Raw genomic sequence first — 68,491 nt, forward strand, 5'->3', positions numbered from 1 at the left:
GGTAGGGCTAGGGGAAGGGAGGTAGGGCTAGGGGAAGGGGGGTAGGGCTAGGGGAAGGGAGGTAGGGTTAGGGGAAGGGTGGTAGGGCTAGGGGAAGGGTGGTAGGGCTAGAGGAAGGGAGGTAGGGTTAGGGTGGTAGGGTTAGGGGGAGGGAGGTAGGGTTAGGGGAAGGGGGTAGGGTTAGGGGGAGGGAGGTAGGGTTAGTGGAAGGGAGGTAGGGTTAGGGGAAGGGAGGTAGGGTTAGGGGGAGGGAGGTAGGGTTAGGGGAGGGAGGTAGGGTTAGGGGAAGGGAGGTAGGGTTAGGGGAAGGGAGGTAGGGTTAGGGGAAGGGAGGTAGGGTTAGGGGAAGGGTGGTAGGGCTAGGGAAGGGTGGTAGGGCTAGGGAAGGGTGGTAGGGCTAGGGGAAGGGTGGTAGGGCTAGGGGAAGGGAGGTAGGGTTAGTGGAAGGGAGGTAGGGTTAGTGGAAGGGAGGTAGGGTTAGGGAAGGGAGGTAGGGTTAGGGAAGGGTGGTAGGGTTAGGGGAAGGGAGGTAGGGTTAGGGAAGGGAGGTAGGGTTAGGGGAAGGGAGGTAGGGTTAGGGAAGGGTGGTAGGGCTAGGGGAAGGGAGGTAGGGTTAGGGTGGTAGGGTTAGGGGGAGGGAGGTAGGGTTAGGGGAAGGGGGTAGGGTTAGGGGGAGGGAGGTAGGGTTAGTGGAAGGGTGGTAGGGCTAGGGGAAGGGAGGTAGGGTTAGGGGAAGGGAGGTAGGGTTCGGGGAGGGAGGTAGGGTTAGGGGAAGGGAGGTAGGGTTAGGGGAAGGGAGGTAGGGCTAGGGGAAGGGAGGTAGGGCTAGGGGAAGGGAGGTAGGGCTAGGGCTAGGGGGGTAGGGTTAGGGAGGTAGGGTTAGGGAAGGGTGGTAGGGCTAGGGGAAGGGAGGTAGGGCTAGGGTGGTAGGGTTAGGGGGAGGGAGGTAGGGTTAGGGGGAGGGGGTAGGGTTAGGGGGAGGGAGGTAGGGTTAGTGGAAGGGTGGTAGGGCTAGGGGAAGGGAGGTAGGGTTAGGGGAAGGGAGGTAGGGTTAGGGGAAGGGAGGTAGGGTTAGGGGGAGGGTGGTAGGGTTAGGGTGGTAGGGTTAGGGGAAGGGAGGTAGGGTTAGGGTGGTAGGGTTAGGGGAAGGGTGGTAGGGCTAGGGGGAGGTAGGGTTAGGGGAAGGGTGGTAGGGTTAGGGGAAGGGTGGTAGGGTTAGGGGAAGGGAGGTAGGGTTAGTGGAAGGGAGGTAGGGTTAGTGGAAGGGAGGTAGGGTTAGGGGAAGGGAGGTAGGGTTAGGGGAAGGGAGGTAGGGTTAGGGGAAGGGTGGTAGGGCTAGGGAAGGGTGGTAGGGCTAGGGGAAGGGTGGTAGGGCTAGGGGAAGGGTGGTAGGGCTAGGATAGGAGGTAGGGCTAGGGGAAGGGGGGTAGGGCTAGGGGAAGGGAGGTAGGGTTAGGGGAAGGGTGGTAGGGCTAGGGAAGGGGGTAGGGCTAGGGGAAGGGAGGTAGGGCTAGGGGAAGGGGGTAGGGCTAGGGGAAGGGAGGTAGGGTTAGGGGAAGGGTGGTAGGGCTAGGGGAAGGGTGGTAGGGCTAGAGGAAGGGAGGTAGGGTTAGGGGAAGGGTGGTAGGGCTAGGGGAAGGGAGGTAGGGTTAGTGGAAGGGAGGTAGGGTTAGGGGAAGGGTGGTAGGGTTAGGGAAGGGTGGTAGGGTTAGGGGAAGGGAGGTAGGGTTAGGGGAAGGGAGGTAGGGTTAAGGGAAGGGAGGTAGGGTTAGGGGGGTAGGGTTAGGGGAAGGGAGGTAGGGTTAGGGGAAGGGGGTAGGGTTAGGGGGAGGGAGGTAGGGTTAGTGGAAGGGTGGTAGGGCTAGGGGAAGGGAGGTAGGGTTAGGGGAAGGGAGGTAGGGTTAGGGGAAGGGAGGTAGGGTTAGGGGAAGGGAGGTAGGGTTAGGGGAAGGGAGGTAGGGCTAGGGGAAGGGAGGTAGGGTTAGGGCTAGGGGGGTAGGGTTAGGGGAAGGGAGGTAGGGTTAGGGGGTAGGGTTAGGGGAAGGGAGGTAGGGTTAGGGGGTAGGGTTAGGGGAAGGGAGGTAGGGTTAGGGGAAGGGTGGTAGGGCTAGGGGAAGGGAGGTAGGGCTAGGGTGGTAGGGTTAGGGGGAGGGAGGTAGGGTTAGTGGAAGGGTGGTAGGGCTAGGGGAAGGGTGGTAGGGCTAGGGGAAGGGTGGTAGGGCTAGGGGAAGGGTGGTAGGGCTAGGGGAAGGGTGGTAGGGCTAGGGGAAGGGTGGTAGGGCTAGGGAAGGGAGGTAGGTTTAGGGGAAGGGAGGTAGGGTTAGGGGAAGGGAGGTAGGGTTAGGGGAAGGGTGGTAGGGCTAGGGGGGTAGGGTTAGGGGAAGGGAGGTAGGGTTAGGGGGTAGGGTTAGGGGAAGGGAGGTAGGGTTAGGGAAGGGTGGTAGGGCTAGGGGAAGGGAGGTAGGGCTAGGGGAAGGGTGGTAGGGCTAGGGGAAGGGAGGTAGGGCTAGGGGAAGGGAGGTAGGGTTAGGGTGGTAGGGTTAGGGGGAGGGAGGTAGGGTTAGGGGGTAGGGTTAGGGGGAGGGGGGTAGGGTTAGGGGGAGGGAGGTAGGGTTAGTGGAAGGGTGGTAGGGCTAGGGGAAGGGAGGTAGGGTTAGGGGAAGGGAGGTAGGGTTAGGGGAAGGGAGGTAGGGTTAGGGGGAGGGAGGTAGGGTTAGGGGGAGGGAGGTAGGGTTAGGGGAAGGGAGGTAGGGTTAGGGGAAGGGAGGTAGGGTTAGGGGAAGGGAGGTAGGGTTAGGGAAGGGTGGTAGGGCTAGGGGAAGGGAGGTAGGGCTAGGGGAAGGGAGGTAGGGTTAGGGGAAGGGTGGTAGGGCTAGGGGAAGGGTGGTAGGGCTAGGGGAAGGGTGGTAGGGTTAGTGGAAGGGAGGTAGGGTTAGGGGAAGGGAGGTAGGGTTAGGGGAAGGGTGGTAGGGTTAGGGGAAGGGAGGTAGGGTTAGGGGAAGGGAGGTAGGGTTAGGGGAAGGGTGGTAGGGCTAGGGGGGTAGGGTTAGGGGAAGGGAGGTAGGGTTAGGGGGGTAGGGTTAGGGGAAGGGTGGTAGGGCTAGGGGAAGGGAGGTAGGGTTAGGGGTGGTAGGGTTAGGGGGAGGGAGGTAGGGTTAGGGGAAGGGGGTAGGGTTAGGGGGAGGGAGGTAGGGTTAGTGGAAGGGTGGTAGGGCTAGGGGAAGGGAGGTAGGGTTAGGGGAAGGGAGGTAGGGTTAGGGGAAGGGAGGTAGGGTTAGGGGAGGGAGGTAGGGTTAGGGGGAGGGAGGTAGGGTTAGGGGAAGGGAGGTAGGGTTAGGGGAAGGGAGGTAGGGTTAGGGGAAGGGTGGTAGGGCTAGGGGAAGGGAGGTAGGGCTAGGGGAAGGGTGGTAGGGCTAGGGGAAGGGTGGTAGGGCTAGGGGAAGGGTGGTAGGGCTAGGGGAAGGGTGGTAGGGCTAGGGGGTAGGGTTAGGGGAAGGGAGGTAGGGTTAGGGGGTAGGGTTAGGGAAGGGAGGTAGGGTTAGGGGAAGGGTGGTAGGGCTAGGGGAAGGGTGGTAGGGTTAGGGTGGTAGGGTTAGGGGGAGGGAGGTAGGGTTAGGGGGAGGGAGGTAGGGTTAGGGGGAGGGAGGTAGGGTTAGGGGAAGGGAGGTAGGGTTAGGGGAAGGGAGGTAGGGTTAGGGGAAGGGAGGTAGGGTTAGGGGGAGGGAGGTAGGGTTAGGGGAAGGGAGGTAGGGTTAGGGGAAGGGAGGTAGGGTTAGGGGAAGGGAGGTAGGGTTAGGGGAAGGGTGGTAGGGCTAGGGGAAGGGAGGTAGGGCTAGGGGAAGGGAGGTAGGGCTAGTGGAAGGGAGGTAGGGTTAGGGGAAGGGTGGTAGGGTTAGGGGAAGGGTGGTAGGGCTAGGGGAAGGGAGGTAGGGTTAGGGGAAGGGTGGTAGGGTTAGGGGAAGGGAGGTAGGGGAAGGGTGGTAGGGTTAGGGGAAAATAATATATATTCACTACCGTTCAAAAGTCTGGGGTCACTTAGAAATGTCCTTGTTGTTGAAAGAAAAACACCTTTTGTCCATTAAAATAACATCAAATTGATCAGAAATACAGACATTATTAATGTTGTAAATGACTGTTGTAGCTGGAAACGGCAGACTTTTAATGGAATGTCTACATAGGCGTATGGAGGCCCATTATCAGCAACCATCAGCTGAAAACTGTTGTTCTGATTAAAGAAGCAATACAACTGGCCTTCTTCAGACTAGTTGAGTATCTGGAGCATCAGCATTTGTGGGTTCAATTACAGGCTCAAAATAGCCAGAAACAAAGAACTTTCTTCTGAAACTCGTCAGTCTATTCTTGTTCTGAGAAATGAAGGCTATTCCATGAGAGAAATTGCCAAACTGAAGATCTCGTACAACGCTGTGTACTACTCCCTTCACAACAGTGCAAACTGGTTCTAACCAGAATAGAAAGAGGTGTTGGAGGCCCCGGTGAGCAACTGAGCAAGAGGACAAGTACATTAGAGTGTCTTGTTTGAGAAACAGACGCCTCACAAGTCTTCAACTGGCAGCTTCATTAAATAGTACCCACAAAACACCAGTCTCAATGTCAACAGTGAAGAGGCGACTCCGGGATGCTGGCCTTCTAGGCAGAGTTGCAAAGAAAAAAAAAGATTAAGATGAACAAAAGAACACAGACACTGGACAGAGGAACTATGCCTAGAAGGCCAGCATCCAGGAGTCATCTCTTAACTGTTGATGTTGAGACTGGTGTTAAGAAGTAATAAAAAAAATCTGAAAGATGGGTCAAATTTATTGCCACCATTTTCAATACTCCAGCACCCTCCCCTTGCAAGGATAACAACACAGGCCCTTTTTATAAAATGCTTATGCTCTTATGGTCTGCTCTCTACAATTCAAACAGTTAATCAATGGGGTTCATGTCAAGAGACTGATGGCAATTTGCAAAATGTTGATTTTGTGTTAAATTAACCATTTCTTTGTGGATTTTGATTAGTGCTTGAGGTTATTGTCTTACTGGAAGATCCACTTGCGGTCCTGGGGCCTCATTTATAAAAATGTTCTTAAATTTATACTTGAACTTAGTCCTAAAATCATTTCTGACAGTGTGCTTACATTCGATTCATAAAAGATACTGAGCAATAAATAAAGTCTTGTTTACGCAGGTTCTAAGAAGCCAATTTGTAATTTACGCACTTGTGATCAATACATCTCTAATTAACTTCAAATTGACGGCACCTGAACGTGCCGTCAGCAATCTCCCCTTATATAATGCTAGCACAAATGAGGGTGTTGTCAGGAATAGACATGAATCATCATGCGCAAGTCATTCCGGTCTCTGAAAACTCTCCCTTCTAAAAGCACGGTTTTCTGTGTCTTCCAATAACAGCCATGGTTACTTTTTTATAATTTGACACTATTTATAGAACATCGCATCCCGTTTTTAATTCAAAACACCTTGCAATTCATTTCTCACACCTTTAATTGATAATGGCTAACAAATGCAAAGGTTCACCACAGGCTTGGACGCATATGCATCCCAAACTGAAATGCCTCTACATAACCAACAGAAAAATACTTTTGCGTAAAGATAAGATCATTTCCACGTCAACTTAAGGTTTTATAAGTTACTCCATGTGGTTTTCTGCGTAAGTCATACTTCAGAAAATCGATCGTAAATCCGTTTTATAAACGAGGCCCCTAGTACTTGGTAAAGTTCATGATGCCGTTGACCTATTTTGCTTAGCTAAGCCTGGAGTTTGTTAAACAGTATCTCATATGGACTAATACGTTTGATTGTATCTTACTTAGGCCCATCACTCCATGAAGAGCATAGCCCATCACCAATACCTCACCAGCGAACTCGACAGTCATTCATTCCAGGAGTAGCCGATCCTTCTGTGCTTTGGTGTGCCATCTCCATGTGTCAAGCTGCACTGAATATAAAGAAAGCACACTGGCTTCTTGTTGTTTTGCAAATAAGAACAGTGGGAAAAGAACACACACAACTTTTTGACAGCACATTTTAAAATAAAATACATGATTTCTATACTAAATAAACAACTGTTCATTGCTCTGATCTCATAAAAACAAATATAGGAAGTACAAAATAGCATCAGTGACAAAACACACCAATGGGTGTATTCATTATTTTATCAAAGATGGTTTAGGCTGAAAGAGCATTTCTTGTTTAATTCCTTACCTAAATGAGGTATCCCCACAACTCCTAACATACACATATAGACAATTCAAAAACACATGGAAAGATAGTGCTGTACCTGTCTTAGAGTCTGGTCTACATCAGAAAAAGAAGGTGCAAATCAAGCCAACCACTTCAAGCCACAAGGGGAAGTAAAACGGCAGCACGTAAGCACTTAATAACACAAAATCATTACCAAAAAGGTACAATAAATACATGAGTCATGACTGCAGTTGTTTGTATCTAAAGATACATTTTCAGGTTGTAGTGAGTACATAATCATAGAAAAGAATGTCCTGGACCTACTCCTTTGATACGCTAGCTCATGTTCGTCTGTGTACTTTTACAGATAGACAAGGTAAAATCTTAGGAACAATTGAGAACAGTTGATTTCATAGCCTATAACCCTCAGTGGGTTAGTTTTTGAATGTTGCAGTGTTCCCTATAGGCTACTACATTAATGCTGGCAGTGCTTTCAACTGGGAAATGAGGCTTCTGAATCCTAACAACAACAACCATTATTGGTCTATGTTATGGAGAGAAAATACCATTGAAAAGTTCTAGCCCCATCCACTGTTGAGTACAGTACCAACGTCCTCATCTCCACAAGTGGACGAAACTTCCACGACGTTTTCCTCCAGAAGCCACGTCTCCTGGGTTTTCACCCGTCGCGGTGCTCTACATGGGCAGGGCTCAGTTGGAGCAGGGCCGTGCTGCGGAGCCTGCAGCGGAGGGCAGGGTGACCCGCTGCTCGTCCATGCGTTTGGCCTGGGACCTCGTGATGAGGCTGAAGAAGTCCTCGTCCGGGACGGTGGGGCCACGGGCCGGGGGAGGGGCGCAGCGCTGGTCATCCAGACGAGAACCCTGAGGGGAAGGAGGGTATAGCAGGTAAAAAAGTGGACGAAAAGGAAGACTTTTTCCCCCTTTCAATATAAAGTACTGAGATCGAGCACAACGTTTTGCTACATTGTGCTCTACTGAACACCACCCCAGTGAAAAGTTGAGTCTACCTGACATTTGACAAGCATGTCAAAGAAGTCATCGTCAGGCTCCGTGTTGCCTGCGTTAGACATCAGGTGGCTGAGGACAGCCTGGCTGCTGTGCCTGTTGAGCCGAAGGCCGGGCAAACTACCCCCAGCACCTCCACCTTCCTCTAACCGGCGACCCTGGGCACCTGGCCCAGAGCCCAGGCCTGCTACTGCCTCGGACACTGCTGGAGGAGAGGGAGAGAGGTCAGAGCGAGAGATCAAGGCGATCACAGAGAAATGTTGATGTGTGTGTACTCACATTTCCTCATGGCTCTGGGTGGAGAGTCAGAGGAGCTGGTACTGACTGACAGACGGCTCTTCTCTTGTATGGAACAGCGCTGGTCGTCCATCCGGTTACTCTGGAAACGACTTAGCAGGTCAAAGAAGCCCTCGTCCCCGAGCATGTCTGGACTGGCCCTCTGAGTGAGAGATACATATTTGAATCAGTGGAGGCTCCTCAGAGGAAGGGGAGAACCATCCTACTCGGTGAATTTCATAAAAAAATGCAAATAGAGAAACAAAAAATAAATGTATACAAGACTATACAAAATATATATTCACGCCACCAAATAACTGATTAAACACTGAATATAGTGAAGGTCTACAGTAGCCTCAACAGCGCCCTCTAGGGTAATACCATGGTGGAGGAGAGCTATTTTGAGTCTTCTAGCTACATAGACTTCAATACAAAACCTAGGAGGCTCATGGTTCTCACCCCCTTCCATAGACCTACACAGTCATTATGACGACCTATGGAGGACGTCCTCCAACCTATCAGAGCTCTTGCAGCATGAACTGACATGTCCATTCAATCAAAGGATCAGAGAATGAATCTAGTACCTAAAGGATAAAATTAAGGAGCTAAAATTAAGGAGAATCAGCAGAAAGAAAGAGAGCAAGCTACAGTTGAAGTCAGAAGTTTACACACACCTTAGCCAAATACATTTAAACTCAGTTTCACAATTCCTGACATTTAGTCCTAGTAAAAATTCCCTGTCTTAGGTCAGTTAGGATCACCACTTTATTTTAAGAATGTGAAACATTAATAATGGTGACAACGATGTAGGCTGTGTAGCAGTTAGCGGTTATGGTATGACGGTTCGGCTTGGAGAGGTTATTGCGCCTGGTCACAGACCAGTGGAGGCTGCTGAGGGGAGGACGGCTCGTGATAAAGGCTGGAGCGGAGTAACTGGAATGGTCTCAAACACATGGAAACCATGTGGCTGATGTATTTCATACCATTCCACTCCAGCCTTTATCAAGAGCCTGCCCTCCCAATTAAGGTGACGCCAACCTCCTGTGTCACAGACATTTTGTGTTTTACACTGAAGTCCACAAGCGAAGGGAAAAGGTGAGAGGAAAGCGTGTAGATGCGAGAAGGAATTATACAAAGAGCAAAGTGCTGTATGAGGCTGCTATGAAAATTAACTGTGTGCACGGGTGATCAGTATTCAGTATTGAATGCCAATGTCTGTCACCTTGATTACTCCAATTTGTCTCTCAACATGTGCACCTACATTATAAACTTTCATTTGTAGGCTGGGTTGTAGCAACCTCATGATGGGTACAGGGAACATTTCAGTACCTAAACCCATTGCTGTTACATTGAACTGGGTGAATGAAATATGAATGACTGTCGTCCAATATGCTGTAATAGAAATAAGACACGTAAAAATCAAGTGTCCTCCCTGATCTGAAAACGGCATCAACCACCACCGATTTCAATACTTTATTCCAATCCACAAGAGGTCACGTCAATCTCACGCTCTCTCTCTCGTGGGCACGCATGAATACACAGACACAAACCCATAGAAAAGCACACGCTAGGTGGATACCTGAAGCGCAGGTTTCCCTCTTACCTTCTGTGGTCCCTGTGCAGGGTTCTGGGAGGTGTTACTGGTGTCCTGCAGGACTTTACTGGAGCCCCCAGCCCTGGTCTTCTTCCCCCGCAGACGGCTGATGAAGAACAGCTTGGAGGAGCTCTTAGCCAGGGTGGGTTTAGACTGCTTGGTCAGGATGTCACTGGTCCAATTCTGAGCCTGGAGACAAGAGGGAGAGGACACACACGTCAAAAACCAGACTTTATACAAATCACATCTAACTCCGGCGTCAAAATACACATCAAACAGTTAAGAGTTGTTATAAAGACAAAACAGTACATTTTAAAAGGTGCCATGTGTAATTAATTTCACTCACTTCAGGTTAATAGTGCACTTTGAATTGCCACTAGGCCTAGGGAAGAGAAAGTCTCAGATTGCACATTTAAACCCAGTGACTTACATTGATTTTGTCGGGGGTGAGTTTCATGAGCTCCAGGTTGTCCATGCTGTTTCTCCGTGCCATCCGGGGCAGGTTGAGATCCTTGATAGGGTTCTCAAACAGGCTGGAGTTGTTGGTGCTGTAGCTCAGCCCCAGCACCATCTGCAGGTCTGACACGTTCATACGGGCCGTCAGCTCCCCGCTCCGGTCACCAGTCTGGAACACACACACACACACTTGGGATTGACCATGCTGCATTTTCAGATCAACTCCTCTTTCTTTGATCAGCCTCTTGAAGGCTGTGTCCTGAATTGCATATCTATAGGGGATAAGAGAGGTGGTACCTCTTTGGAGATCTCCAGGTGTTTCTCAGCAAAGTGCATGGCCTGGTCATGGTTTCCCAGGGCGGTGTGAGCGTTCCCTAAACTCCAGCACGCCCGGCCCTCACCAATCCGGTCGTTGAGGTCCTGTGCTATGATCAGGTGTTTGAGGTGGTAGTCTATGGCCCTCTCGTAGTCCTGGAGGAGTGTGTAGGTGTTGCCCAGACTGTAACAGGCCTGAGCCTCTACAGCCCGGTCTTTCAGCTGTCTGGCCAGCTGCAGAGTCCTCCTGACGACCACAATACAACCACATTAGATCCCTGGCTGTCATTCATAGTGACACACAAAGGCTACTCTGGTCCTGAAATTAAGTTCAGTATATGAATTCACACACACACTTATCGGTTTGCCCTCTTGACATTATAGTCCTCTGAGGTATAGCGGTTGCCATTTCTCTCCTGAAAACCCTACGGCCTCTTAACTGTGTGAAAACCTCCAGGGTCCAGACAGAAAGAAGAGTTGTTTTAACAGCTGGACTCCGACACAGAGGGAGTGAAAGTCATTGAGAGAAGATGAATGGCTGGGCTGGAGGTTTGGCTCACTTGTAATGCTCGGCTGCCACTTCAAATTCACCCAGGAATATATACGCGTTCCCCAGGTTGCAGTAGGCCCTTCTCTCTGCTGAGCGGTCGCCAAACTCCTTGGCAATCTGGAGGCGCTGGGAAAGGAAAACAAATGGATGAACACACACGGACACCGGGCCAGAAATGCACCCACCCGCCCCAACACCTTGGTACGGGACAGCCAGCCAGTGACTCTACCCACCCCAACACCTTGGTACGGGACAGCCAGCCAGCGACTCTACCCACCCCAACACCTTGGTACGGGACAGCCAGCGACTCTTCCCACCCCAACACCTTGGTACGGGACAGCCAGCCAGCGACTCTACCCACCCCAACACCTTGGTACGGGACAGCCAGCGACTCTTCCCACCCCAACACCTTGGTACGGGACAGCCAGCCAGCGACTCTACCCACCCCAACACCTTGGTACGGGACAGCCAGCGACTCTTCCCACCCCAACACCTTGGTACGGGACAGCCAGCCAGCGACTCTACCCACCCCAACACCTTGGTACGGGACAGCCAGCGACTCTTCCCACCCCAACACCTTGGTACGGGACAGCCAGCCAGCGACTCTACCCACCCCAACACCTTGGTACGGGACAGCCAGCGACTCTTCCCACCCCAACACCTTGGTACGGGACAGCCAGCCAGCGACTCTACCCACCCAACACCTTGGTATCGGAACAGCCAGTGACTCTTCCCACCCCAACACCTTGGTATCGGAACAGCCAGCCAGTGACTCTACCCACCCCAACACCTTGGTACGGGACAGCCAACCAGCGACTCTACCCACCCCAACACCTTGGTACGGGACAGCCAGCGACTCTTCCCCACCCCAACACCTTGGTACGGGACAGCCAGCCAGCGACTCTACCCACCCAACACCTTGGTATCGGAACAGCCAGTGACTCTTCCCACCCCAACACCTTGGTACGGGACAGCCAGCGACTCTACCCACCCCAACACCTTGGTACGGGACAGCCAGCGACTCTTCCCACCCCAACACCTTGGTATCGGAACAGCCAGTGACTCTTCCCACCCCAACACCTTGGTACGGGACAGCCAGCGACTCTACCCACCCCAACACCTTGGTACGGGACAGCCAGCGACTCTACCCACCCCAACACCTTGGTACGGGACAGCCAGCCAGCGACTCTACCCACCCAACACCTTGGTATCGGAACAGCCAGTGACTCTACCCACCCCAACACCTTGGTACGGGACAGCCAGCGACTCTACCCACCCCAACACCTTGGTACGGGACAGCCAACCAGCGACTCTAGTCTTCCATTATGTGGTGTTTACCTATAGTCTTTCTGTTGACTATACTGAGCCATACAGGACATTAGAATTAACTACAGAGAACCATTGAAAAAGGAAATCTGACAGAAGACTTAACTGGATTTAAATAAAACTTGCCTTTTGCAATGTTTACACAGTTGCTTTGTGTACAAGCTATTATTATCCAGTGAGTTTAACTGGTATTTCTACTATAGAATGCAAAACCACTATTCCATATTGTCATAGGATACAAATTGAGCGTTTTATATGCTACAACAGTGCAGTTTTTTATTGAATCGAGCAGTAAATGCCACGCTATAAACTTTGATAAGATTTTCATTACCTGTTCATGTGACGCCACTGCATTCTGGAAGTTTCCTAACAGGTAGTGTGTGTTGCCAAGGTTACCATATGTTCGGCCCTGGGCGGCCGGGTCTCCAAGCTCCTTCACTATGTATAAGTTTGCTCTGAATATAGACAAACCATTGAATGAATGATGGACAACAAAGTCAAGGTTTTGGAGTGGCCATCACAAAGCCCTGACCTCAATCCTATAGAAAATGTGGGCAGATCTGATAAAGCGTGTGCAAGCAAGGAGGCCTAAAAACCTGACTCAGTTACACCAGCTCTAACAGGAGGAATGGGCCACAATTCACCCAACTTATTGTGGGAAGCTTAGGGAAGGCTACCCGAAACGTTTGACCCAAGTTAAACAATTTAAAGGCAATGCTACCAAATACTATTTGAGTGTATGTAAACTTCTGACCCACTGAGAATGTGATGAAAGAAATAATATATATAAATAAAACCAGTCAAAAGTTTGAACACACTTACTGATTTAATGTTTTTTCTTAATTTTTACTATTTTCTACATTGTAGAATAATAGTGAAGACATCAAAACTATGAAATAACATATGGAATCATGTAGTGACTGAAAAAGTTCATATTTGTAAAGTAGCCACCCTTTGCCTTTGACAGTTTGCACACTCTTGGAATTCTCTCAACGAGCTTCATGAGGTAGTCACCTGGAATGCATTTCAATTAACAGGTGTGGCTTGTTATTTTTTTTTAAATTTCTTTCCTTCTTAATGCATTTGAGCCAATCAGTTGTGTTGTGAAAAGGTAGGGGTGGTATACAGAAGATAGGGCTATTTGGTAAAAGACCAGGTCCATATTATGGCAAGAACAGCTCAAATAAGCAACGAGAAACGACAGTCCATCATTACTTTAAGACATGAAGGTCAGTCAATCCTGAACATTTCAAGAACTTTGAAAGTTTTTTTTCAAGTGCAGTCGCAAAAACCATCACCAGCGCTATGATGAAACCGGCTCATGAGGTCCGCCACAGGAGAGGAAAACCCAGAGTTACCTCTGCTGCAGAGGAGAAGTTCATTAGAGTTACCAACCTCAGAAATCAGCAATTAACTGCACCTCAGAAAGCAGCCCAAATAAATGCATCAAAGTTCAAGTAACAGACACATCTCAACATCAACTGTTTAGAGGAGACTGTGTCAATCAGGCCTTCATGGTCAAATTGCTGCTAAGAAACCAAAGGACACCAATAAGAGACTTGCTTGAGTCAAGAAACAAAAGCAATTTACATTAGACTGGTGGAAATCTGTCCTTTGGTAAAACACAGCATTCTGCAGCGATACGTCTTCCCATCTGGTTTGCGCTTAGTGAGACTATCCTTAATTTTTCAACAGAACAATGACCCAAAACACACCTCCAGACTGTGTAAGGGGTTTTTGACCAAGGAGGGTGATGGAGTGCTGGAGCCTACAAAAATCACCTGACCTCAACCCAATTGAAATGGTTTGGGATGAGTTGGACCACAGAGTGAAGGAAAAGCAGCTAACAAATGTTCAGCATATGTGGGAACTCCTTCAAGACTGTTGGAAAAGCATTCCTCATGAAGCTGTCAAGGCAAAGGGAGGCTACTTTGAAGAATATAAAATCTATTTATTTGTTTAACAGTTTTTTTGGTTACTACATGGTTCCATATGTATTATTTCATCATTTCGACATCTTCACTATTTTTCTACAATGTAGAAAATAATAAATAAAGAAAAACCATTGAATGAGTAGGTCCAAACTTTTGACTGATACTGTATGTACATTTACTCTATGGTATCTGACTTACAAGATGCAAAATGTACCGAACACACATGAATGCAATGCTTGCAAACAAACACACCAACTTACTGGTAATATTCCGCTGCTTTCCTAAGTGCTGTAGTGACCTCCTCTGGGAACTCTCCTGGCTCCGCCCCGCTCCAGCAGATGCTCTTTCCTTTTGCATGATACACGTTCCCAAAGTTATACAGCGCCCTCGCCTGTCCTACCTAACAGATACCAAAAAACAAAACAGGGCCAATGTCAACTCCACAACAGGGAAAAAAAGCATTTAATACACCAGAATAAACAGCAAATTAGTTTCAGGAGGCCCAATAACCATCATCCATGAATCAATCTCACCTTGTCGTTCAGGTCCATGGCAATGTCTAAGTGCCTCTGACAGCAGACCACAGCCTCATCAAACCTACCCAACACCTTCAATGTGTTGCCTAGGTTACCGCTGGATTTGGCCTCTCCCATCTGGTCCCCGATGGTCCTGAGAATGGGATTTTATTCAAACAGAGAAACACACATGATCTTGACCAATAAAAGGTTCAATTAAACAAATGAAAAGGGTTATATCAGTCTTACCCATTAGATATTTCACCAATTTGTAAGTCGCTCTGGATAAGAGCGTCTGCTAAATGACTTAAATGTAAATGTAATGTGCCCTCCATCCTCCGTGTACATGTTTTTGATTGCAACCAACCACAGCGCACACAAATCACACGGGAGAGACAGCATACTGCCAAACTAGCAGTGTTTTTCTGTCATCACTCACCATGTGACTGACATGCACCTGTCCTATCAATAGATCAATATGAATCTAATAGCGATCATTCTAGCCGAGGAGGGCTAGACTGACTATTGGGACTACCAAATTGAAACGTTTAAACAAAAAGTAGCAGTTAGATTTTTCAAGTGGTCAAAATATATTTTGGTGGGACAAATCTAAAGAGAGGAAGTAGCAAGCAAACATTGATACATAACAGCTGCTAGTTGACTAAATTTACAGTCAGCAGTAAAGTAGTCTATATCTAAGATGTTTATCTAAGCGTGTCGCAAAAATCGTGGGCGTATTTATCAATATGACAGCCAGCGCATAGGGAAAACACTAGACATAGGAGTTGTGTGGTGAGGTCATGCTGATAAGAGGGGACAATGGCCTACTCTGAGAAACATCATGAATATGAGCCCTGGGTCATAGCTGTGTTCCTTCCTACCTGGTCACGGTGAGTTCCTTCCTACCTGGTCAAGGTGAGTTCCTTCCTACCTGGTCAAGGTGAGTTCCTTCCTACCTGGTCAAGGTGAGTTCCTTCCTACCTGGTCAAGGTGAGTTCCTTCCTACCTGGTCAAGGTGAGTTCCTTCCTACCTGGTCAAGGTGAGTTCCTTCCTACCTGGTCAAGGTGAGTTCCTTCCTACCTGGTCAAGGTGAGTTCCTTCCTACCTGGTCACAGTCTGTTCCTTCCTACCTGGTCACAGTCTGTTCCTTCCTACCTGGTCACAGTGTGTTCCTTCCTACCTGGTCAAGGTGTGTTCCTTCCTACCTGGTCAAGGTGTGTTCCTTCCTACCTGGTCAAGATGAGTTCCTTCCTACCTGGTCACAGTGTGTTCCTTCCTACCTGGTCACAGTCTGTTCCTTCCTACCTGGTCAAGGTGTGTTCCTTCCTACCTGGTCAAGGTGTGTTCCTTCCTACCTGGTCAAGGTGTGTTCCTTCCTACCTGGTCACAGTCTGTTCCTTCCTACCTGGTCACAGTGAGTTCCTTCCTACCTGGTCAAGGTGAGTTCCTTCCTACCTGGTCAAGGTGAGTTCCTTCCTACCTGGTCAAGGTGAGTTCCTTCCTACCTGGTCAAGGTGTGTTCCTTCCTACCTGGTCACAGTCTGTTCCTTCCTACCTGGTCACAGTCTGTTCCTTCCTACCTGGTCACAGTGTGTTCCTTCCTACCTGGTCAAGGTGAGTTCCTTCCTACCTGGTCAAGGTGAGTTCCTTCCTACCTGGTCAAGGTGAGTTCCTTCCTACCTGGTCAAGGTGTGTTCCTTCCTACCTGGTCACAGTGTGTTCCTTCCTACCTGGTCAAGGTGTGTTCCTTCCTACCTGGTCAAGGTGTGTTCCTTCCTACCTGGTCAAGGTGTGTTCCTTCCTACCTGGTCAAGGTGAGTTCCTTCCTACCTGGTCAAGGTGTGTTCCTTCCTACCTGGTCAAGGTGTGTTCCTTCCTACCTGGTCAAGGTGTGTTCCTTCCTACCTGGTCAAGGTGTGTTCCTTCCTACCTGGTCACAGTGTGTTCCTTCCTACCTGGTCACGGTGTGTTCCTTCCTACCTGGTCAAGGTGAGTTCCTTCCTACCTGGTCAAGGTGAGGTCGTGGTGGTGGAACTCCAACGCCTTGGCGTAGTCGTGCAGATGGAAGTATGCATTGCCCAGCTGGCTGTAAATGGCACTCAGCACCTGCAGGTCCTCTGTGCCAACCTGGATGGCTGTTTCGAAGAAGGACACTCCAGCGTGGTAGTCACCCACTTTACAGAGCCGCTCACCCTCCAGGGCCAGCTCCAGGCAGGATGCATCCATCCTACAAGAGGCAGCAGAAGGGCTTTAGGTAGAGGATAGGAACAGAGGTCTCTTGTTGATCCAAGATGCTCACTAGGCACAGACAGGAGAAGTTGTTTTGGACCAGAACATTCTCTTGCCCCTTCCACTAACACTCAAAAGAACTACAAGAGTATCTAGTCTTAACATTCCAAAGTGGCCACAGTTTGAATAAACTAGAAACCAAAAGTTAAAGATGGGTTTTCCCCATCTCAAAACCCAGGACTAGCATCCCTCTCACTCCATCAGACTGTGAATGTTTGTTTGGCTACTTCCTTCCACCTAAGAAAAACAGCCTTGGTTTATCAGTGGGTTTGTTATGGTAGGACGGATCTACGTGGTCTCTACAGTACAACAATACACAGATCTCTCCAACTGCTCTTCTGAAGACTAGGCTATTCAGTGGGCTTCAATGTTTCCAGAACATTCAGACAAATGTATTGTCTGCTGTGTAGAATGGGGATTGTGCAAGCTGGTGACGATTACATTTCTATCTGAAACGTTCTGGATGTTTGACCCTGAACATAGCCTACTCCTGGTCACTTTAACCCCAGATAGGGTCAGAGAGGAGTATCCACAAGGGATTATTCACAGGGACAGGTGGATTAAACAGATTAGTCACTTTCATGCAGCCTGGCTTTGATTGTTACGCCCTCGTTGACATCTTTGTGTTCTACAGCAAAAGCGCCCACCACTTTGTGGAAGAGGAGATGACCTGTGTTCATGCACGTTTTCGACTTCAGGTACTCTATTAAATCAAGTGCCCACCCAGTGTTTTTTGTTGAAAGCCCTCAAAAGAATATTGGCATTAGACATAGCCTACTAAAAGACATATTATGCATTATAAAACATTATATACAAACTGAACAGAAATATAAATGCAACATGTAAAGTGTTGGTCCCATTTTTCATGAGTTAAAATAAAAGATTGGAGTATTTCTGTCTGTAATAAATCCCTTCTGTGGGGAAAAACCCATTCTGATTGGCTGGGCCTGGGAGGGGGCACTCCCGCCAAGTATGTGAAATCCATATGTTATTAAAAACGACTGATTTTCATCTATGAACTGTAACTCAGTCAAAACTTGTCATTTTTGCATGTTTACATTCAGCAAAATATATCAACAGGTATGTTTACTGTATAGATTTGTTTTTGTTTTTTTACTTTAGTCATCTCCAATTACAGACTATAAAACAACGTTACATCTTGCAGACGAAATGACAATAAATTGTACTCCACATACTGGATTGAGGTTGCTTTGTTCATTTTAACACACTAAGACCCTACCTGAGTTTCTTTCTCCTTCACAACAGCATCACATGACACACATCTAAAGAGGCTTCCACTGGGTTGGTTTGAAAGAGGATTCCTGTGCAGCAACACACTGAACGGTCCAGAGCCTAAACTCATTACGGAGCCGGACACAGGCCTAGGTAGCCTATTCTTTTCAATGTCTCACTGAGCTACTTTCACCAAAGATGTTTTATCCACGCCCCACAAACTAGAATAACCCCTAAAGTCATCAACGAACCAAATCAATTCAAATCAAATCTTATGGTTAGCAGATGTTAACGCGAGTGTAGCGAAATGCTTGTGCTTCTCGTTCCGACAGTGCAGTAATATCTAACAAGTAATCTAATAAGTCCCCAACAACTACCTAATACACACAAATCGAAAAGGGGTGAATGAGAATATGTATATGGATGAACTCCGCAAATAAAAAATAAAAATGTCCTCTCACTGTCAACTCTGTTTATTTTCAGCAAACGTAACATGTGTAAATATTTGTATGAACATAAGATTCAGACAAACTGAACAAGTTCTACAGACATGTGGAATAATGCATCCCTGAACAAAGGGGGGGGGGTCAAAAATCAAGTAACAGTCAATGCAGCTGGTGGCCACACCAGTTACTAAGTACTGCAGTGTACCTCGTGGAATGCACCAGATTTGCGCCGTTTTTGCTGTGAGATGTTACCCCACTCTTCCACCAATTATAGGGGGGTGGGGTAGCCCTCACCCTCCAATCCAACAGGGCCCAGATGTGAGATTCGGGCTCGTCGCTGGCCATGGCAGAACTCTGACATTCCTGTCTTGCAGGAAATCGCACACAGAACGAGCAGTACGGCTGGTGGCATTGTCATGCTGGAGGGTCATGTCAGGATGAGCCTACAGAAAGGGTACCATACACCGCCCCAGAACATGACAGAACCTCCACCTCCAAAATCGATCCCACTCCAGAGTACAGGCCTCGGTGTAACGCTCATTCCTTCAACATTAAACGCGAATCCGACCATCACCCCCGGTGAGACAAAACCGCGACTCGTCAGTGAAGAGCACTTTTTGCCAGTCCTGTCTGGTCCAGCAATGGTGGGTTTGTGCCCAAAGGCGAAGTCGTTGCCGATGATGACCTGCCTGGTGAGGACCTGCCTTACAACAGGTCTACAAGCCCTCAGTCCAGCCTCTCTCAGCCTGTTACGGACAATCTGAGTACTGGTGGAGGGATTGTGTGTTCCGGTGTAACTCGGGCAGTTGTTGTTGCCATCCTGTACCTGTCCCGTAGGTGTGATGTTCGGATGTACCGATCCTGTGCAGGTGTTGTTACACGTGGTCTCCCACATGTCCATCCTGTCTCCCTGTAGCGCTGTCTTAGGCATCTCACAGCACAGACATTGCAATGTATTGCCCTGGCCACATCTGCAGTCCTCATGCCTCCTTGCAGCATGCCTAAGGCAGGTTCTTGCAGATGAGCAGGGATCCTGGGTATCTTTGTGTTTTTCAGAGTCCGTAGAAAGGCCTCTTTAGTTTCCTAAGTTTTCATAACTGACCTTAATTGCCTACCGTCTGTAAGCTGTTAGTGTCTTAACGACCGTTCCACAGGTGCATGTTCATTTATTGTTTACGGTTCATTGAACAAGCATTTACAATGAAGATCAGAAGTTATTTGAATTTTTACGAATTATCTTTGAAAGACAGGGTCCTTTCTTTTTTGCTGAGTTTACATGTGATATGAGTAAGATATGTAAACATGATTAAAGTGGCATTATTTAAAGTGGCGTTGTTTAAAGTGACTAGAGATCCATTTATTAAAGTGGCCATTGATTGGGTCTCAATTTAGGCAGCAGCCTCTTGAGTTAGTGATTGTTGTTTAGCAGTCTGATGGCCTTGAGATTGAAAAACAGCTTCTGTCTCTCGGTCCCAGCTTTGATCCACCTGTGCTGATCTCGCCTTCTGAATGGTAGCGGTGTGAACAGGCAGTAGCTCAGGGAGTTGTTGCCCTTGATGATCTTTTTGGCCTTCCTGTGACATTGGGTGATATTGGTGTCATGCAGGGCAGGTAGTTTGCCCACAGCGATGCGTTGTGCAGACCGCACCCCCTGGAGAGCCCTGAGGTGTAGGGCAGTGCAGTTGTCGTACCAGGCTGTGATACAGCCTGACAGAATGCTTTCGATTATGCATCTGTAAAAGTTTGTCAGGGTTTTGGGTGACAAGCCACATTTTTTTCAGCCTACTGAGGTTGAAGAGGCACTGTTGCGCCTTCACCAAAGGTGTGGGTGGACCATTTCAGTTTGTCTGTGATGTGTACTCAGAGGAACTTAACTTTCCACCTTCTCCACTGCTGTCTCTTGGATGTGGATAGGGAGGTGCTCCCTCATCTTTGCTTTGTTGACGGTGAGTGAGAGGTTGTTTTCCTGACACCACACTCCAAGTGCCCTCACCTCCTCCCTGTAGGCCGTCTCGTCGTTGTTGGTAATCAAGCCCACTACCGTTGTGTCATCTGCAAACTTCATGATTGATTTGGAGGTGTGCATGGCCACGCAGTCGTGGGTGGACAGGGAGTACAGGAGGGGGCTGAGCACGTACACTTGTGGGGCCCCAGTGTTGAGGGCAGCCAGTCAAAGTCCAGGACCCAATTGCACAGCGTGGGGTTGAGAACCAGGGCCTCCAGCTTGCTGACGAGCTTGGAGGGAACTATGGTGTTGAATGATGGAGGTGTAGTCAATGAACAACATTCTTACAAAGGTATTCCTCTTGTCCAGATGGGATAGGGCAGTGTGATGGCAATTGCGTTGTCCATGGACCTGTTGGGGCGTTATGCAAATTGGAGTGGGTCTAGGGTGGCAGGTAAGGTAGAGGTGATATGATCCTTAGCTAGCCTCTCAAAGCACTTCATGATGACAGAAGTAAGTGCGGTGGTCATTTAGTTCAGTTCTTTTTGCCTTCTTGGGTACAGGAACAATGGAAGCCATCTTGAAGCATGTGGGGCAACAGACTGGGATAGGGAGCGATTACGGATATATCCGTAAACACACCAGCCAGCTGGTCTGAACATGCTCTGAGGACACGTCTGGGCCAGCAGCCTTGCGAGGGTTAACACCTTGAAATGTTTTACTCACGTCGGCCACAGAGGGGGGGGGGGGGGCAGTCCTTGTTAGTGGGCCGCGAAGGTGGCACTGTATTATCCTCAAAGTGGGCAAAGAAGGTGTTTAGTTTGTCTGGAAGCATGATGGTGTCCGTGACGTGGCTGGTTCTTTTTCTTGTCTGATTTCCTGTAGACCTTGCCACATACGTCATATCTGAGCCGTTGAATTGCAACTCCACCTTGTCCCGGCATTTCACTTGTTTGATGGGGAGGAGGGATTTCGCTTGTTTGATTGGAGGGAACAACCACATTGGGAATATGGCTGAATATAAACAGACCTCTTTCTATGGTTAAATGTGGTGGTTAGCGCTTTCAGTTGTGTGAATGCCGCCATCCATCCACAGTTTCTGGTTAGGGTAGGTTTTAATAGTCACAGTGGGTACATCATCTCCAATGCACTTCTTTATAAACTCACTGAGTCAGCGTATAGGTTTATGTTGATCTCTGTGGCTAACCAGAACATATTCCAGTCCACGTGATCAAAACAATCTTGAAGCGTGGTTTCCGATTGGTCAGACCAGCGTTGAGTTGTTACCGTCACTGGTACGTCCTGTTTGAGTTTCTGCCTATAAGACGGCAGGAGCAAGATGGCGTCTTGATCGGATTTGCTGAAGGGAGGGCGGGGGAGGTCTTGGTGTGCATTGCAGAAGGTAGAGTAGCAGTGGGCGAGTGTATTACCCCTGTGCGTATTGCAATCAATATGCTGATAGAATTTAGGTAGTCTTGTTCTCAAATTTGCTTTGTTAAAATCCCCAGCTACAACAAATGCAGCCTCGGGATATATGGTTTCCAGTTTACATAGAGTCCTTCATTGGACATAGAGTCCAGTGAAGTTCCTTGAGGGACATCTTGGTGGCTGAACAGATTCTGACAACAAATCCCGAGAGAGCCATGTTTCCGTGAAACAGAGAATGTTACAATCTCCGAGGTCTCTCTGGAAGGCAACTCTTGCTCAAATGTTGTCTATCTTGTTGTCAAGAGACCATAAGTCGCCAATGTCCACTCGGGAGCGGTGGACGATGTGCTCTTCTACGGAGCCTGGCCAAGAGGCCACTCAGTCTGCGGCGCCGTTGTTTTAGGTTGGCTACTGGGATTAGATCCACTATCCTGGTTGGTGGTCCGAACAGAGGACTCGCTTCGGGAAAGTTGTATTCCTGGTTGTAATGTTGGTAAGTTGACGTTGCTCTTATATCCAATAGTTCTTCCCGTCTGTATGTAATAAGACTTGAGATTTCCTGGGGTAACAATGTACGAAATAATACCCCCCACCCCCCCCCAAAAAAAAAACTATAAATACTGCATCACTTCCTAAGAACTCGAAACGAGGCGACCAGCTGTCGGCGCCATCTTGCAGTAACCATTGTTTTTTTGTATGCCACACAATACGGTCAAGCAGTAAAGTCCATGATATTGCTACAGTATTAGCCTAACCCTAAACATAGAGGTTTAACATCTCAGCATTATCAGACAAGATCTCTCCCGCCTCTGGCCTTGTCACCTGGGATTACGACAGTTGGCCCGACAGTGATTAGAAAGGCCCTGCTTATAGAGCTGCTGGGCAGCATTAGAGAGCTTTGTTAAAGGTGTCTAGTCAGATTCAGGTGGCCGAGAGGTTTATTCAATTTAAAACGTACAAGGTTTGATTAGGAGTGAGATACATTCTTGCTTAATTCAACACTAAAATGTAAGCCTGCCATAATTGTCAATGCACAAATGCAATTTAATGGTTGACCAGAAAAATGCTTAAATTCTATACACAGGGATGAACATGGTTGAATATCCAACGATGGTGCCTTCTCCCAAACAAATGTCTTCCACTCCTTTCAAAGAAGTTGAATAAACCAATTTTAAAACTGCAAATACAAAGCAAATCATGAATGTTTGAGGGGATTGTTAAATAGATATATAAATCACAGTACCAGTCAAAAGTTAGGACACACCTACTCATTCAAGTGTTTTTATTTTTTTCTACATTGTAGAATAGTGAAGACATGAAATAACACATATGGAATCATGTAGTAACCAAAAGAAAGTGTTAAACAAGTCAAAGAATATATTTTAGATTCCTCAAAGTAGCCACTCTTTGCCTTGATGACAGCTTTGCACACTTTTGGCACTCTCTCAAGCAGCTTCATCTGGAACACTTTTCCAACAGTCTTGAAGGAGTTCCCAGATACGCTGAGCACTTGTTGGCTGCTTTTCCTTCCCTCTGCAGTCCAACTCATCCCAAACATCAATTGGGTTGAGGTCAGGTGATTGTGGAGGCCTTGATCAAATAGCCCTTACACAGCCTGGAGGTGTATGGAGTCATTGTTGTGTTGAAAGACAAATGATGTGCAAACCCGATGGGATGCTGTATCGCTGCAAAATGCTGTGGTAGCCATGCTGGCTTACAAAGACACGGCGGTTGGAACCAAAAATCTAAAATTTGGACTCATCTGTCCTTTTGGTCTAATTTCTACCGGTCAAATGGCCATTGCTCATGTTTCTTGGCCCTAGCAAATCTCTTGTTCCGATTGGTGTTCTTTAGTAGTGGATTCTTTGCATCAATTCAAGAGTGGTGTAAAAAGAACTCAATTGTCATACTTGAGTAAAAGTAAAGATACCTTCATAGAAAATGACTCAAGTCACCTAGTAAAATACTACTTGAATAAAAGTATTTGGTTTAAAAAAATACTTAAGTATCAAAAAGTAAATGGAATAGCTAAAATGTACTTAAGTATCAAAAGTATAATTAATTTCAAATTCCTTATATTAAGCAAACCAGAGAGCATAATTTTCTCTTTTTTATTGATGGATAGCAAGGGATGCAAACTGGTGAGGGCCCCAAAAAGTTGACACTTTTTTTTGCACTGAAACATGCAACAACAAAAAACCCTGCTAGGGAGAAATGTGGGTTTTAACTATTTAATCAAAGAATATGATCTACATGATCAGGCTCTGTATGTAAAATAAAAAGTGTTTCATGTGAACCTAACCCACACCTAAAAAATAGTTTTTTTTAAAAGCAATCCAATGTAAAGTCTAGGCAATATTTGTTGCCTAGACTTTACTGTAAATGACACTCAAGGCTTGAGGAAAAAAAAGCAATACACTGCATTGCAGTTAGCCATGACATCCTTCTAAGTATTGCACTTCGGGAAAAAACATCTAAAGAGAATGAAACAGGCATTCTATTTTTGCTCTATTATAATGTCCAATATAGTAGACATCGATCAAGTGCACATGGCTACATGCGTGCAAAAATAATGTTCACTGAGTAAAAATTGTAATAATCCCCCCTCATTCACACACACACGTGTTACTGTCAAGTTCAACAAGCAAAATCTTTGGGCTACACTGCACATTACTACAGTTGTACACTTTCTGCCTGTGGACATCTGTTCTACAATGTGCCAGCAGAGCAGGATACCATTGGTTGGCATAATTGATCTCTTACAGGCAGAGAGTACACATGGCAAACCCCTTTTAATGCACTGTATTGGAAAAGTGAGAAAGAGGAAGTGTGTGGTGTTCCTTTCACCATAGTGACAATTAGGCTTAAGCCAGGCCCAGCTACACTTGGTCGCTGAATGCACTTAAAACGTCTTATGGCTAGGCGTCCCGTCAGCAGGACACCTGTCAACAATTTCTGGTGAAATTCGAGGGCGCGCAAAATTCAAGTAAACAATCTGGAAAATTATGGTTATTAAACATCTAGGTACATACAAGTGTCTTATATCGGCTAAAAGCTTAAATTCTTGTTAATCTAACCGCATTGTCCAATTTACAATGGGCTTTACAGAGAGCATGACAAACATATTTTCAACCAGATGGCTTCATAAAATCACAAATAGCAATTAAAGAATCACTTACTTTTTGAAAATCTTCCTCTGATTTGGAATCCAAAGTGTCCCAGCTACAACATACATGGTCCTTTTGTTAGATAAAATCCTTCTTTATATCCCAAAAAGTCTTCAGTTGGCGCCATCGATTTGAGTTCAACATGCAGACAAAGGAATCCAAAAAGCTACCGCTAAAGTTTGTTAAAATAAGTCAAACTACATGTCAATTCAATCCTCAGGTACCCTAAAATGAAATTAAACTATAATATTTCATACAGAAAGAAGTATGTTCAATAGAAAAGTAAAATTAGCAAGTGTGCGTCCTCTTCGTCGCCGATTTCCAACTCCCTGTACCAAAACAAAACATTCGTACTTGCTTTGTAAGAAACAAGCTTGAAACCTTAAAACAAAGAGTGTTGACATCTAGTTGAAGCCATAGGAATTGCAATCTGGGAGCTGGAATTGCATAGGACCCATAGCTTGGAAGAGCATGGGATTTAAAAAAAAATATATATATATATAATATATGTGACTATAACACAATTGATATGGTAGGAGACAATCCAATGAAAAACTAATATATATATATATATATATATATATATATATATATTTCTACAAACTTCAAAGTGTTTTCTATACAATGGTACCAATTATATGCATATTTCTATCAAATACTACCATGCATATCCTGGCTTCTGGGCCTGAGTAACAGGCAGTTTACTTTGGGCACGTCAGTCAGGCGGACCCTAGCCCTAACAAGATTATTATCACGCAACGCCTCATTTTCACCCAATTCTCTCGTTCTGAAAATTAACCACATACCTTAGAGGGAAAACATTAGTTCACAGATAGTAGTTCGTTCGTTAGCTAGTTAACATTTCACACAGATTGCGTTAGTTGCCAGGGTCCAGTAAGCATTATAACTTGAACGGCAAGGAGTCGTATTCCAGTTAATACTATAGCGAATTGGTTAGGTTACTAACATTAGCTAATGTTAAAAGATCAGATATCTAACGTTAGCTGTCTGACTTTACTAACCAGCTCATTTTCACACCTTTAACTAAATTATTTGATCAATTAAGTTGGCCAGTGTTGCTCAACATTTCTGGCTAACTAATGGAGAATTCAATTCGCCAGCAAGATACTTAATGCTAACAATACTTTTCTCCCTACCTCAAACTTTCCAAATGCCAGTTGTTTTTCGGTTACAGCTCATTAAGTACGCTTCATCACCTTACCACTCCGTCTCGGTTGTCAGGCTTCTCACCTACCTCTTCTTTATCGTCCAGGGGACGTGCTGCTGTAACTGACAAACTGTAACTGACAAACTGCCTTTCTACTCTGCCGTACCAAACGCGCATCACTCGTAGTAGTGAACCAACCCGCACCCCATACTTTTCTCATCGGATCTACACGAATCACGTAGGTCACCTATTTTGGATTCAAAACAGTGAATTTCGCCGAAAGGTGGCTAGTTTGCATCCCTGTCCAACACTCAGACATAATTTATAAACAAAGCATGTGTTTAGTGAATCCACCAGATCAGAGGCAGTTGGGATGACCAGGGATGTTCTCTTGATAAGTGTGTGAATTAGACCATGTTCCTGTCAAAATGTAACAAGTAGTTTTACGTGTCAGGGAAAATGTATGGAGTAAAAAGTACATTATTTTCTTCAGGAATGTAGTGAAGTAAAAATTGGCAAAAATTTAAAAGTACATATACCCCAGTACTTTAAAAAAAAATTACTTAGGTACTTTACACCACTGCAATTCAACCATGAAGGCCTGATTCACGAGGTCTCCTCTGAACAGTTGATGTTGAGATGTGTCCGTTACTTTCACTCTGTGAAGCATTTATTTGTGCTGCAATTTGGAGGTGCAGTTAACTCTAATGAACTTATCCTCTGCAGCAGAGATAACTCTGGGTCTTCCTTTCCTGTGGCGGTCCTCATGAGAGCCAGTTTCATCATAGCGCTTGAGGGTTTTTGCGACTGCACTTGAAGAAACTTTTAAAGTTATTGAAATGTTCCGTATTGACTGACCTTCATGTCTTAAAGTAATGATGGACTGTCGTTTCTCTTTGCTTATTTGAGCTGTTCTAGCCATAATATGGACTTGGTAAATAGTCTGGGTAGCCATTTGACTAGATGTTCAGGCATCTTACGGCTTAGGGGTGGTCTACACCCCTACCTTGTCTCTACCCCCATCTTGTCACAACAACTGATTGGCTCAAACCCATTAAGGAAAGAAAGAAATTTCACAAATTAACAAGGCACACCTGTTAATTGAAATGCATTCTAGGTGACTACCTCATGAAGCTGGTTGAGATAATGCCAAGAGTGTGCAAAGCTGTCATCAAGGCAAAGGGTGGCTACTTTGAAGAATCTCAAATATATTTAAGATTTGTTTAACAATTTGTTTGGTTACTACATGATTCCATGTGTTATTTCATAGTTTTGATGTCTTCACTATTAGAAAAATAAAGAAAAACCCTTGAATGAGTAGGTGTCCAAACTTTTGACTGGCTCTGTAATATTTAGTTTTCAATATAAATGTAAAACGAAAAGAGCCAGCTGTAAAGCATTAGCTTTAAAAACAGACATTTCCATGGGAAAATGGTTTACAACTGCAGGAAATTAGCATTTTTGTCTCTGCGTCCAAGAGGGCCTCTAAAACCACACCCTTGGCCACAGCTACTACCCCAATCCCCTTTAACAACTTCAGTTAAATGGAAGGGGAAATCTAGCCCAGCAATTCACACCTGAAAGCTACATGGGAAAGCTGATCTCATCCCATGCGACAAACTTGAGACACCAGTATGAGATCTAGGCCACTTGGTCTATTGTGTACATGTATAAAATCCTACACATCAGTTATGTTCAACACTTTTTTTCACTAGTATGAAGGAAAGTTTAAAGCACCCGTTCTAGGCCGTACATGAAACAAAATGTTGACCAAAGATTGAGAGAGTAGTGTATGGGGGTATGAGTAGGTTCATGCCTACCTGTAGCGGACATGATAGGACTGGTCCTCATCAACAGTGCTAACCAAAGAGCCAATGGAATCCATTGAATATTTATAAGTGGGACGATCTCAGTTTAAATCCCAAAAATTGTGATGAAAAAACAAAAAGTGAAAAACATTGATGGTCCAGGAGAACTAGTCCTACAATTCCCCTTGTGCTCGCCTTTGAATCCTCTTAAGCTGACACGTAGCTCCAGGAATGACAGAGAGAGATCTTCAGACAGTGTTGTCAGTCAGGCTACAGTTTGAGCTTGGCTTGGAAGTGCCAGCACAGCTCTCCCCAGCAGCCCTCTGTGAAGAGAACACAAGATGCTGTGTGTAAAGCCTCCTGCTGACCACACGACGCTACAGCAACACCCACTAAACAGCGTGCACAAGAAAGGCAGGTGGGGGTGTGAGAGAGGAGTGGATAGGCAATGGATGGGTTCAGTGGCAGCCAAACCACACACAAGCTGTCAATCACTGACTCAACCATGAGTGCCCGGAGGTGTGCTTGGCTCTACCGGAGGGTGAGTGTGAGGATACAGCTAGGCAAGCAGAGAAGGATTTTCACCAATCACAACAGATACATTTAATGCTTTATGTAAATCATTGGTAAGCAAAATAGAACATGTATCCACCACAGCAAAGGTAATTGTAGATGGATTGAAATCATATTATTTAGTGAGAAATAGGGAAAGTAGCCTGGCCGCAGACTCAAAACAAGACCTGTACAGTGAAGACGTGTGTGGAAATTCCATTGTAAGTACAGTGATAAGTCTAGTAGGTAAGGTACAGCACCAGAGCCAGACCAACTGCCACCTCCTTCCCACATGCAATCCCACGGTCAAGTAGGCCCCCTCTTTACCTATGCACACATTTTAGTAGTAAACAGGTTTTCCCAATCTCAATTTAGGCTACTACTACACATCAAGAGCAAGATCATTACAAATGTAAAGGACAGACCGTATTCAAATGTATGCTGCAGGTGCATATTAAATTATGCATTTTTAAATGGTTTATTTATTGGTGGATAATAGAGGGATATTCTGATAGTAGATTAGCAAAAAATAGTATCACAGCAGCTTGTAACCAAATGACATTCACAAAGATTATTGAAAGACTTGAGCCAGTCATCACTTTCTTAACCCAGGAGTAATCAACTTTCAACCTGGTTGGGGATGGTCCACCATAAACCTCCCCTTTGTTGATCTGCTCGTTGGATACAGCTTAATAAAACCAATGCATCATTATATTTTGAAGCCAAATTGAAAAGACCTCAGTGGTCACATGAAGATCAGAGGTCACAGAGAGCAGAAGGGCATTGAATTCACTCCAGAAAACCACCGCCCTCAGTTTAACCCCACACCACTAAAACCCCGGCAGGCAGCAGAGCAGACATGAGAAAGACTTGCACCCCTCAGCCAAGAAGGATAGGAGGTTATAGCAACAACTGATCAGTAACAACCTCTTACATTAACTCTTCTGGAAACAACTATATGTTAATAAGGCTGATGCACACAAATATCATGTAATTAGATGGAATTATATAGTTCCAAGCCTTCCCTTTCATTAGGGATTGAGGCTTGCACAGATGCCTCCTGGTGTATGCAGAATTTACACAAGTGATGTCGGCATGGAAATGGGTTTGGCAGCTTGACATTAGATCGCTTTTGATTACAGTGAGTAACATAACTTTGGGGTACTTGTGAGCTCTCTCTTTAACTGTGTTAGGGCCTAGCCTACATGATGACCTGCAGAAAGTGTTTGTGAGTTCTCTTCGTGGACAACCTAGATTCAGGGACCGGCTGGCAGCCATCCATGCCACAGAGCAGAACTGTAACCAAAAAGCGCTTGTTGTCACATCAGGGGGAGGCCAGAATCTGACAGCCACGCCAAGATGGAGGTTATTTCAGCACAGTTTTATATTTCACTCCACAATCCCATATCGTAGCCACAATGAGTATACAGAAAACCTAATTTTGGGAACGTTGTAGACAGCTTATCTTTGGAGCAACTATTTGTAGCAAGTTTATCATTGCATCTATTTGGGGCAGTTGTATAAATCAATGATCCCCAAATCTTGGAGAACAAAGCTATGAGAACTAGGTCAGCTCTGCTCTGTTGTTTAGCGGCCAGGTTAATGTGAACTACTTTAATCCAAAGTGGAGCCTGCTTGTGTTTCGGGAATCTGTTCCCAAACTACATACAATACATGCTCGTTCATATGCTTATGCATGAGGCCTTTTCCAGTAGTGTGCGCCAAATGGAAAAGGGAGATACCTAGTCAGTCGTCCAACTGAATGTATTCAACGGAAATGTGTCTTCCGCATTTAGCCAAACCCATCTGAATCAGAGAGGTGCGGGGGGCTGCCATATCGACATCCACGTCGTCGGAGCCCGGGGAACAGTGGATTAACTGCCTTGCTCAGGGGAAGAATGACAGATTTTTACCTTGTCAGCTCGGGGATTCAATCCAGCAACCTTCCTCTTACTGGCCCAACGCTCTGAACCTGCCACACCTGGTGACAAAGCTGCACTCTGTATGAAGTAGTGGTTAAAAGGACAAGTGATCTACTAATACAGCGCAGCTGCGGTAACAAAAGCAGTCATTTGAAAGGCCAGCTTCACCGGAAGCTCCCACATCACACACTGGACTGTCACCATGACCTCATCTTTAATGTACTCACAGGGTGATCTATTGTGTCTTTGTGTCCACATCCTCTTATTAGCCAAGCAAACACAGAAACACCAAAGCAGCATAATGCCTGATAGCAGGGATACAGCCAGCAAGGATACAGCCAGCAAATCACCATCAAAACAAAAGGGACCGATCTAGAAAGAGAAACACTCCTCACCTGAAATTATTCAGTGCTGGGATTGGGACTATGAGCAACCTGGTAAAAAAAAAAAGATAGTGACATTGCTAGATTATTTTCAATAGTTGAATATTCTTTGAGTTGTACTGGTTTCTTTCAGGCATAGATCTTGCTAGCCTAGTGTCCTAATTCATTTCCAAAATGAGATTAAGTCATACCATGATTTCCCAGTCAAAATAATTTCCATTGCACTTTCACAGTAACTCATTTAGTAAACTGTGGGTGTTTTACAGTAACTCATTTAGTAAACTGTGGGTGTTTTACAGTAACTCATTTAGTAAACTGTAGTTGTTTTACAGTAACTCATTTAGTAAACTGTAGTTGTTTTACAGTAACTCATTTAGTAAACTGTAGTTGTTTTACAGTAACTCATTTAGTAAACTGTAGTTGTTTTACAGTAACTCATTTAGTAAACTGTAGGTGTTTTACAGTAACTCATTTAGTAAACTGTAGGTGTTTTACAGTAACTCATTTAGTAAACTGTAGGTGTTTTACAGTAACTCATTTAGTAAACTGTAGGTGTTTTACAGTAACTCATTTAGTAAACTGTAGTTGTTTTACAGTAACTCATTTAGTAAACTGTAGTTGTTTTACAGTAACTCATTTAGTAAACTGTAGTTGTTTTACAGTAACTCATTTAGTAAACTGTGGGTGTTTTACAGTAACTCATTTAGTAAACTGTGGGTGTTTTACAGTAACTCATTTAGTAAACTGTGGGTGTTTTACAGTAACTCATTTAGTAAACTGTAGTTGTTTTACAGTAACTCATTTAGTAAACTGTAGTTGTTTTACAGTAACTAATTTAGTAAACTGTAGGTGTTTTACAGTAACTCATTTAGTAAACTGTAGTTGTTTTACAGTAACTCATTTAGTAAACTGTAGTTGTTTTACAGTAACTAATTTAGTAAACTGTAGTTGTTTTACAGTAACTAATTTAGTAAACTGTAGTTGTTTTACAGTAACTCATTTAGTAAACTGTAGTTGTTTTACAGTAACTCATTTAGTAAACTGTGGGTGTTTTACAGTAACTAATTTAGTAAACTGTGGGTGTTTTACAGTAACTCATTTAGTAAACTGTGGGTGTTTTACAGTAACTCATTTAGTAAACTGTAGTTGTTTTACAGTAACTCATTTAGTAAACTGTAGTTGTTTTACAGTAACTCATTTAGTAAACTGTAGTTGTTTTACAGTAACTAATTTAGTAAACTGTGGGTGTTTTGTACACGAGACATACGGGCAATTCCATGATAACAGAATGATGCTGAGAATGATTTAAAAAGTCATGTCAAACAAAAAAAAACTGTTGCAAACCATGTAACTATGCACATTTACATTTAAGTCATTTAGCAGACGCTCTTATCCAGAGCGACTTACAAAGACTACTTTTAGCAATTTCCACTTAGAATTTTACAAAAACACATTTACCCGAAGAACAGTGCAGATGCAAAGTTTGGTAACAGAATGACAGAACAAACCGCACAACCCGTCATTCTGTTACCAAACTTTGCATACGTAAAAAAAATACATAATAATCAGATTAACTGAAATTGGAGCCTTATCACTTTTCACTGGATTTGCAAATAATGACATAGGAAATATTTATTTTGACTAACATAAGGCGTTCCCCAAATGGTGAACTCGGTTCTTTTGAAAACTTCAGTCACCATCTGACAGATGATCAGCAAATCAAGTGAGAAAGCCACCAACTGTTAACGTTAACAAGCCAGTTCTAACCATATTGCAAGCTACAACCAAAACCATAGCAATATTTTGTATTTACCTTATAACTAAAAGGGCTACACAACCAGAGAACCTTTACAACCTGTTAGCAAGCTAGCTAACGTTACTGTAATTAGCTAACTGGGTAGGCTAGCAGTCCACTTACTTTAGGCGTTCCAGTTCGAACAATGGTTTTACTCCCCTTTTCAATACTTCGACGGTAAATAAAAATTCAGTTTTATTCTACAACAACAAAACCGAACTTCTTAGCTATAAATTCGGCACTTTGCTAACCTAGCTAGTAATAAAGTTTTAGCTAGCTGGCTAACTTGGATGAGTGGGTGGGGAACTTAGCTACGGTTACTCTGTGTTGTCGGTTCAGTAGCCAATCAGCGGAGCAGATTCAAAGGTAGCCACGCCCCAAATAACCGTCTCTTGGCGGTACAGCCATCACTCCGGACCAATGACATTTGAATAATGAACGTGTCCACTGTACGATGAGTCATTCATGTCATCTTCATGCAGCTGCAAAGTGTCAAATGGGTCAGCAAAAATGATGCTATCACCAGCAAACTAAGACAAAGAGAGTCGTTTTTCACTGTAACGGCATCTACTAATGCAAACATCTCAGTTTTGGGGCTGGAAATTAGTAAGTAAAGTTACCAGCATCGACTGCCTCTCTAGCTAACGTGAGTTGCACTGTTGAAGAAAGTTAGCTGATAATGTTGAGGCTAGCAAACTAACAAGCTAAGTTACTTACTTTAAATAAATTGAGAGGTGGTCAAAACACACAAGTGTTTTCAAAAGCTCTGCGTTTGTCAGCAGCAGGGGGAGAAGAGTGAAGTGCTCCCCCATGCTTTTTTGAGAAGTTTTCAAGAGTTACCGAAGCAACCAAACCCCTCCCCTCGCGTCAAGTCCAGACGTTCAGCGATACAATGTACATTATTGATGAATCCACGGGTATTATTAACCTGCCCTAGAGCTTGAAACAATGTGACATGCGAAATTGGAACTGGTGTGTTGTGTCAGAACTTAAAGATCACATACGAATCAATTATGTGCAGGATAGAACACATTCTAAACAGATGAGATTGTTAAAGCTGAAGTTGGACTGCTAAGGGCCAGGTCAGGTGAGTTTCAGTAGGTACAGGACAGACAACTGCTGATAAGCAGGGGTAGAGGTAGCCTTATAAATAAAAGTGTTACTCCGCGTTCATGATATTAGCCTAAAACATTTACATTTGGATATTGTCTTTTTTATTCATTACATAAATAAAAAATGCCAGTATTCGTATGTAAATGTTTATTATTAACATTAATTTGGCATACTATTTATAGGGTTAGTGTAGAGATTGTTTTAAGAGGTTGCATCGACTGTATGAGACCTTTGAGAGAGAGATTAGTTATCCTAATAGAATTGTACTTATACTGGCTTAGTAAGTGCTTGTGAACTTATGACATACTTGTTATGTTGAAGAGCAAGTTTATATAGTCTCTCACATTACTCATACATGCACCCACAGACACATACTGTAGGTTAGGCTACTCTCTCACTCATAAGCACAGATACTCTCATACTCACACACAAACCTACCTTCAAACACATATCACTCACGCCTACACAATGCATACAGATTCTTGAATAATTGAGATGAACTCATCTTGATCTATTGTTGTCGGTTCACCCGTCTGCGTTGCTAAGGAATGAACACGACCATTGTCCTCCTCTTCCCTTTTCCCTCTATCTGCAGACCAAGGCAGACGGGAACCGGGAGACCAGAGTCAAGGCATCGGTGAAAAACTGGGCCAGAGAAAGGGCTCCTTTTAAAGAGGGGACTATTTTGAGGGAGGAGGTCAGCATTGGGGAAGTTGTTGAAGCCGTGGGCTAGCACAGCACCAGGATAGTTCTGAGTGACGAGCACATGGAAGGGGATCCCCAAGATCAAGAGGAGGATTCTGAAGCCCAGAGGAGAGCCTCTTCCCCTCAGTCCTCTGTGCTATGGGAGAAGTGTATCCGGCAGAGTATCTTTGTGGACCTGAGCGAGGATGAGAGTCTCCACTTCAGTGACCTGGAGGGCTCCTTCACGGTGCATCTCTCCCAGGCAGAGTCGGCTATCTCAGGGAACAGCATCCATCTCAGTGGTAAGACTTACGCTGGCAACTTGCAATAACTCTAGAAACACCATTGTTATACTTCAGCAATTTCATTGTAAAAAAAATATATAACAGCTGTAGGCTATGTAACAATATCATGCCAATCTATACAATGACTGTAGCATACTGTTCCTATGAATACTTCACAACTTCCTACTCTCTGTCATTCATAGAGAACTTAGAGCTGTCAGTGTCTGACTCTGGGGAGTCCTCCACAGAGAGCCGTAGCTGTGTCAGTGGCCAGAGTGAGAGAGTGGTGGAGGGTAGTGGGAAGTGGGTGTCTGCCCAGAGACCCAACACTGAGCAGGAGCAGCCCATCTGGGAGTATGAGAACGCAGGAGACACCTCAGATGAAGAACAGGAGGACCTTCCACATGACGGGGCCCTGGGGAGCCAGTACATTAAGCCCTCAACCAATGACAGTCACAAGTCTGAGGAGAATTGCAAAATAGCTGGTGTTCTATCAAAAGACCAAGCTGGAGCGATGCATTCAAGACACAATGTTAGAGATCATTTTGATTTACCAGCAATGGTTGGAGAGGTCAATATCATACAGGGTCACATGCAAATTGAAGTCAACACTATGAACCATGTATCTATAACTCCACCCGAGGGAGAGGGTAAAGGAGTTTTTTTTGACTCTACAGAGGCTGTTCCCACATGCAGTAGTCCTGTCCATAAAGTCCCACACCCAGACATCACCCAGCTACTGCTCCGTCACTTTTCCCAGGATGAACTGTTCTGCTCAGGCAGTCTGATCGAGGCAGAGACCCTGCCGGAGGTGTCCCTTCTGGAGAGCATGGACGAGACAGTGCTGAGCAGGGGCCCATTGCACAGGAGCACAGGGAGCCCCAGTAATAATAATAGTGGAGGAGTCCCACGACGCAGCAGCACAGGGGGACCCAGCAGCGAGAGTGAGAGGAGTCAGAGCCTACAGGAAGAAGATGAAGGGAAGAGTGTTCAAATGAGTCCAAGAAAAAACCTGGAGGAGAAAAATGGAAGAAGGACTGCCTCAGAGGGAAAAAACACACGGAGTGCTGAGTCTTACAGCAGTGACGTCAACTCTCCTCAAAATAGTGGCATATCAACCAGTAAAAGGGAAGTCCCTGAACAGGACAGTAATGGTAGCAATGGTTCAGACCTAACCAAAGAGGAAGATGAGAATGATGAAGATGAGGAGGAAGACCACATCTGTAGAGGTCTTCTGGTCAGAACCAGGTCTTTCAGCGAATTAAAGTATGGACAGGGCCAAGTCCACTACCCACTCCCTGACTTCTCCAAGGTGGCTCCCAAAGTGAAAATCCCGAAGAGTACCAGTGTTCCGGTGAGATCTGTCAGCCAGTCTCCCAGCTTCCTCAGAGCTCAGTCCTCGCCAGGCATGCTGGGTAAGTCCTCTGCTTTGGAGGTGATCCACAGAGTGATGGAGGACTCTATTCAGCCCTCAGAGAGACCCTACGTGTTTCGAGACCAGGACAAGCAGACAGAAACCTCCCCAGGACTAGTGCGTCACCTACAGGTGAGTCGTCATGTTCAGTCGTTTAGCTCACACACCGCTATACAAATGCATCATACATCCTTCATCCAGAAGACATCTTTCTCTTTTAGGCTGAATACGATAAACTAATGACTAAGTATGCAGAGGCCGAGAACCTCCTTGATCAGATGAGACTGGGGACAAAAGTAAGCCTTCAGAATGTTTTCTCTTTTTAAACACTTCTTTCTCTATGGTCTTTCTGTTCTTTCATCTCATTAAATATAGTCTTAAGACAGCCTTCTTATTCTTGTCAATTTGGACTGAATTTATCTCAAATTGTGTCAACAAATTAGAATCAAGCGTTCTCTGACCTTACCCTGGATTTTGACTGTGGTGACCAACAAGACCTTCCGGGTCCTGGTGGAAGCCATTTTGGATCTATGCTCTTCCCCAACCCCCCATCTCCTACAGGCAAGATGCTATCTCTGACATCTGATATTATGACGGGTCCTCTCTCTGTTACAAATTACCTGGCCAAGAGCCACCGGTTTCCTTAGTGGCAAATGGGGTCGGATGACATAAGATTCTGGTTACACTCAAAGTCACAACTAGCCTGTCATAAGAGTGAGGATTCCAGAAAAAAAAGATGACACAAATATATTATACAACCAGTTTACATGAGATGATGCAACCTTATAAATGACATGAGTAATTCCTCATTAAATTAAAACAATTTCACACAAACTCATCATCAATTAGAAATAACATACTTTCCATTTTCAATGCTGCAGAATGTAGGCCATAACAAACATCGTTTCAGCTTTTGTTGTGTTTGCAGGACAATTCACTGATGGCCCAAACCAACAAAACCACTCACAACAGCTTCGCACTTCTCCGACCCAGACTGACCAACAGAGTGAAGGGGAAAGGATGACCAGGGAGTTGAGGGATATAATCAGTCAGTTTTTGCAGAAGGTAACCTGGAAAACATACCACAGCTGTATAGTGGTGCATTATCACCCATCATTTAAATGGTACTGAATTATAAACACTTGTTTTTATTACAGGTGGATGAATTCAAAACGTGTCTGACCACAATGTCAATTGCAATTGAAGAGCAAGAAATGGTAAATCTTCGTTACTTTCATTTTTTTTCTGTTCAGGACTGTATTCTGGGTGATGCGAGTATAAAGATGTTGTAACAATTGTAACTTGTAATAAGAGTTGATTCTCATTTCCTTTATTCTATAAGCAGAGTGTGTATTTATGTAATTCATAACGTTGTGTTGTTTTCCAGGTGTTTAAAAGTATGATGGATTCCCAGGACCAGCTGGAGAGGCGGTACATCAGTAAGAAGGAGGAGCACAGAACTCTGGAGATGCAGAACTACTTTGGCCTGGCCAGGAACACAGGCCAGTTCGACCCCGAAAGGTTAGAGGTCAACTGATTGTGTGTGAGGAGTTTGAGTTAAACAGTATATCTGCGTGACTCACGCTATAGGGCCACCCAGAACTGTACTGTGCTGGCTCGGCTGTTTTCTTTTCACATAGACCTTTCCCGTGCGGTTCCAGCAACAATGGTAGATGTGTAACTAGGTCAGCTCAGTAGCCTGCAGCTTGGCTTGGCACAGTTTAGCCCTAAAGTGTGTGTGTGAATTAGGCAGTTCTGTCTAAAACCAGAAACAGACTGACACTCAGGCTAGCTTTGTGTAGAATTCAGCATGATGTGAGGGGTATTTGATGCACATTGTCGGTTCTTTTTGTGTGTGAAGGCAGGTGGAGGGGGAGATATTCAGGATAGGCATGCATCTAGAGGACATTAAAGAGCTGATCGACAGGAACGTGCGTGAGCAGCAGCTCTCCCCACCCCACTCATCCTCCACACTCCTGTCACTGTGTGGGGGTCCCAGTCTCCCTGGTCTGCTCACCCCCTCACTTTCACCACCCATGCATGAGGTAACACACTCACTTACTCATAGCATAGCTGTTCATTCGCTGCTTTGCCCTTTATTTGCTTGCTCACTCTTTCACTCATTCATTCACTCACTCACTCACTCAAATAGCTTAATGATTACTGCATAAATGCATGTACTTACAAGCCTTTTACCAAGTAGTTATATAGATTATTGCGCTGTTAGTTACACTGGTATAAGACTCTGTAATAGAGGTCGACCGATTAATCGGAATGGCCGACCAATGTCTTTCTTAAAATCAATACACAGAAGTATATATTTTTAAACCTGCATATTTAGCTAAAAGAAATCTAGGTTAGCAGGCAATATTAACCAGGTGAAATTGTGTCACTTGCATTCATTGCTCGCAGAGTCAGGGTATATGCAACAGTTTGGGCCGCCTGGCTCATTGCGAACTAATTTGCCAGAATTTTACGTAATTATGACATAACATTGAAGGTTGTACAATGTAACAAGAATATTTAGACTTATGGATGCCACCCATTAGATAAAATACCGAACGGTTCCGTATTTCACTGAAATAATAAACGTTTTGTTTTCGAAATGATAGTTTCTGGTTTCGACCATATTAATGACCAAAGGCTCGTATTTCTGTGTGTTATAATGTTATAATTAAGTCTATGATTTGATATTTGATAGAGCAGTCTGACTGAGCGATGGTAGGCACCAGCAGGCTCGTAAGCATTCATTCAAACAGTACTTTCGTGCGTTTTGCCAGCAGCTCTTCTTTTTGACTTCAAGCCTATCAGCCTAATGGCTGGTGTAACAGATGTGAAATGGCTAGCTAGTTAGCGGGGTGCGCGCTAATAGCGTTTCAACGTCACTCGCTCTGAGACTTGGAGTGGTTGTTCCCCTTGCTCTGCATGGGTAACGCTGCTTTGAGGGTGGCTGTTGTCGATGTGTTCCTGCTCGTGCCCAGGGAGGAGCGAGGAGAGGGACGGAAGCTATACTGTTACACTGGCAATACTAAAGTGCCTATAAGAACATCCAATAGTCAGAGGTATGTGAAATACAAATGGTAGAGAGAAATAGTCCTATAAATACTATAATAACTACAACCTAAAACCTCTTACCTTGGATTATTGAAGTCTCATGTTAAAAGGAACCACCAACTTTCATGTTCTGAGCAAGGAACTGAAACGTTAGTTTCCATATTGCACTTTTACTTCTTTTGCATTGTTTAAACCAAATTGAACATGTTTCATTATTTATTTGAGGCTAAATTGATTTTTATTGATGTATGATATTAAGTTAAAATAAGTGTTCATTCAGTATTGTTGTAATTGTCATTATTACAAATAAAAAATATAAAAAATGTCAGATTAATCGGTATCGGCGTAATCAACTAAGGGAGTAATTGCACCGTTTCCTTCATCTTAGATGCATGTGAGACGTGTTTGTGTGAGCAACATGACCTGTGGATGCATGGGTTCTGTGCAGCAATAGTCCTGATGAACAGGGCTACATTTAATTCCCAAAAGTCTCCTCGGCCCCCCGTTCATTCCCCCTCACAGATCTGGACTGAGTAGTTGAAAGCGATATGGTGTCAACTAGGAGGAACAATACCTTATCCCCATCTGTGGAGGGGACAACTTTGTAGAATTAAATGCAGCCCAAGTCCTTGTTTTGTAAGTGGAGGCGTGTCCAGCGCTCTAAATGAGCGACAATCATTTCTGATGTCGCTCAAGTTTCACAGTGAGGACACATTAGCTACTCTAAATGTGTTCTCCTCTTATCAACCTCTCTGTGGTTAGGGTCTCACTTTACAGATTCCAGGCCCCTGTTTTTCCACTGGGGGTTATGAGACAGTGGAGAGGGATGAGGAAGAGGCCAGTGAGGTCCATGGACATGATGGTTTAGACCAGAGCTGTGATCTCACACCTGCTGACCCCCAACTGAACAGCACAGGACACAGCAGTGGCAGTCTACGGTACTCATCACGCCTCTGAGTTGCTCAATAGGACTATAAATTCATGTGTTTCTTCAGTGTGCAATACTACACTGTACCATCTACATTCCTGCAGTACTACACTATACCATCTACATTCCTGCAGTACTACACTGTGTACCATCAACATTCCTTCAGTACTACACTATACCATCTACATTCCTGCAGTACTACACTGTACCATCTACATTCCTGCAGTACTACACTGTACCATCAACATTCCTTCAGTACTACACTATACCATCTACATTCCTGCAGTACTACACTGTACCATCTACATTCCTGCAGTACTACACTATACCATCTACATTCCTGCAGTACTACACTGTACCATCTACATTCCTGCAGTACTACACTGTACCATCTACATTCCTGCAGTACTACACTGTACCATCAACATTCCTTCAGTACTACACTATACCATCTACATTCCTGCAGTACTACACTGTACCATCTACATTCCTGCAGTACTACACTGTACCATCTACATTCCTGCAGTACTACACTGTACCATCTACATTCCTGCAGTACTACACTGTACCATCTACATTCCTGCAGTACTACACTGTACCATCTACATTCCTGCAGTACTACACTGTACCATCTACATTCCTGCAGTACTACACTGTACCATCTACATTCCTGCAGTACTACACTGTGTACCATCTACATTCCTGCAGTACCACACTGTACCATCTACATTCCTGCAGTACCACACTGTACCATCTACATTCCTGCAGTACCACACTGTACCATCTACATTCCTGCAGTACTACACTGTGTACCATCTACATTCCTGCAGTACTACACTGTACCATCTACATTCCTGCAGTACTACACTGTACCATCTACATTCCTGCAGTACTACACTGTACCATCTACATTCCTGCAGTACTACACTGTGTACCATCTACATTCCTGCAGTACTACACTGTACCATCTACATTCCTGCAGTACTACACTGTACCATCTACATTCCTGCAGTACTACACTGTGTACCATCTACATTCCTGCAGTACTACACTGTACCATCTACATTCCTGCAGTACTACACTGTACCATCTACATTCCTGCAGTACTACACTGTACCATCTACATTCCTGCAGTACTACACTGTGTACCATCTACATTCCTGCAGTACTACACTGTGTTACACTGTACCATCTACATTCCTGCAGTACTACACTGTGTACCATCTACATTCCTGCAGTACTACACTGTACCATCTACATTCCTGCAGTACTACACTGTACCATCTACATTCCTGCAGTACTACACTGTACCATCTACATTCCTGCAGTACTACACTGTACCATCTACATTCCTGCAGTACTACACTGTACCATCTACATTCCTGCAGTACTACACTGTACCATCTACATTCCTGCAGTACTACACTGTACCATCTACATTCCTGCAGTACTACACTGTACCATCTACATTCCTGCAGTACTACACTGTGTACCATCTACATTCCTGCAGTACTACACTGTACCATCTACATTCCTGCAGTACTACACTGTACCATCTACATTCCTGCAGTACTACACTGTACCATCTACATTCCTGCAGTACTACACTGTACCATCTACATTCCTGCAGTACTACACTGTACCATCTACATTCCTGCAGTACTACACTGTACCATCTACATTCCTACATTCCTGCAGTACTACACTGTACCATCTACATTCCTGCAGTACTACACTGTACCATCTACATTCCTGCAGTACTACACTGTGTACCATCTACATTCCTGCAGTACTACACTGTACCATCTACATTCCTGCAGTACTACACTGTGTACCATCTACATTCCTGCAGTACTACACTGTGTACCATCTACATTCCTGCAGTACTACACTGTACCATCTACATTCCTGCAGTACTACACTGTACCATCTACATTCCTGCAGTACTACACTGTACCATCTACATTCCTGCAGTACTACACTGTACCATCTACATTCCTGCAGTACTACACTGTACCATCTACATTCCTGCAGTACTACACTGTACCATCTACACTGTACCATCTACATTCCTGCAGTACTACACTGTACCATCTACATTCCTGCAGTACTCACTGTACCATCTACATTCCTGCAGTACTACACTGTGTACCATCTACATTCCTGCAGTACTACACTGTACCATCTACATTCCTGCAGTACTACACTGTACCATCTACATTCCTGCAGTACTACACTGTACCATCTACATTCCTGCAGTACTACACTGTACCATCTACATTCCTGCAGTACTACACTGTACCATCTACATTCCTGCAGTACTACACTGTACCATCTACATTCCTGCAGTACTACACTGTACCATCTACATTCCTGCAGTACTACACTGTACCATCTACATTCCTGCAGTACTACACTGTACCATCTACATTCCTGCAGTACTACACTGTACCATCTACATTCCTGCAGTACTACACCATCTGTACCATCTACATTCCTGCAGTACTACACTGTGTACCATCTACATTCCTGCAGTACTACACTGTACCATCTACATTCCTGCAGTACTACACTGTACCATCTACATTCCTGCAGTACTACACTGTACCATCTACATTCCTGCAGTACTACACTGTACCATCTACATTCCTGCAGTACTACACTGTACCATCTACATTCCTGCAGTACTACACTGTACCATCTACATTCCTGCAGTACTACACTGTGTACCATCTACATTCCTGCAGTACTACACTGTACCATCTACATTCCTGCAGTACTACACTGTACCATCTACATTCCTGCAGTACTACACTGTACCATCTACATTCCTGCAGTACTACACTGTGTACCATCTACATTCCTGCAGTACTACACTGTACCATCTACATTCCTGCAGTACTACACTGTACCATCTACATTCCTGCAGTACTACACTGTACCATCCATACTACACTGTACCATCTCATTCCTGCAGTACTACACTGTACCATCTACATTCCTGCAGTACTACACTGTACCATCTACATTCCTGCAGTACTACACTGTACCATCTACATTCCTGCAGTACTACACTGTACCATCTACATTCCTGCAGTACTACACTGTGTACCATCTACATTCCTGCAGTACTACACTGTACCATCTACATTCCTGCAGTACTACACTGTACCATCTACATTCCTGCAGTACTACACTGTACCATCTACATTCCTGCAGTACTACACTGTACCATCTACATTCCTGCAGTACTACACTGTACCATCTACATTCCTGCAGTACTACACTGTACCATCTACATTCCTGCAGTACTACACTGTACCATCTACATTCCTGCAGTACTACACTGTACCATCTACATTCCTGCTACACTGTACTCTACATTCTGTACTACACTGTACCATCTACATTCCTGCAGTACTACACTGTACCATCTACATTCCTGCAGTACTACACTGTACCATCTACATTCCTGCAGTACTACACTGTGTACCATCTACATTCCTGCAGTACTACACTGTGTACCATCTACATTCCTGCAGTACTACACTGTACCATCTACATTCCTGCAGTACTACACTGTACCATCTACATTCCTGCAGTACTACACTGTACCATCTACATTCCTGCAGTACTACACTGTGTACCATCTACATTCCTGCAGTACTACACTGTGTACCATCTACATTCCTGCAGTACTACACTGTACCATCTACATTCCTGCAGTACTACACTGTACCATCTACATTCCTGCAGTACTACACTGTGTACCATCTACATTCCTGCAGTACTACACTGTGTACCATCTACATTCCTGCAGTACTACACTGTACCATCTACATTCCTGCAGTACTACACTGTACCATCTACATTCCTGCAGTACTACACTGTACCATCTATATTCCTGCAGTACTACACTGTACCATCTACATTCCTGCAGTACTACACTGTACCATCTACATTCCTGCAGTACTACACTGTGTACCATCTACATACCTGCAGTACTACACTGTGTACCATCTACATTCCTGCAGTACTACACTGTACCATCTACATTCCTGCAGTACTACACTGTACCATCTACATTCCTGCAGTACTACACTGTACCATCTACATTCCTGCAGTACTACACTGTACCATCTACATTCCTGCAGTACTACACTGTGTACCATCTACATTCCTGCAGTACTACACTGTACCATCTACATTCCTGCAGTACTACACTGTACCATCTACATTCCTGCAGTACTACACTGTGTACCATCTACATTCCTGCAGTACTACACTGTGTACCATCTACATTCCTGCAGTACTACACTGTGTACCATCTACATTCCTGCAGTACTACACTGTACCATCTACATTCCTGCAGTACTACACTGTACCATCTACATTCCTGCAGTACTACACTGTGTACCATCTACATTCCTGCAGTACTACACTGTGTACCATCTACATTCCTGCAGTACTACACTGTACCATCTACATTCCTGCAGTACTACACTGTACCATCTACATTCCTGCAGTACTACACTGTACCATCTACATTCCTGCAGTACTACACTGTACCATCTACATTCCTGCAGTACTACACTGTGTACCATCTACATTCCTGCAGTACTACACTGTACCATCTACATTCCTGCAGTACTACACTGTACCATCTACATTCCTGCAGTACTACACTGTACCATCTACATTCCTGCAGTACTACACTGTGTACCATCTACATTCCTGCAGTACTACACTGTACCATCTACATTCCTGCAGTACTACACTGTACCATCTACATTCCTGCAGTACTACACTGTACCATCTACATTCCTGCAGTACTACACTGTACCATCTACATTCCTGCAGTACTACACTGTACCATCTACATTCCTGCAGTACTACACTGTACCATCTACATTCCTGCAGTACTACACTGTACCATCTACATTCCTGCAGTACTACACTGTACCATCTACATTCCTGCAGTACTACACTGTACCATCTACATTCCTGCCTACACTGTACCATCTACATTCACTACTACACTGTACCATCTACATTCCTGCAGTACTACACTGTACCATCTACATTCCTGCAGTACTACACTGTACCATCTACATTCCTGCAGTACTACACTGTGTACCATCTACATTCCTGCAGTACTACACTGTACCATCTACATTCCTGCAGTACTACACTGTGTACCATCTACATTCCTGCAGTACTACACTGTACCATCTACATTCCTGCAGTACTACACTGTACCATCTACATTCCTGCAATACTACACTGTACCATCTACATTCCTGCAGTACTACACTGTGTACCATCTACATTCCTGCAGTACTACACTGTGTACCATCTACATTCCTGCAGTACTACACTGTGTACCATCTACATTCCTGCAGTACTACACTGTACCATCTACATTCCTGCAGTACTACACTGTGTACCATCTACATTCCTGCAGTACTACACTGTGTACCATCTACATTCCTGCAGTACTACACTGTACCATCTACATTCCTGCAGTACTACACTGTACCATCTACATTCCTGCAGTACTACACTGTACCATCTACATTCCTGCAGTACTACACTGTACCATCTACATTCCTGCAGTACTACACTGTGTACCATCTACATACCTGCAGTACTACACTGTGTACCATCTACATTCCTGCAGTACTACACTGTACCATCTACATTCCTGCAGTACTACACTGTACCATCTACATTCCTGCAGTACTACACTGTACCATCTACATTCCTGCAGTACTACACTGTGTACCATCTACATTCCTGCAGTACTACACTGTACCATCTACATTCCTGCAGTACTACACTGTACCATCTACATTCCTGCAGTACTACACTGTGTACCATCTACATTCCTGCAGTACTACACTGTGTACCATCTACATTCCTGCAGTACTACACTGTACCATCTACATTCCTGCAGTACTACACTGTACCATCTACATTCCTGCAGTACTACACTGTGTACCATCTACATTCCTGCAGTACTACCCTGTACCATCTACATTCCTGCAGTACTACACTGTGTACCATCTACATTCCTGCAGTACTACACTGTACCATCTACATTCCTGCAGTACTACACTGTACCATCTACATTCCTGCAGTACTACACTGTGTACCATCTACATTCCTGCAGTACTACACTGTACCATCTACATTCCTGCAGTACTACACTGTACCATCTACATTCCTGCAGTACTACACTGTGTACCATCTACATACAGTACTTGTGTTTTTATGCCTTATGACACCAAGTAGAAATCCTGTCTTGGGGAGTGATATTATCTGTCATTTCCATTACATTGACATCAATGGCAGTTATTGTACCTGCGATACATGAATGGCGTTAGATTCAGATATTCAGAAAGTCATGTAGACCGATATCAGGCACACTTCTGGCCCTCCCATGGGGGATAATGTTCCATCCGGCCACAAAGGTGGTGTTGGGTTCCGTTAGGAGTAGGAACAGTTTGTTTTAGTCGCTGTGTTTCTGTCTGTTCCCCCGGAGGCTCTCACAGTGCTCCCTGGAGACAGCGGACATCACCAACACGGAGGAAGAGGAGGAGAGGAGCTGGACCTGCTCGGGCCTATCTGAGCGGAAAGCTCGTGATAGGGTTCTGCAGTATTTGGCTCTCCAGAACCCGGGATTTCGAGACAGACTTTGGACAACTGAAAGGTTAGTGTTTTGGCATTTGAGTGTACTGTACTAGATAAGTAAACAAGCTAACCAATTCAATATTCACCTCAAGACAACTCTTTTCTTTATAATGTAGCAGATGTGCATAATGTGTGGACCACACAACTAATCCCCACTCTAGTGTAATTGATACAGTTGTGGTTATGTGATGTGGTGATTTCAGAAATACCATAGTAAGAGATGTGCGCTGTCTTATATTGCAAAACTGTCACACCAAACATTCCTGAAAGGTCTGTGGGTAAAAGTATTTACCAATGAAACCTGTCTTCATCTTTTTATTTTGACCGTGTATTGTTGTCGTTGTTACTGTAGCCTACAGCAGAGTCCCCTGAGCCCAGCCTGTGACCTGGGAGGAAGTGTGAGTCTGGCTGTAGAGGTTTCCTGCTCCTCTTGTCTGAAGAGCCAGTCCCAGAGCATCACAGACCACACTCTCACCACTTCCCAGGTATCTTCTATGACTTATATTAGCTGTCCCATGTTTATTTCCCGAGCCAATAGCACAGACTATTGTACTATTGTACAGTAGCTACATGGATGTTACTTTTTGTTGCAGAGAATAGTGAGTCCAGAGACAGACAGTGGGTTAGGGAGCTCTGACTTGAGTCTCCAAACCACAGGACTTCCTCAACCAAAACCCCATACAGAAAGGTACAGGCACATCCATACAACTGCTTACAGGCTAACTGAAAAGTCAATGTGTCATGTTTATTGTGTTGTTACGATCCAACCTCAGGCTCCAGTTGCAGCCTGATGGGAATTCCAGTCCTATCAGTATGAGTGACAGTGAAGGCTCCTGCACCAACCTGCAGACCACTATGCATCAGCCTGTCCAGGTGGGAGAGAGGAGACCCAACCCGCAGAGAAATGTCCATTCAGCTGGGCTGACCGGAAACGCGACACCTAGCCTGCAGTCTACTGTCCATCTGACTAGGGATATTGGAGAGAGGAGACCCAGCCTACAGACACCTGCTGAGCTGCAGCGTTGCACCACTGCGGTGGACCGCTGTGTGACCAGCACTACTCAGAGTATACCTGCCAGACTGCATGGTGAGTGATGAGGAATCACAGAGTGCCTGCTGTGGTCGTAGTGAAAGTATAGACGTTATTCAGTAGACAGTACAGCAGAGAAAACACTGAACTAAATGCTCTAATGTACACACAGAGGGTGAATCCCACACTACCAGTCAGCTCAGTCATCACGGCCCTGACTGCCCATTCAAAACCTCCCATAGCATCACCATGGATATGCCACAGAGAGACTGCCACTCCCACACCTGTTCCTGTCACAGGTCAGTCTCAAAGTACTGAGTATTCAACTCAAGGGTCAACTCTTGCGTAATACCTCATAGAGGCCAAAACCTATTGTTTTTGAGTTGGCCAACCCCTCTCTCTCTCTCCAGTTCGGCCATCCAGGCCCTGCAGTCGGAGGTGTCCCAGCTGAAGAGAGACCTGAAGGAGGGTCTGGTCCAGCTGCCACACCTCTCCCAGAGGATGGATTACCTGACCTCCAGATGCAGGCAGAACAGAGACAGAAGACCCAAGACCCGGCCCAGAACACACCACAAACCAGCAGGGAGCAGACAGAGTCTAACCAACACCAACTCCAAGATAGAAGACTGGATCTCCTCAGATATGGACCCCAGCAAGAGCAAAGGTACCTTACTAACCAGGTTCATGTACTGGGACTGTAATCAAAACCAAGTTGTTAACAACAATGCTATTTTGCATCAGGGTTGATGCCAGCCTATGTCTATTGCAGTGGTACAGGGTTCCCAAGTTGACAGCAGATTTGATTTGCCCCCAAGTTTTCTGAACAAAAACTAAAAATATAAATATATTTAAGACTGAAATCAGTTCCAAGTGATTTTAACTTAGGAAGTCTATGTGATTGTATCCCAATGTAATAAAGGTTTGAATAGCAAAGGTGTATACAGCAGTAGTTACTGTATTTACAGCGCCTTCGGAAAGTATTCAGACCCCTTGACTTTTTACACATTTTGTTACCTTACAGCCTTATTCTGAAATGGATTAAATCAAAATGCTCAGGAATCTACACACAATAACCCATCATGACAAAGCTAAAATGTATTAAATATTTAAAAAATGAAATACCTAATTTACATAAGTATTCAGACCCTTTGCTATCAGACTCGAAATTGAGCTCAGGTGCATCCTGTTTCCATTGATCATCCTTGAGATGTTTCTACAACTTGATCCACCTGTGGTAAATTCAATTGATTGGACATGATTTGGAAAGGCACACACCTGTCTATATAAGGTCCCACAGTTGACAGTGCATGTCAGAGCGAAAACCAAGCCGTGAGTTTGAAGGAATTGTCCGTAGAGCTCAGAGACAGGATTGTGTTGAGGCACAGATCTGGGGAAGGGTACCAAAACATTTCTGCAGCATTGAGGTCCTCAAGAACACAGTGGCCTACATCATTCTTAAATAGATGAAGTTTGGAACCACCAATACTCTTCCTAGAGTTGACCGCCCAGCCAAATTGAGCAATCGGGGGAGAAAGGCCTTGGTCAGGGAGGTGACCAAGAACCCGATGGTCATTCTGACAGAGCTCCAGAGTTCCTCTGGAAATGGGAGAACCTTCCAGAAGGACGACCATCTGCAGCACTCCACCAATCAGGCCTTTATGGTAGAGTGGCCAGACGGAAGCCACTCCTTCCATAAGGACGACCATCTGCAGCACTCCACCAATCAGGCCTTTATGGTAGAGTGGCCAGACGGAAGCCACTCCTTCCAGAAGGACGACCATCTGCAGTACTCCACCAATCAGGCCTTTATAGTAGAGTGGCCAGACGGAAGCCACTCCTTCCAGAAGGACGACCATCTGCAGTACTCCACCAATCAGGCCTTTATAGTAGAGTGGCCAGACGGAAGCCACTCCTTCCATAAGGACGACCATCTGCAGCACTCCACCAATCAGGCCTTTATAGTAGAGTGGCCAGACGGAAGCCACTCCTTCCAGAAGGACGACCATCTGCAGTACTCCACCAATCAGGCCTTTATAGTAGAGTGGCCAGACGGAAGCCACTCCTTCCATAAGGACGACCATCTGCAGCACTCCACCAATCAGGCCTTTATAGTAGAGTGGCCAGACGGAAGCCACTCCTTCCAGAAGGACGACCATCTGCAGTACTCCACCAATCAGGCCTTTATAGTAGAGTGGCCAGACGGAAGCCACTCCTTCCAGAAGGACGACCATCTGCAGTACTCCACCAATCAGGCCTTTATAGTAGAGTGGCCAGACGGAAGCCACTCCTCAGTAAAAAGGCACATGACAGCCCACTTGGTGTCTGCCAAAAGGCACCTAAAGACTCTCTTCGACCATGAGAAACAAGATTCTTAGGTCTGATGAAACCAAGCTTGAACACTTTGGCCTGAATGCCACGCATCACTTGGCACCATCCCTACGGTGAAGCATGGTGGTGGCAGCTTCATGCTGTGGGGATGTTTTTCAGCGGCAGTGACTAGGAGACTAGTTAGGATCAAGAGAAAGATGAACGGAGCAAAGTACAGAGAGATCCTTGATGAAAACATGCTCCAGAGCACTCAGGACCTCAGACTGGGGCGAAGGTTCGCCTTCCAACATGACAGCGACCCTAAGCACACAGCCAAGACAATGCAGGAGTGGCTTGGGGACAATTCTCTGATTGATTCTCTTGAGAGGCCTAGCTAGTGCCCTGACTTGAACCCAATCGAACATCTCTGGAGAGACCTGAAAATAGCTGTGCAGCGACGCTCCCCATACAACCTGACAGAGCTTGAGAGGATCTGCAGAGAAGAATGGGAGAGACTCCCCAAATACAGGTGTGCCAAGCTGGTAGCATCATACTCAAGAAGACTTGAAGTTGTAATCGCTGCTAAAAGTGCTTCAACAAAGTACTGAGTAAAGGGTCTAAATACTTATGTAAATGTGATATTTCCATTTTTTATTTGTAATACATTTGCAAAAATGTCAAATCCAGTTTTTGCTTTGTCATTTATGGGGTATTGTGTGGAGATTGAGGTAAAAAAAACAACTATTTAATCAGTTTTAGAATAACAAAATGTGGGAAAAGTCAAGGGGTCTGAATACTTTCTGAAGGCGCTGTATATGTAGGTCATTGTATGTGTATAATGTGCTTTTAATGTCGTACACCACTTGTGAACAAACTTACAATCCCCTTGTATGTGGTCGTTTTCTCTAGGTACAGACGGTGTGGAGTCGGACCGGTCTGGGATCGTGCTGCCATTCCACAGTACACCACTAGATGGCAGGAGAGGGAGCAGCAAGCCCTACTCCTGCTCAGACGGACCAGTCAAACCCCAGAGCAGAAAACACTTGAATACAGGTTGGTGGTGCTGGTATTGACTTTCTGCTTATGGGTCTAAAATAAAAGGAAAAATGGCAAAAACAAGAGTGATTCTTACATTATATCTAACAAAATATTAAATCAGTTGCTGAGTCAGATTTTGGTCCTTCAACTTGCAGAATTTGCCTTAAAGTTGTATTTGGTGGTCATAAAGGCAGTTGTGTGTGTTTCTACATGTAATTGTCTGTTGGTGTTATGTATTATGTCATGTTTTATGTGGACCCCAGGAAAGATAGCTGCAGCTTTGGCTGTAGCTAATTGGGATCCTAATAAAATACTAAAATCCCTTTTAGCATCAGAGGAGAACCGTTCTCTGGAGACCTCCAATCTCACCCATCCCAGTCCTCCAGCACTCTGGCACTCATACAAGAACTTCAGCTACAGATCTCCACGTAAGGACCAGCAACAAGCCCCTGTGACACTGCCAGGACCGTGTATCATTCTGACTACTTTACCCTTTTTAACATGTAAACATTGGAACAGATTCGTCAGGGTTGTGATGTTGATTCTGTCTTTTTTCATTGTAGCACCACCAGGTGACATGGAGAATGTCTACTCTAAGGGCAGGTATCATCTCTCCTCTCAGCCTCTACAGAAGCCTCTGTTGCAAGTCAACTATTGCTCCTCCTGCAGTTTACCGGCAGGGTAAGATATGGTTTCATCATTTATTGCCATAATCTATTTGCCTTATTTGAATCCATATTTATCCTTCATATTGCTTGAACCTTCATCAGTGAAGGTGAAAGAGAAGAACTGAGATGCTTCCCAGGGTTGCCTACTCCTACACTACTGTACTCATGCTCTCGCTCTTCTCCGTGGGTCTCAACAGTTTCAAAGTGCGAGAGCAGCAGTCTGCCTCCCACCACCGGAGGCGCTCTACCCAGTCAGACGTGCACTTTCAGCAGACTGCTCTCAGCCCCCCCAGGACTGGGGTCATAGCCAGCAGGCCCAAAGCCAGCAGGGTGAGCCTGGCCACATGGAAAACATTATTTCATATTAATGGGTGCCAGTAATGTTTTACTTGTATTTACTGAGAAATTATTAGTGGTACTGTTAACTTGTAACAATTTAGCACATCTGGTACTCGTACTGCACAGTTTCTTTTGTGTTTGATTTTTTTTTACGAAGAATTGTAATCCTAAAAGAACCAAGGAGCTTTTTGTAGGTTATTATCATTTCATGTCATAACCGTTTTCCTTTTGTAAGTAAATTAAAGGTGACTGAGATAGAAGCGTAACCGTAAACTGTTGTTGTTTGTTTTAGGATGAGGACATCAACAGGACATTAGACAGGGCTATCGAGGCAGCCCGCATTATGAAAAGGACCACTGATAGGATGGCCAAGAGCCTGTCAGCTGACCTTGCCAAGGTTGAGCTGTACAGGAAGTTACACGGCCTTCACCCATTGACAGGGAGGAACAATACTGGCTCTTAACACTCTAATTGACACACTGGAGATACTGCTGCTACTATGGGCTGGTCCAGGAGTAGCTAACCAGTGGATTCAGCGGGGATTGTTTTGTATACAGGTGAAGTCGGGAAGTTTACATACACCTTAGCCAAATACATTTCAACTCAGCTTTTCACAATTCCTGACATTTAATCCTAGTAAAAATTCCCTGTTTTAAGTCAGTTAGGATCACCACTTTATTTTAAGAATGTGAAATGTCAGAATAATAGTAGAGATAATTATTTATTTCAGTTTTTATTATTTCATCACATTCCTAGTGGGTCAGAAGTTTACATACACTCAATTAGTACTTGATAGGATTGCCAGTTCTTGGATTGATGTGCACTTTTCACACCAAAGTACCGTTCATCTCTAGGAGACAGAACGCGTCTCCTTCCTGAGCGGTATGACGGCTGCGTGGTCCCATGGTGTTTATACTTGTGTACTATTGTTTGTACAGATGAACGTGGTACCTTCAGGCGTTTGGAAATTGCTCCCAAAGATGAACCAGACTTGTGGAGGTCTACCATTTTTTTCTGAGGTCTTGGCTGATATCTTTTGATTTTCCCATGATGTCAAGCAGAGAGTCACTGAATTTGAAGGTGGGCCTTGAAATACATCTACAGATACACCTCCAATTGACTCTAATGATGTCATTAGCCTATCAGAAGCTTCTAAAGCCATGACATAATTTTCTGGAATTTTCCAAGCTGTTTAAAAGGTACAGTCAACTTAGTGTATGTAAACTTCTGACCCACTGGAATTGTGATACAGTGAATTATAAATTAAATAATCTCTCTGTAAACAATTGTTGTTAAAATGACTTGTGTCATGTACACAGTAGATGTCCTAACCGACTTTCCAAAACTATAGTTAGTTCACAAGACATTTGTGGAGTGGTTGAAACACTTAGGTTGGAGTCATTAAAACTCGTTTATGTAAACTTCTGACTTCAACTGTATATTTTAATAATACTATAACACTAACTGAGGGATTATCGCTGTGGCAACTTCCAACCCAAAGCTAAACATTATTAAACCTTCAGTTTACAATTAGAAAAACTTTTGAATATATTTTTGGAAAATGGATGTATTTGAGAAATTTGACTGAATCTGATCATTTATTTTTGAATTACATTATTTATAACCATTTGGTCTCATTAGTTATTTTGTAAATGTCATATTATTGAAAAGATAAAAATTTGATGTTGCAAAATGTCCCCCCTTATTCGAGAGGCCTGTGTGTGTTAAGATGAACACGAAGGGACCCCAGCGCTGTTCATCGTGGGCTCCTGTAATTGACTAAACATGTAACCTTTGCCTTGGTAACAACCTCAGTACTACTACCATTACTACCAGTATCATTCAGCCACTTCAACGTATGATCTCTTAGGCCGCAGGACATCACTATCAAATGATCCTGTTCCTACCTACCCAACTGTCCGTCCACCATTCCCCAACACACATACAAAGATTACTTTGATTAAAAAAATCTGCCACATTTTGAATATTACATTACAGAAAAATCACCTTCACTTCTTTATGAGAATGGGTATCGATTTTTGTACTCTTAGCTAATTTGTTCATCTGACACCCTCCTGCTCAGCACCTATCTGTGCCTGTTTGAGCTTGCCAGGCTTAATAAACCAATAGAAAAGTTTAATAAATTGCAAGCCCAGCCCATCTGGCTCTACAGGCAGACTCAAGCAAACGCTCAAAGTATTTGAAATGTTTTTCAAGTATTTGAACCAAAGTCTGATCCAACTCATCCCCTATTCATAAAACACAACCTTTATAGCTATCACACTGATACTGTCCATCCTCACAGAGGTATGAAACTGCCCTGTGGTCTTGGTGTCTGTTACCTCCTTGGTTCCATCAGCTATCACACTGATACTGTCCATCCTCACAGAGGTATGATACTGCCCTGTGGTCTTGGTGTCTGTTACCTCCTTGGTTCCATCAGCTATCACACTGATACTGTCCATCCTCACAGAGGTATGAAACTGCCCTGTGGTCTTGGTGTCTGTTACCTCCTTGGTTCCATCAGCTATCACACTGATACTGTCCATGTGTCCTCAGAGGTATGAAACTGCCCTGTGGTCTTGGTGTCTGTTTCCTCCTTGGTTCCATCAGCTATCACACTGATACTGTCCATGTGTCCTCACAGAGGTATGAAACTGCCCTGTGGTCTTGGTGTCTGTTTCCTCCTTGGTTCCATCAGCTATCACACTGATACTGTCCATGTGTCCTCACAGAGGTATGAAACTGCCCTGTGGTCTTGGTGTCTGTTTCCTCCTTGGTTCCATCAGCTATCACACTGATACTGTCCATGTGTCCTCACAGAGGTATGAAACTGCCCTGTGGTCTTGGTGTCTGTTTCCTCCTTGGTTCCATCAGCTATCACACTGATACTGTCCATGTGTCCTCACAGAGGTATGAAACTGCCCTGTGGTCTTGGTGTCTGTTTCCTCCTTGGTTCCATCAGCTATCACACTGATACTGTCCATGTGTCCTCACAGAGGTATGAAACTGCCCTGTGGTCTTGGTGTCTGTTTCCTCCTTGGTTCCATCAGCTATCACACTGATACTGTCCATGTGTCCTCACAGAGGTATGAAACTGCCCTGTTGTCTTGGTGTCTGTTACCTCCTTGGTTCCATCAGCTATCACACTGATACTGTCCATCCTCACAGAGGTATGATACTGCCCTGTGGTCTTGGTGTCTGTTACCTCCTTGGTTCCATCAGCTATCACACTGATACTGTCCATCCTCACAGAGGTATGAAACTGCCCTGTGGTCTTGGTGTCTGTTACCTCCTTGGTTCCATCAGCTATCACACTGATACTGTCCATGTGTCCTCAGAGGTATGAAACTGCCCTGTGGTCTTGGTGTCTGTTTCCTCCTTGGTTCCATCAGCTATCACACTGATACTGTCCATGTGTCCTCACAGAGGTATGAAACTGCCCTGTGGTCTTGGTGTCTGTTTCCTCCTTGGTTCCATCAGCTATCACACTGATACTGTCCATGTGTCCTCACAGAGGTATGAAACTGCCCTGTGGTCTTGGTGTCTGTTTCCTCCTTGGTTCCATCAGCTATCACACTGATACTGTCCATGTGTCCTCACAGAGGTATGAAACTGCCCTGTGGTCTTGGTGTCTGTTTCCTCCTTGGTTCCATCAGCTATCACACTGATACTGTCCATGTGTCCTCACAGAGGTATGAAACTGCCCTGTGGTCTTGGTGTCTGTTTCCTCCTTGGTTCCATCAGCTATCACACTGATACTGTCCATGTGTCCTCACAGAGGTATGAAACTGCCCTGTGGTCTTGGTGTCTGTTTCCTCCTTGGTTCCATCAGCTATCACACTGATACTGTCCATGTGTCCTCACAGAGGTATGAAACTGCCCTGTGGTCTTGGTGTCTGTTTCCTCCTTGGTTCCATCAGCTATCACACTGATACTGTCCATGTGTCCTCACAGAGGTATGAAACTGCCCTGTGGTCTTGGTGTCTGTTTCCTCCTTGGTTCCATCAGCTATCACACTGATACTGTCCATGTGTCCTCACAGAGGTATGAAACTGCCCTGTGGTCTTGGTGTCTGTTTCCTCCTTGGTTCCATCAGCTATCACACTGATACTGTCCATCCTCACAGAGGTATGAAACTGCCCTGTGGTCTTGGTGTCTGTTACCTCCTTGGTTCCATCAGCTATCACACTGATACTGTCCATGTGTCCTCACAGAGGTATGAAACTGCCCTGTGGTCTTGGTGTCTGTTACCTCCTTGGTTCCATCAGCTATCACACTGATACTGTCCATCCTCACAGAGGTATGAAACTGCCCTGTGGTCTTGGTGTCTGTTTCCTCCTTGGTTCCATCAGCTATCACACTGATACTGTCCATGTGTCCTCAGAGGTATGAAACTGCCCTGTGGTCTTGGTGTCTGCTACCTCCTTGGTTCCATCAGCTATCACACTGATACTGTCCATGTGTCCTCACAGAGGTATGAAACTGCCCTGTGGTCTTGGTGTCTGTTACCTCCTTGGTTCCATCAGCTATCACACTGATACTGTCCATGTGTCCTCACAGAGGTATGAAACTGCCCTGTGGTCTTGGTGTCTGTTTCCTCCTTGGTTCCATCAGCTATCACACTGATACTGTCCATCCTCACAGAGGTATGATACTGCCCTGTGGTCTTGGTGTCTGTTTCCTCCTTGGTTCCATCAGCTATCACACTGATACTGTCCATCCTCACAGAGGTATGAAACTGCCCTGTGGTCTTGGTGTCTGTTTCCTCCTTGGTTCCATCAGCTATCACACTGATACTGTCCATGTGTCCTCACAGAGGTATGAAACTGCCCTGTGGTCTTGGTGTCTGTTTCCTCCTTGGTTCCATCAGCTATCACACTGATACTGTCCATGTGTCCTCACAGAGGTATGAAACTGCCCTGTGGTCTTGGTGTCTGTTACCTCCTTGGTTCCATCAGCTATCACACTGATACTGTCCATGTGTCCTCACAGAGGTATGAAACTGCCCTGTGGTCTTGGTGTCTGTTTCCTCCTTGGTTCCATCAGCTATCACACTGATACTGTCCATGTGTCCTCACAGAGGTATGAAACTGCCCTGTGGTCTTGGTGTCTGTTACCTCCTTGGTTCCATCAGCTATCACACTGATACTGTCCATGTGTCCTCACAGAGGTATGAAACTGCCCTGTGGTCTTGGTGTCTGTTACCTCCTTGGTTCCATCAGCTATCACACTGATACTGTCCATGTGTCCTCACAGAGGTATGAAACTGCCCTGTGGTCTTGTGGTGTCTGTTTCCTCCGACACATTGGTGCGGCTGGCTTCCGGGTTGGATGCGCGCTGTGTTAAGAAGCAGTGCGGCTTGGTTGGGTTGTGTATCGGAGGACGCATGACTTTCAACCTTCATCTCTCCCGAGCCCGTACGGGAGTTGTGGCAATGAGACAAGATAGTAGCTACTAGACAATTCGATACCACGAAATTGGGGAGAAAAGGGGGTAAAATTTGAAAAAAAGAGACAGGACACCATTATGTTAACTGCTCCCTCCCTGCGTGATGTATGTTTCTATTCTGGGGGAAACTATGGTCCAAGACATCCACATAAAAGAGGGGGACCTAGTTCAAATGGAAGTCTAAGTGATGTACCCCTGACAGTGTCAAACCTGATCCCTACGCACACACATTTAAGGACATATTCTAACCATTTTCAGTTGCCTGCCAGTGCTTTGTATTGGAATAGCAATAGCGCTTACCATTGTTTTAAAGTACTTAATTAAAAATACTTTAAAGTACTACTTAAGTCGTTTTTTGGAGTATCTGTACTTCACTATTTATATTTTTGCCAACTTTTACTCCACTACATTCAGAAATAAAATAATGTACTTTTTACTCCATACATTTTCCCTGACACCCAAACGTACTTGTTACATTTTGACAGAAAATGGTCCAATTCACACACTTATCAAGAGAATATCCCTGGTCATCCCGACTGCATCTGATCTGGCGGACCCACTAAACACAAATTCTTCATCTGTAAATGATGTCTGAGTGTTGGAGTGTGACCCTGGCTATCGGTCAATAAAAAAAAAAAAATTAATATACACTGCTCAAAAAAAATAAAGGGAACACTAAAATAACACATCCTAGATCTGAATGAATGAAATATTCTTATTAAATACTTTTTTCTTTACATAGTTGAATGTGCTGACAACAAAATCACAAATTATCAATGGAAATCAAATTTATCAAACCATGGAGGTCTGGATTTGGAGTGACACTCATAATTAAAGTGGAAAACCACACTACAGGCTGATCCAACTTTGATGTAAGGGATTTCACCCCCGTAGTGGACAAAAATGAATGGCAAGTTATTGGCATAGGCCAAACCATGCACACATTGGCCAATACCACCCAAAGCGGCGTTGATTCATGCAAAGTTTACTTCTATTGCCATATGGGTATTGCCAGTTGTAACACTTCAAAAATCCAACAGGTGGCGATTGCACTCCACCATGGTTTTTCATATTGGTATTGGACTCCAAGTCAACATCCAAAAGCCAAATTTTGAAAAAACGAATTTTTTGAAAAAAACGTATCACCCCTTAAAAAAGTGCTTTCTGGACCGTTTTTCGAAATTCTTTCGCTTTTTTTGACAATTACACATGTATAAGAACTGTATGAAAATACTTTTGTCCAATTTTATTAACATAATTTTTTAAATTTTTTTACTTGCGCATATTGCATATGTTTTGTCCATTTGCAATATGATTTCATAGGAAGTCAGAAGTCAAAAGTCAAAAATTCTTAAATTTCATAAAAAACTTCACACACCCCTAAAAAAGTGCTTTCTGGACCGTTTTTCGAAATTTTTTCGCATTTTGTGTCAGTTACACACGTATAAGAACTGTATCAACATACTTTAGTCATATTTTATTATCATAATTTTTTTTTTTTTTTTTTTATCTTGCGCATATTGCATGTGTTTTGTCCATCTGCAATATGATTTCATAGGAAGTCAGAAGTCAAAAGTCAAAAATTATTAAATTTCATAAAAAACTTCACACACCCCTAAAAAGTGCTTTCTGGACCGTTTTTCGAAAAATTTTCGAATTTTGTGTCAGTTACACAAGTATAAGAACTGTATAAGAACAATACTTTAGTCATATTTTATTATCATAATGTTTTTTTTTTTTTTTTTGCTTGTGCATAAGGCATATGTTTTGTGGGGGCCAAATGTCATAAGAAATTTGACATGCTCAAAAATCCTTCAGAAATGCAAAATTGACTGGCCTGATGAACTCGGGATGGCCGGGCAGTGATTGTTGTTCCTTTCAATCACTCGTGGTGTTGATTTCATCATGTCCATTTGTTTATGTTTTCTCACTTTTGCAAAGTCACTGTGCATTTGCCATATGGTTAACTGGGCAGTCACCATCACCAATTTGTCATGCCATAAAAATCATGCAGGAATGCCAAATTGACTGGCCCGATGAACTCGGGATGGCTGGGCAGTGATTCTGGAACCTCTCCATCGCTCGTTTGGCTTGATTTCAGAATGTCGCTTTTGGTGATGGTACCTCACTGTTAAAACATATTGCAAATGTTCCTTACTTTTGCAAAGTCACTGAAAATTTTTGCAGGAATGCCAAATTGACTGGCCCGATGACCTCAGGATGGCTGGGCAGTGATACTGGTACCTCTCCATCGCTCGTTAGGGTTGATTCCAGAATGTCCATTTGGTGATTTTTCTCACTCTTTCAAAGTCACTGTGCATTTGCCATATGGTTAACTGGGCATTCACCATCACCAATTTGTCATGCCATAAAAATCATGCAGGAATGCCAAATTGACTGGCCCGATGACATAGGGATGGCTGGGCAGTGATTTTGGTACCTCTCCATCGCTCGTTTGGGTTGATTTCAGAATGTCGCTTTTGGTGATGGTACCTCACCGCTTAAACATATTGCAAATGTTCCTTACTTTTGCAAAGTCACTGAAAATTTTTGCAGGAATGCCAAATTGACTGGCCCGATGAACTCGGGATGGCTTGGCAGTGATTCTGGTACCTCTCCATCACTCGTTAGGGTTGATTTCAGAATGTCCATTTGGTCATGTTTTCTCACTTTTGCAAAGTCACTGTGCATTTGCCATATGGTTAACTGGGCAGTCACCATCACCAATTTGTCATGCCATAAAAATCATGCAGGAATGCCAAATTGACTGGCCCGATGACCTCGGGATGGCTGGGCAGTGATACTGGTACCTCTCCATGGCTCGTTTGGGTTGATTTCAGAATGTCGCTTTTGGTGATGGTACCTCACTGTTAAAACATATTGCAAATGTTCCTTACTTTTGCAAAGTCACTGAAAATTTTTGCAGGAATGCCAAATTGACTGGCCCGATGAACTCGGGATGGCTTGGCAGTGATTCTGGTACCTCTCCATCACTCGTTAGGGTTGATTTCAGAATGTCCATTTGGTCATGTTTTCTCACTTTTGCAAAGTCACTGTGCATTTGCCATATGGTTAACTGGGCAGTCACCATCACCAATTTGTCATGCCATAAAAATCATGCAGGAATGCCAAATTGACTGGCCCGATGACATAGGGATGGCTGGGCAGTGATTTTGGTACCTCTCCATCGCTCGTTTGGGTTGATTTCAGAATGTCGCTTTTGGTGATGGTACCTCACCGCTTAAACATATTGCAAATGTTCCTTACTTTTGCAAAGTCACTGAAAATTTTTGCAGGAATGCCAAATTGACTGGCCCGATGACCTCGGGATGGCTGGGCAGTGATACTGGTACCTCTCCATGGCTCGTTTGGGTTGATTTCAGAATGTCGCTTTTGGTGATGGTACCTCACTGTTAAAACATATTGCAAATGTTCCTTACTTTTGCAAAGTCACTGAAAATTTGTGCAGGAATGCCAAATTGACTGGCCCGATGAACTCGGGATGGCTTGGCAGGATTCTGGTACCTCTCCATCACTCGTTAGGGTCGATTCCAGAATGTCCATTTGGTGATTTTTCTCACTCTTTCAAAGTCACTGTGCATTTGCCATATGGTTAACTGGGCAGTCACCATTACCAATTTGTCATGCTATAAAAATCACGCAGGAATGCCAAATTGACTGGCCCGATGACCTCGGGATGTCTGGGCAGTGATACTGGTACCTCTCCATCGCTCGTTTGGGTTGATTTCAGAATGTCGCTTTTGGTGATGGTACCTCACCGCTTAAACATATTGCTAATGGACAAGAGTCACCTGCAAGTCACTGTCCATCAGTCAATTTGATATCATTCAAAGCTAACTATTGGAGGCACTGTCAGTCTCTACGCACCCCAATGATACGTCCCTCCATCCATGTTGTGTATCTGTGTGATTTAGTTTTCCTTTGAATTTTTATGGGAAAAATGACTGATTTACAGTTCATGGGGGTTGCCTAATCATATATATGAAGTTTTGGAAAGATCTGATATTTTTAACCCCTCCAAACAGCCCATGAGACACCAATTATGGCACTTCCGGTTGGCACAGGAAGCTGTAACTCAACATACATCCTCATTGGGGTATTCCATTAGAGAATCCTGAGTTTTAAGTCTTTACCATGAAAACTGACTGATTTACACAGGGTTCAATGCACTATGTCCATCAAATTGCAGGCAGTGTATGGGTACACACTTTTAGGGCGATTTGGACCACTTCCGGTTGGTCCAGGAAGCTTAGAATCGACACAGGTAGACCTTATAGTGGTCTGATGGACTGGTACCAAAGACAGGTTCATACAACATTCATAACCCATATAGACTCCAGGTTGTATTTAGTGGAGCAGCCAATATATTCCTATGGGGAGAGAAGTCAATGAACACTGTTTTTATGTAAACACCTTCTTTTGACTGTGAAGGGTTAATGTCACACGGTCAAGGATAGGCTTGGACAGATCAGGAGGACCTTAGGAACAGTCCTGTGGTTGAATTGTCTTTCTAAACCTAACGGTTCCGCCGCTGTCACCCAAAATCAAATGACGTACTGGTGAAGGCTTCATATTGGGCCTATTTTTCTCATGGTCGCCGCGCTCAGACCGAGCGAGCTACGGTCAAGCGGGGCACCTCGTTGGACTCGGCACAGTCTGGACACTATGGTGATGCCATTGTTTGTGTTGATTTCAGAATGTCCATTTGGTCATGTTTTCTCACTTTTGCAAAGTCACTGTGCATTTGCCATATGGTTAACTGGGCAGTCACCATCACCAATTTGTCATGCCATAAAAATCATGCAGGAATGCCAAAATGACTGGCCCGATGACATAGGGATGGCTGGGCAGTGATTTTGGTACCTCTCCATCGCTCGTTTGGGTTGATTTCAGAATGTCGCTTTTGGTGATGGTACCTCACTGTTAAAACATATTGCAAATGTTCCTTACTTTTGCAAAGTCACTGAAAATTTTTGCAGGAATGCCAAATTGACTGGCCCGATGAAGTCGGGATGGCTGGCAGTGATTCTGGTACCTCTCCATCGCTCGTTAGGGTTGATTCCAGAATGTCCATTTGGTGATGTTTTCTCACTTTTGCAAAGTCACTGTGCATTTGCCATATGGTTAACTGGGCAGTCACCATCACCAATTTGTCATGCCATAAAAATCATGCAGGAATGCCAAAATGACTGGCCCGATGACATAGGGATGGCTGGGCAGTGATTCTGGTACCTCTCCATCGCTCGTTTGGGTTGATTTCAGAATGTCGCTTTTGGTGATGGTACCTCACTGTTAAAACATATTGCAAATGTTCCTTACTTTTGCAAAGTCACTGAAAATTTTTGCAGGAATGCCAAATTGACTGGCCCGATGACCTCGGGATGGCTTGGCAGTGATTCTGGTACCTCTCCATCGCTCGTTAGGGTTGATTCCAGAATGTCCATTTGGTGATTTTTCTCACTCTTTCAAAGTCACTGTGCATTTGCCATATGGTTAACTGGGCAGTCACCATCACCAATTTGTCATGCTATAAAAATCATGCAGGAATGCCAAATTGACTGGCCCGATGACCTCGGGATGGCTGGGCAGTGATACTGGTACCTCTCCATGGCTCGTTTGGGTTGACTTCAGAATGTCGCTTTTGGTGATGGTACCTCACTGTTAAAACATATTGCAAATGTTCCTTACTTTTGCAAAGTCACTGAAAATTTTTGCAGGAATGCCAAATTGACTGGCCCGATGACATAGGGATGGCTGGGCAGTTATTCTGCTACCTCTCCATCGCTCGTTTGGGTTGATTTCAGAATGTCGCTTTTGGTGATGGTACCTCACTGTTAAAACATATTGCAAATGTTTTCCGACTTTTGCAAAGTCACTGAAAATTTGTGCAGGAATGCCAAATTGACTGGCCCGATGAACTCGGGATGGCTTGGCAGTGATTCTGGTACCTCTCCATCACTCGTTAGGGTCGATTCCAGAATGTCCATTTGGTGATTTTTCTCACTCTTTCAAAGTCACTGTGCATTTGCCATATGGTTAACTGGGCATTCACCATCACCAATTTGTCATGCCATAAAAATCCTGCAGGAATGCCAAATTGACTGGCCCGATGACATAGGGATGGCTGGGCAGTTATTCTGGTACCTCTCCATCGCTCGTTTGGGTTGATTTCAGAATGTCGCTTTTGGTGATGGTACCTCACTGTTAAAACATATTGCAAATGTTTTCCGACTTTTGCAAAGTCACTGAAAATTTGTGCAGGAATGCCAAATTGACTGGCCCGATGAACTCGGGATGGCTTGGCAGTGATTCTGGTACCTCTCCATCACTCGTTTGGGTTGATTCCAGAATGTCCATTTGGTGATTTTTCTCACTCTTTCAAAGTCACTGTGCATTTGCCATATGGTTAACTGGGCAGTCACCATTACCAATTTGTCATGCCATAAAAATCATGCAGGAATGCCAAATTGACTGGCCCGATGACATAGGGATGTCTGGGCAGTGATACTGGTACCTCTCCATCGCTCGTTTGGGTTGATTTCAGAATGTCGCTTTTGGTGATGGTACCTCACCGCTTAAACATATTGCTAATGGACAAGAGTCACCTGCAAGTCACCGTCCATCAGTCAATTTGATATCATTCTGACACCAAACGGATACAAACTGACACCAAACCCACTTTTCCCAACTCATTTAGGAGCCAAGTATAACATACTTCAGAGCTGGCCCAAAATTCACAAGGCCTTCGGTACAAAACATTAAAAAACCATAAAACACATAGTTACTTTCTAGCTGCGGGGCCAGTTCGGACATTATGTGTAGTCCTATGTGAGGCGACCCCGAATCCCGAGTTTCGGCTCGATAGGTCATTTGGTGTCCGAGTAAAAGCCTAATTGGTGCTGAAAATCCACTTTTTTCAATGCCTTGCTACGGGGTCCTTGAATGAGCTATCGGACCGAGATGTTGGGTTCTGTCTCTATGGGCCGAGACGGTCACAATGCACCTAGTCTTGTGTCTCTGGGACATTTCTAAATGTCGCCATTTTCGTAATGGTCAAAATGAATTGAAGTCATTGCAAATGTTCGAAGCTGTTTCTCGGTCCGAGAACCTCCTAGAGCGCCGTAACTCACCACGCACTATCTACCTGAGGTCTAGAACAGGATTCTAAAGTTTCGGAACTCTAGGTCTGACGGTTCTTTTTTAGCTCGAACAAAGCTAACTATTGGAGGCACTGTCAGTCTCTACACACCCCAATACGTCCCTCCATCCAAGTTGTGTATCTGTGTGATTTATTTTTCCTTTGAATTTTTATGGGAAAAATGACTGATTTACAGTTCATGGGGGTTGTCTAATCACACATATGAAGTTTTGGACAGATCTGATTTTTTTAACCCTTCCAAACAGCCCCTGAGACACCAATTATGGCACTTCCGGTTGGCACAGGAAGCTATAAATACACACATGTCTTGACTGACATAGAAACCTAGGGAATCCTGAGTTTTAAGTCTTTAAGTTGAGAATTGACTGATCTACACAGGGTTGAATAATGCAGAGGCCTCGGCACCTTTCGAGGTGATGTACATCCAAATACCTTTTGGGTCAATTTAACCACTTCCGGTTGCTCCAGGAAGCTTAGAATCGACACAGGTAGACCTCATAGTGGTCTGATGGAATGTCATAGAAGACAGGTTCATACAGCATTCATAACCCATAAAGACCCCAGGTTGTATTTAGGGGAGCAGGCAATGTATTCCTATGGGGAGAGAAGTCAATGCACACTGTTTTTTTGTAAACACCTTCTTTTAACTGTGAAAGGTTAATGCCACACAGTCAAGGTTAGGCTTGCACAGATCGGGAGGACCTTAGGAACAGTCCTGTGTTTGAATTGTCCTTCTAAACCTAACGGTTCCGCCGCTGTCACCCAAAATCCAATGACATTGTGGTGCAGGCATCATTGTGGGCCTATTTTTCTCATGGTCGCTGCGCTCAGACCGAGCGAGCTACGGTCAAGAGGGGCACCTCGTTGGACTCGGCACGGCCTTGGGATTATGTTTATGCCATTGCCTGCTCTCTGTGTCTTTAAACACCACGCTTTGTCACTCCATCCTTGCTGTGTGTGTGTGTGAGAGCTTTTCTTTGACATCTGTTGGGAAAAATGACTGATTTACAGTTCATGGGGGTTGTCTAATCACACAGATGAAGTTTTGGACAGATCTGATTTTTTTAACCCTTCCAAACAGCCCCTGAGACACCAATTATGGCACTTCCGGTTGGCACAGGAAGCTATAAATACACACATGTCTTGACTGACATAGAAACCTAGGGAATCCTGAGTTTTAAGTCTTTAAGTTGAGAATTGACTGATCTACACAGGGTTGAATAATGCAGAGGCCTCGGCACCTTTCGAGGTGATGTACATCCAAATACCTTTTGGGTCAATTTAACCACTTCCGGTTGCTCCAGGAAGCTTAGAATCGACACAGGTAGACCTCATAGTGGTCTGATGGAATGTCATAGAAGACAGGTTCATACAGCATTCATAACCCATAAAGACCCCAGGTTGTATTTAGGGGAGCAGGCAATGTATTCCTATGGGGAGAGAAGTCAATGCACACTGTTTTTATGTAAACACCTTCTTTTAACTGTGAAAGGTTAATGCCACACAGTCAAGGTTAGGCTTGCACAGATCGGGAGGACCTTAGGAACAGTCCTGTGTTTGAATTGTCCTTCTAAACCTAACGGTTCCGCCGCTGTCACCCAAAATCAAATGACATTGTGGTGCAGGCATCATTGTGGGCCTATTTTTCTCATGGTCGCTGCGCTCAGACCGAGCGAGCTACGGTCAAGAGGGGCACCTCGTTGGACTCGGCACGGCCTTGGGATTATGTTTATGCCATTGCCTGCTCTCTGTGTCTTTAAACACCACGCTTTGTCACTCCATCCTTGCTGTGTGTTAGTGTGAGAGCTTTTCTTTGACATCTGTTGGGAAAAATGACTGATTTACAGTTCATGGGGGTTGTCTAATCACACAGATGAAGTTTTGGAAAGATCTGATATTTTTAACCCCTCCAAACAGCCCATGAGACACCAATTATGGCACTTCCGGTTGGCACAGGAAGCTGTAACTCAACATACATCCTCATTGGGCTATTCCATTAGAGAATCCTGAGTTTTAAGTCTTTACCATGAAAACTGACTGATTTACACAGGGTTCAATGCACTATGTCCATCAAATTGCAGGCAGTGTATGGGTATACACTTTTAGGGCGATTTGAACCACTTCCGGTTGGTCCAGGAAGCTTAGAATCGACACAGGTAGACCTTATAGTGGTCTGATGGACTGGTACCAAAGACAGGTTCATACAACATTCATAACCCATATAGACTCCAGGTTGTATTTAGTGGAGCAGCCAATATATTCCTATGGGGAGAGAAGTCAATGAACACTGTTTTTATGTAAACACCTTCTTTTGACTGTGAAGGGTTAATGTCACACGGTCAAGGATAGGCTTGGACAGATCAGGAGGACCTTAGGAACAGTCCTGTGGTTGAATTGTCTTTCTAAACCTAACGGTTCCGCCGCTGTCACCCAAAATCAAATGACGTACTGGTGAAGGCTTCATATTGGGCCTATTTTTCTCATGGTCGCCGCGCTCAGACCGAGCGAGCTACGGTCAAGCGGGACACCTCGTTGGACTCGGCACAGTCTGGACACTATGGTCATGCCATTGTTTGTGTTGATTTCAGAATGTCCATTTGGTCATGTTTTCTCACTTTTGCAAAGTCACTGTGCATTTGCCATATGGTTAACTGGGCAGTCACCATCACCAATTTGTCATGCCATAAAAATCATGTAGGAATGCCAAATTGACTGGCCCGATGACATAGGGATGGCTGGGCAGTTATTCTGGTACCTCTCCATGGCTCGTTTGGGTTGATTTCAGAATGTCGCTTTTGGTGATGGTACCTCACTGTTAAAACATATTGCAAATGTTCCTTACTTTTGCAAAGTCACTAAAAATTTTTGCAGGAATGCCAAATTGACTGGCCCGATGACCTCGGGATGGCTGGGCAGTGATTTTGGTACCTCTCCATCGCTCGTTTGGGTTGATTTCAGAATGTCGCTTTTGGTGATGGTACCTCACTGTTAAAACATATTGCAAATGTTCCTTACTTTTGCAAAGTCACTAAAAATTCTTGCAGGAATGCCAAATTGACTGGCCCGATGACCTCGGGATGGCTGGGCAGTGATACTGGTACCTCTCCATCGCTCGTTTGGGTTGATTTCAGAATGTCGCTTTTGGTGATGGTACCTCACTGTTAAAACATATTGCAAATGTTCCTTACTTTTGCAAAGTCACTGAAAATTTGTGCAGGAATGCCAAATTGACTGGCCCGATGACCTCGGGATGTCTGGGCAGTGATTATGGTACCTCTCCATCGCTCGTTAGGGTTGATTCCAGAATGTCCATTTGGTGATTTTCTCACTCTTTCAAAGTCACTGTGCATTTGCCATATGGTTAACTGGGCAGTCACCATCACCAATTTGTCATGCCATAAAAATCATGCAGGAATGCCAAATTGACTGGCCCGATGACATAGGGATGGCTGGGCAGTGATTCTGGTACCTCTCCATCGCTCGTTTGGGTTGATTTCAGAATGTCGCTTTTGGTGATGGTACCTCACTGTTAAAACATATTGCAAATGTTCCTTACTTTTGCAAAGTCACTAAAAATTTTTGCAGGAATGCCAAATTGACTGGCCCGATGACCTCGGGATGGCTGGGCAGTGATACTGGTACCTCTCCATCGCTCGTTTGGGTTGATTTCAGAATGTCGCTTTTGGTGATGGTACCTCACTGTTAAAACATATTGCAAATGTTCCTTACTTTTGCAAAGTCACTGAAAATTTGTGCAGGAATGCCAAATTGACTGGCCCGATGAAGTCGGGATGGCTTGGCAGTGATTCTGGTACCTCTCCATCACTCGTTAGGGTTGATTCCAGAATGTCCATTTGGTGATTTTTCTCACTCTTTCAAAGTCACTGTGCATTTGCCATATGGTTAACTGGGCAGTCACCATTACCAATTTGTCATGCCATAAAAATCATGCAGGAATGCCAAATTGACTGGCCC

General features: G+C 44.7%; 2 protein-coding genes across 5 annotated transcripts; one reads left to right on the forward strand and one right to left on the reverse strand.

The window, feature by feature from the left end:
- Positions 1 to 6,195: 6,195 nt before the first annotated feature.
- Positions 6,196 to 32,644, reverse strand: LOC135559061 (G-protein-signaling modulator 2-like). 4 transcript variants are annotated; one of them, XM_064993411.1, is made up of 14 exons: positions 32,457 to 32,644; positions 30,551 to 30,589; positions 27,694 to 28,004; positions 16,203 to 16,424; positions 14,215 to 14,350; positions 13,942 to 14,081; positions 12,079 to 12,202; positions 10,432 to 10,547; positions 9,854 to 10,118; positions 9,531 to 9,725; positions 9,110 to 9,289; positions 7,510 to 7,669; positions 7,233 to 7,432; positions 6,196 to 7,086 (listed from the first exon to the last, which is right to left on the reverse strand). In XM_064993411.1, exons 3-14 carry the CDS (start codon positions 27,756 to 27,758, stop codon positions 6,916 to 6,918), a joined length of 1,974 nt encoding a protein of 657 aa, XP_064849483.1. In that variant the 5' UTR covers positions 27,759 to 28,004; positions 30,551 to 30,589; positions 32,457 to 32,644; the 3' UTR covers positions 6,196 to 6,915. The 4 variants fall into 4 exon arrangements, with proteins under 4 accessions (XP_064849483.1, XP_064849480.1, XP_064849481.1 ...); XM_064993408.1 differs by having other exon boundaries at positions 7,233 to 7,435; XM_064993409.1 differs by lacking the exon at positions 30,551 to 30,589 and having other exon boundaries at positions 7,233 to 7,435.
- A 15,390-nt stretch (positions 32,645 to 48,034) lies between these two features.
- Positions 48,035 to 53,523, forward strand: LOC135558275 (protein AKNAD1). The gene is made up of 6 exons (XM_064991992.1): positions 48,035 to 48,197; positions 50,750 to 50,893; positions 51,208 to 51,306; positions 51,442 to 51,559; positions 51,744 to 51,876; positions 52,178 to 53,523. Exons 1-6 carry the CDS (start codon positions 48,035 to 48,037, stop codon positions 52,346 to 52,348), a joined length of 828 nt encoding a protein of 275 aa, XP_064848064.1. The 3' UTR covers positions 52,349 to 53,523.
- Positions 53,524 to 68,491: the final 14,968 nt, after the last annotated feature.

The sequence above is a fragment of the Oncorhynchus masou genome, chromosome 17 (genome assembly GCF_036934945.1).
Source record: "Oncorhynchus masou masou isolate Uvic2021 chromosome 17, UVic_Omas_1.1, whole genome shotgun sequence".
NCBI classification, from domain to species: domain Eukaryota; kingdom Metazoa; phylum Chordata; class Actinopteri; order Salmoniformes; family Salmonidae; genus Oncorhynchus; species Oncorhynchus masou.

Excerpts from the sequence above, each read along its gene's own strand:
- LOC135559061 (XM_064993409.1), bottom strand. The coding sequence starts at position 27,758 with ATGGATTCCATTGGCTCTTTGGTTAGCACTGTTGATGAGGACCAGTCC. Across the intron at positions 7,436-7,509 it reads ACCCAGAGCCATGAGGAAAT|CAGTGTCCGAGGCAGTAGCA; the intron begins GTGAGTACACAC and ends CCTCTCCTCCAG. Across the intron at positions 7,087-7,232 it reads ACATGCTTGTCAAATGTCAG|GGTTCTCGTCTGGATGACCA; the intron begins GTAGACTCAACT and ends CCTTCCCCTCAG.
- LOC135558275 (XM_064991992.1), top strand. The coding sequence starts at position 48,035 with ATGGATTACCTGACCTCCAGATGCAGGCAGAACAGAGACAGAAGACCC. Across the intron at positions 48,198-50,749 it reads GGACCCCAGCAAGAGCAAAG|GTACAGACGGTGTGGAGTCG; the intron begins GTACCTTACTAA and ends CGTTTTCTCTAG. Across the intron at positions 51,307-51,441 it reads CTTCAGCTACAGATCTCCAC|CACCACCAGGTGACATGGAG; the intron begins GTAAGGACCAGC and ends TTTTCATTGTAG.